Genomic DNA, 72,089 nt, shown 5'->3' on the forward strand with positions numbered 1-72,089 from the left:
ACAAAGTGAAAGCCTGCCATTGCCATACTGAATCTATTTGTGACTGAATTAATACTAAAGCATCTGAATTACTGTAATCTGTAAGTAGGAAAGAGCTTGCTGTTTTGATTTGAATTTGTTGGCCTAAGCAATGGCTAAATTGGTGCTTGAATTTGGCAAATGTGTAAAATACAATTCCTGAAGTATCTTTTTCTTATGTGTCACCCTAATGGGAAATCTGATTTTACCTACATTTGTGATTTAATCTGGAATTAGAACATGTGTAGAAATACTACTAAGTTAACTAAGTTAAAAGTCACCCGAAAGTGCTCACTTTGGCAGCACATATACTAAAAGTCACCCCAAAGATTCCCATTGTTTAAAGGAAATCTGTGGTTGGTAGACTATGCTTATGTTTTATGTGGTTAATAACTGAATTTACTATTATATGAAACATTGTCTAATCTGTCCCCTCTGTGTAATTTGGGATTATTAGTTTTATATATCTCATACCAGGTCTTGTTTGTTATTATATATTTTAAAGCAAAATCATTTGTGTAATATTGAATTTAGGTATAGAAAAGCATCAACGTACATGAGCCTTAGTTATATATAATGAATCTTACTGTTACCAATGTGAGATTATAGTTGATGCTTGTTATCTACTGTATGTGATCCTTGAGTGGTGAATTCAGTGGGAGGGGGTGATAAAAAGGGAGGGCAGATTCGGGGAGGCAGGGGTAAGAAGCAAAACAGTGAGGAGGAATAGGGTGAAAGAAGTGGGGAAAAGTACAAAGGGGTAAATAGAATGGAGGGGAATAGACAGTTAGTAATAATAACTGTGAATGTGAATGGGATGAACTCTGCTATGAAATGGAAGCAGGGGGCAGCTAGGTGGTGCAGTGGCTAAAGCACTGGCCTTGGATTCAGGAGGACCTGAGTTCAAATCCGGCCTCAGACACTTGAAACTTACTAGCTGTGTGACCCTGGGCAAGTCACTTAACCCTCATTGTCCCACCAAAAAAAAAAAGAAAGAAATTAAGGTGACATAAAAATGAAATGGAAGCAAATTGCAGAGTGGATTATAAACCAGAATCCTACAATACGCTGTTTATAAGAAACACATTTGAAGCAGAGAGATACACACAGAGTAAAGGTAAAAGGCTGGAGCAGAATAGATTATGCTTCAGCTAAAGTAAAAAAAAAGCAGGGGTGGCAATCCTTACCTCAGACAAAACATAGGCAAAAATAGATCTCATTAAAAGAGATAAGGAAGGAAAATACATCTTGCTAAAAGCTACTATAGATAATGAAGCAATATCAATATTAAATATGTATGTGCCAAGTGGTATAGCATCCAAATTCTTAGAGAAGTTAAATGAGTTACAAGAATTAGATAAATCTAGCCAAAAAATAAATAAGAAAGAAGTGAAAGAGGTGAATAGATTACTAGAAAAGTTAGACATGATAAATGTCTAGAGAAAATTGAATGGGGATAGAAAGGACTGCTTTTTCTGAGCAGTACATGGCACAGTTTCAAAAACTGACCATGTATCAGGGCACAAAAACATCATAGTCAAATGTAGAAAGGCAGAAATAGTAAATGCATCCTTCTCAGATCATGATGCAATAAAAATTACATGTAAGAAAGAGCCAGGGGAAAGTAGAATGAATATCAATTGGAAACTAAATAATTTCATTCTAAAGAATGAATGGACCAAACAACAAATCATAGAAACAATCAATAACTATATCCAAGAGAATGACAATAATGAGACAACATACCAAAATATATGGGATGCAGCCAAAGCAGTGCTTAGGGGAAAATTTATAGCTCTAAATGCTTACATGAATAAAAAAGAGAAAGAGGAGATTAATGAGTTGGGCATGCAACTTAAAAGCTAGAAAAAGAACAAATTAGAAATCCCCAATTAGACACTAAATTAGAGATCCTGAAAATTAAAGGAGAAATTAATAAGATTGAAAGCAAAAAAACTATAGAATTAATCAATAAAACTAAGAGCTGATTTTATGAAAAAACCAATAAAATAGATAAAATATTGGTTAATTTGGTTAAAAAAAAGAAAGAAGAAAACCAAATTACCAGTATCAAAAATGAAAAGGGTGATGTTACCACCCATGAAGTGGAAATTAAATCAATAATTAGGAATTATTTTGCCCAACTGTATGCCAATAAATTTGACAATCTAAATGAAATGGATGAATATTTACAAAAATACAAACTGCCCAGGTTAACTGAAGCGGAAATAACTTCCTTAAATAAGCCCATATTAGAAAAAGAAATTAAACAAGGCATTACTGAACTCCCTAAGAAATAATCCCCAGGGCCAGATGGGTTTACAGGTGAATTTTACCAAACATTTAAAGAACAATTAATTCCAACATTATACAAATTATTTGGAAAAATAGGTGAAGAAGGAGTTCTACCAAATTCATTTTATCACACAAATATGGTGGTGATACCAAAACCAGGCAAAGCAAAAACAGAGAAAGAAAATTATAGACCAATTTCCCTAATGAATATTGATGCTAAAATCTTAAATAAGATATAAGCAAGGAGATTACAGCCAGTGATCACCAGGATAATACACTATGACCAGGTGGGATTTATACCAGGAATGCAGGGCTGGTTCAACATTAGGAAAACTATTAACATAATCAACCACATCAATAAGAAAACTAACCAAAATAATATGATTATCTTAATAGATGCAGAGAAAGCTTTTGACAAAATACAACACCCATCCCTAATAAAAACACTAGAGAGCTTAGGAATAGGTGGAACTTTCCTTAAAATAATAAGCAGTATCTACCTAAAACCATCAGTAAGCATTATATGTAATGGAGATAAGTTAGAGGCCTTCCCAATAAGATCAGGGGTGAAACAGGGATGTCCATTACCACCCCTATTATTTAATATTGTACTAGAAACGTTAGCTTTAGCAATCAGAGAAGAAAAATGAATTACAGGAATTAGAATAGGCAAGGAGGAAACAAAACTATCACTCTTTGCAGATGATATGATGGTATACTTAGAGAATCCTAGAGAATCAACTCAAAAATTACTTGAAACAATGAACAACTTTAGCAAAGTAGCAGGATATAAAATAAATCCACATAAATCATCAGCATTTCTATACATGACCAACAAAGTCCAGCAGCAAGAGATAGAAAGAGAAATTCCATTTAAAGTAATGGTAGATAATATAAAATACTTTCGAGTCTACTTGCCAAGACAAACCCAGGAACTCTATGAACACAATTACCAAACATTTTTCACACAAATCAAATCATTGGAAAGATATCAATAGCTCATGGATAGGCAGAGCTAATATAGTAAAAATGACAATACTGCCTAAATTAATGTACTTATTCAGTGCCATACCAATCAGACTACCTAAAAATTATTTTATAGAGCTAGAAAAAATAATAACAAAATCCATCTGGAAAACAAAAAGTCAAGAATATCAAGGGAAATAATGAAAAAAAATGCACAGGAAGGTGGGTTAGCTGTACCAAATCTGGAGCTTTATTATAAAGCGGCAGTCATCAAAACTACCTGGTACTGGCTAAGAAATAGAGTGGAGGATCAATGGAATAGGCTAGGCACAGGAGACACAGTAGTAAATTACACTAGTAATGTAGTGTTTGATAAACCCAAAGATTCCAACTTCTGGGATAGGAACTCAGTATTTGACAAAAACTGCTGGGGAAACTGGAAGATAATATGGCAGAAATTAGGCATAGACTAACATCTTACACCTTATACTAAAATAAGGTCAAAATGGATACATGATTTAGACATAAGAGGTGATACCATACGTAAATTAGGAGAGGAAGGAATAGTCTACCTATCAGATCTTTGGAAAGGAGAACAGTTTATGACCAAACAAGAGATAGAGAATTTTATGAAATGCAAAATGGATGATATTAATTACACTAAATTTAAAAGTTTCTCTACAAACAGAAGCAGTGCATCCAAAATTAGAAGGGAGGCAGAAAGCTGGGAAACAATTCTTATGGCCAGCACTTCTGATAAAGGCCTCATTTCTAAAATATATAGGGAACTAAGTCAAATTTATAAGAATCCAAGTCATTCCCCAATTGAGAAATGGTCAAAGGATATGAACAGGCAGTTTTCTGATGAAGAAATCAAAGCTATCTATTCCCATATGAAAAAATGCTCTAAATCACTATTGATTAGAGAGATGCAAATTAAAACAACTCTGAGGTACCACCTGACACCTATCAGATTGGCTAAAATGACAAAAAAGGAAAATAATCAATGTTGGACAAGCTGTGGAAAAATTGGAACACTAATGCATTGTTGGTGGAGCTGTAAACTGATCCAACCATTCTGGAGAGCAATTTGGAATTATGCCCAATGGGCTATAAAGCTGTGCATACCCTTTGACCCAGCAATACTACTCTTGGGTCTTTTTCCCAAAGAGATCATAAAAAAGGGAAAAGGACCCACATGTACAAAAATATTTATAGCTGCTCTTTATGTGGTGGCAAGGAATTGGAAGTTGAGGGGATGCCCATCAATTGGGGAATGGCTGGACAAGTTGTGGTATATGAATACAATGGAATACTATTGTGTTGTAAGAAAGGATGAGCAGGAGGAGTTCAGAGAAACCTGGAGGGTCTTACATGAGCTGATGATGAGTGAGATGAGCAGAACCAGAAGAACATTGTACACAGTATCATCAACATTGAGTGTTGATCTACTGTGATGGACTAGATTCTTCTCACCAATGCAATGGTACAGAAGAGTTCCAAGGAACTCATGATAGAAGAGGATCTCCAAATCCAGGGAAAAAAAGAACTGTGGAGTAGATGCTTAATGAACCATACTATTTCTTTTGTGTTTGGTGCTGTTGTTTTTCTATTTTGAGGTTTTTCGTAATTGCTCTGATTTTTCTCTTATAACATGACTAATGCAGAAATATGTTTAATGTGATATATATGTATATATGTATATATGTGCATATATATATATAAACCTATATCAGATTACCTGCTGTCTAGGGGAGGGAGAAAAATCTGAAATTGGAAAGCTTGTATAAAGAAATGTTGAGAACTATCTTTACATGTAACTGGAAAAAAATAAAATACTTTTATCAGAAAAAAAAGAAAAAGAGAATGAACAATTAACTAAAAAAAAAGACTATATGGGATCTGATTACCTGCTGTCTAGGGGAGGGGGGAGGGAGGGGAGGGAGGGAGAAAAATTTGAAGCTGAAAATCTTGTAAGTCCTTCCAGGTTTCTCTGAAATCTGCCTGCTCGTTGTTTGTTACAGCACAATAGTATTCCATTACATTCATATACCACAGATCTGGCAAGTGACTTGCTCCAAAACATTCACAGAAGAGGAAGGAGTAGGGTCCATGTCTCCTGACCCTTAAGCAAGGACTCCTCCACTCTACAACAGACAGTCCTTCTGCTCATTGTTCTCTGACCAAACCCTTAACAATCATTCTATAAGAAAAACCCTATTACAGTGCCCAAGGAAGACCAAGTATCAGGAATACCTTAATTCAAATCTGGCCTCAGTCAGACACTAGGTGTATGACCCTGGGCAATTCACTTTACCCTGTTTACCTCAGTTTCCTCATCTGTAAAAAGGAAATGGCAAACTGCTCCAGTATCTTTGCCAAGAAAATCCCACATGGTGCCACAAAGAATAAGACAGAACTGAAAAATGGGTGTACAACAACACAGTGCTCAAATGCTTCTAATTTTCTTTCTTTGACTACTTGCATGCATTGCTATCATTAGATCTTGTCTCTATTCTCCATCTGCTCCATGTGGCTATACAGACCTAGAAATTTCACTCTACATTACCAGAGACTGTTTTGTCATCCCTCCTTTTCTCCACAGTAGCCTCAAGGCAAGAGGAGAAATTGCCCATGTTTTAATGTACCCTCACTGATTCTATTGATGTCACTGGCAGTTGTGGCAAAGTACCGTAGCCATATGGGAGATAGAGCATACTGATGGCCCACCTGGTCTTTTGACGCCAGTTATATTTCTTTTGATCTTGTTTTTTCTTTGAAATGGAAAGTTACAGAGATGAGGAAGGAAAATGTGTTGTCACTCAGAGTTTACATAGATAAAATGGGGTGGGGAGGAAATTTAAGACCAAATCAGGAGCAGGCAGATTTCCAAAAAAACTGAAAAGACTTAAGTGGACTGAAGCTGAGTGAAATGAGCAGAACCAGGAGAATGTTGTACACAGTAACAGCAACACTGTGGGATGATCAACTGTGAGAGACTTAGCTCCTTTCAGCAATACAATGACCCACGACAGTTGCAAAGGACTGATGATGGGAAATGGTCTCCACATCGAGAAAAAGAACTGTGGAATCTGAATGCAGATTAAATCTTACAATTTTTACTTTTTCTTTTGTTGTTTTTTTCTTTCTTGAGATTTTTGCCCTATTGTTCTGATTTTTCTCTCACAACATGACTAATGTGGAAATATGTTTAATGTTATTGTACTGTATAACCTCTATCAGATTGCTTGCTGGCATGGGGAGGGGGGAAGGGAGGGAGAAAAATTTGGAACCCAAAATCTTGCAAAAAACAAATGTTGAAAACTATCCTTATATGTAACTAGGAAAAAATAAAATACTATTAAGGGGAAAAAAAAGAAAAAAAAACTAAATCAGGTTCTTATACCATAAGAGCCCTCATTTCAGAAAGTCTAGGCTGAACCATGTCAGGGATCTCTGACCTTATGATTGCCTTTGACTGGAGGTCAGACCCATTCTTTTGATTTTCTTGCTTTGTACCTGGCCTGTCTTCTTGACAAACAAAACATCCCATAGACCCCTTGGTATCCAGATTTCAACATTTTATAAAGGTCGGGATGATGAAGACATGAAGCCAGGAGTATTCTGGACTTTTGGAGGCTTGTAATTGTTCTGGGAACAGTTATTCCAATTGTTCTTGGAATCTAATCAAGCTTTGGTTAGGTCTCTCTGTGTCTCTCTGTGTCTCTGTCTCAGTCTGTGTCTGTCCCTTGTCTCTCTGTCTCACTCTTAAATACCATCCAGAGAGGAACAGTGCCTCAATTTTGTATCTGCACTGAGTTTAGCAATTTCTACTTTGTGTTTTAATCACTATATGGGGGGGGGTGTTCCTTCAAGTGTTATGTCTGTTTTACTCTCTGAAGGTGGTTTGGGGTGGGGAGGGAGAATGAATGGGGTGGGGGGGGAAGAAATATCTCTACATTTGCATTTTGTATTTGGAACTTACAGCTTTGAGTAGAAGTATGTGCCTTTATCCGACCTGTTACTGTTGTAGATGATTTTGATGTGGGCTGGAATTTGGGGTCAAATTGATCATGAGTTGTCCCAAAAGAATTACAAGACTCAGTGACTCAGTTTCCCAAGTTTTATTGCAATACTGTGGGTGACCACAGGGAGAGAACCAGAATATTGGAAAGGTATCTCTCAAATAAGGAAAGGAAAGACAGTTATATTTATAGTATGGATAAATTGATTATCAGTCTCATTATAATATTCTCCACCTTGGGGTGTTTCAGGGGAGGGCTTATCCTAATTTGGAGTTCCTGGGGTCCTAAGCCAACCCCCAAGGCGGGTACCTTTTTCGGTTGAGGTGTGTTTTGGGGGCGTTACACATCATAAGGTGAATCTCGGGGCACATTTGTCCTTTTCTGCGCATGTCTCTTTCTGATTCCCATGGCTAGTTTCAAAATAGAATCATTTTTTCATTAGAATTTCTATAGGTTGTCTTTTTCCTTTATTGTTATTTTGACCTGACCCGCTTGGTCCGTTATGGATGTTGATCACTATGGGTACAAGAACCTAACATAAGTTATCCATTAACTGAGATCTGACTCCCTTCTAGAGCTCATATCTGTATTAGAGCTTGGGTCTTAGGTTTTTCTATTAACCCATTTTTGCCTCCTACATCATTCCCCCCTTTTCATATACCCTGGGAAAAAGGACGAAGATCATCTCTTCTGTTACTGCTTCCTGATGAGTGGGGGCAAAGTAGGGGCCCACAGGGGGTTTATGAATTGAGGGAGGATATAGGAACTAGTGTTACAAATGCAAGAACCACAACACAAAACACAAATGATTTCTAAACAGACCAAGAGGCAACAGTGACCCTAATACAGAATAAATCTAAGAGTTCCATGAAAAAAAAAAACAGACAAAGCAAGGGGTTGTGACCAGTTTCAGCCATCCAGGTAATCTCTGTACAGCAGCTCAACCTTCAGGAGGTGTTCTGAACCATACAGACTCTGCCTCAGTCCAGGACCACATTTGCCAGAGAGTTCAAGCACTCTTCCAGTTGTTGTAACCCTAATGCAGTAGAGTTAGAAACTTATTCCATTACCAAAGTTAAATTTGTAAGCATAGCTTAAACACAAATAGCCCAAAATAATATATGGGTTTAAGCAGTTGGTAATTAACCCTAAAGACATAGTCTCCTCCTTGGTTTAGGAAGAGGAGATACCTTTGGGGCACAGTAGGGTGCAAGGGGACCAGGGCTAGGGTTGACCAGTGAATGGACCTAGCAACTAATCTAGCAGCAAGATCTGCTCTGTGATTCCCTTGTGCTATGGAGTTGGTACTGCCCTTGGCAGTACATAAGAGAGATCTGACTGGGCAGATTTATGATCAAACCTGAAATGCATAACTATGTTTCCTAGTTACCACCCTCCCTCTCATTAGAATGGGGAAGAATTTCACTTTCTTCTAAACCAGAAAAATACCCAGTTCATTTAACCTTCTCATAATACCATGTAAGTATTAGCAGGCAGAAGCGAAACCTGAATATTAATATACCTTGTTGTTTGACATAAAAAGTGAGCACACATTTAAAATGAAAACAGTAAGATCTCACATACTTCCATGGTGCTCATCTCTTCTACTGACTACTTATTCTGATGATAGAAATCTGCTATAGAAGAAAAAGCAGGGACATGCTTATAAGGCCAGGATAAAATATCCTTAGCTCTGTTGGATTTCAGGTAAAAGTTACAAGTGACCAGCAGTCATACAATATATTTATCAAGGCATTTGTGTAGCTTTTATCAGATGATTTAATGTCCCAGGCTCCATTTGGAAGATCACTTCATATGTGAAAAGAAGGTGAAAAGCTCCCCAGGTTTCATTCACTTCCAGCCTTCCTATTTTGTTTGGGGACACCATTTCTGTCATGGGCCTGGGGTCCCTCAGAAGTTTTTTGGGGAACTCAGGGAATGTTCTTCAGAAGCTAAACCAAAGGACAGACATATCTAATGAGATAAGTGGCACCAGTCAACTCCAGGACCACCACCCTTCATTCCAGTGTCCCCCACACCATGGGGCACAAGGGGGATAGAGATAGGTTGGAGCCACCTCACCCCACTTCCCGCAGTCCCCTTTGCCCCTCCCCCACTGGCCCATGTATCTACAGGCATCTTTGGCCATGCCCTTGCTTCCACTACTGGAAGTTCCTAGTGAGGGTGGGGTAATAAGAATGCATGCTCCTTTTTCTGTGAGTGACTTGGCATAGATTAAAGAAAAATTGAGATCTTAGAGAACCCCTCAAAGTTCATAGATGGCTTTAAGTCTGTGACAATGCAGTTTGACCTTTCCTGTGTGGACTTGCAAATTATTCTTGTCAACTGTTGTACCTCTACAAGAAAAAAAGGATTTGGGGCCTGGCTGTACAAGTGGGTGATGAACACTCACAGCTTGGAACTGACTGGGCAGGGGTCCCTGGAACAATAGCAGTTCCAACTGGGGATCTGAGATGGAACTTTCCCACCCAGGTTTTCTTGTACTGAATAAAACTCTTCTTTAATTTCTAATCAGGATGTGCATGGGAATGTAATTCTTTTTTTTTTTTACATTTTTTTTTTTGCAGGGCAATGAGGGTTAAGTGACTTGCCCAGGGTCACACAGCTAGTAAGTGTCAAGTGTCTGAGACCGGATTTGAACTCAGGTTCTCCTGAATCCAGGGCCTGTTCTCTATCCACTGTGCCACGTAGCTGCCCCTTGGGAGTGTAATTCTTTACAAAGGAGATCCTAGGGACACATTTCCCTGCAACAAGCAGCACAGTGACAAGCTCAGAACTGCTTTAGGAGGGAATACTCATTTGAAAGCTGTGTGACAGGCATTTGTAAGGGGAATTGTGGATGTTTGGGGGGGGCATTGTTTGTTTTGTTTTAGGGGGTGAGAGAAATAGATGTGTTCTCTACACAAAAATTCAAAGGGGCCCTCTTTCCCTTTCTCCTACCATTCTTTCCTTTTCCTGCTAAGTCAACAGTTAAGCAGGAAAGGGATTCCTCCTCTTTGATTAGAGTAGAATCCATACATTATTCTAACCCCAGGGGCTTATCTCCCTTTCCTGAGTTAAAGTTAGATAACAAGGAATCACAAATTTTCAAGGTCTGGTCCTCCCAGGAGTGGGGGGGGGGGGGCAGTCACCGTGGCAGCACATCTCAGGGGAAAAGGGAGGTGGTCTATAAGTTTTCAGGGTCTGGTCGCCCGATGGGTTGGAGGCCACCGTGGCACCACATGGGGAGGGGGGCAGGGTATACATTTTTAGAAGTATCATGAAGAATGTGAACCTTGAGTAACCAGTTTAGGTGAAAGGGTGGTAGGGAATTTTTGCATTAGGGACCTATATAAACTGGGTGTGTAACAAGCATAGGCGCAAATGCAACTGCTATTGAGTGTGCGCCCCTTCTTGCAAGATTGAAAATAAAGGCCTTCTTGCTTTGCATCAGATCGGGGGTCCTGTCTCAGTTTATCTGTTTCTGGGGGGGGGGGCACAATGAGGGTTAAATGACTTGCCCAGGGTCACATAGCTAGTAAGTGTCAAGTGTCTGAGGCCAGATTTGAACTTGAGTCCTCCTGAATCCAAGGCTGGTGCTTTATCCATTGTGCCACCTAGCTGCCCCCTTGATTGCTTTTTATTAATGGTTATGATTGGCGACCATTCCTTCTTCCATTTTTGGTTAGCTGTAAGCCTGTCTTATGTTAATATGAAGCTCCTTGACCATGGTAAGTGAAAATCTACTTAAGGCCTTAAACTGGCCCTGGCTAAGAAACCAAAGGAAGCAACTCAACTGTCCCTGACTCCCTGGAGGGTGGGAAGATAGAACCTATGGGAGTTGAGAAGGTCACTGAGAGAGAGAGAAAGAGAGATGATGTACACAGAGAGGAGCCCAAGATAGACAGAAAGAAAGAGCAACACCGGAAGCACGATCTCCCACCGGAAAATTTGGCGCGAACCTGGGGCAGGGGGAGGGGTGGATACCTCAGCAAAGAGGTTTCGGAGCATGCGCAATCCAGTGTTCCGGCCCCACCCCTTTGTCGTTGAGAGGTCCGTTACCTCAGAGCAGGCGGTGGCGGTGGCAGCTGCAGAAGCAGCCGCAGCCACAGCGTCGGGAGGAGGAGGCCTGTGGGGGCATATCTACCACAAATTTTGCTTCTGGTGCCTGTGGGTGGTCTCTGGCTGACTGGTGAGGAGAACACAGCTTCGGGGGTGGGTGGGAGAGGCAGCGCTCGGACTCGAGTGGTCGTCGTGGGGGGGGTTGGGGCGGCGGCGTCCTTCCGCCTCGGCCTGCTCCGCTCTGCGCGTGGGCGTTTCGCGTCTCGGGCCTCCGGCCTTTGCGCGGCGTGGCCGCTACGGGGAGGCCGTGAGGAGGCCTCTGCCGTGCCAGGGTAGAAAGCCCGGGCTGGGCCGCGGCTGCCAGGCTCCAGCAGGAGACCTGCAGGCCGCTTAGTCACCTTCCCGTTGAGCCTCTGAGAGGGCGGAAGGAGGGGGGGGGGAAGGAACAATTAGAAGGGTCATCCCATCCAGGTGACGCAATGGCTCAGAGGAGAGAGGATCAGATGCCCCCAGCTACCAAGGAGCAGCGAAGCTTAAGGCCAAGGCCAAAGGGTGACTCAAAAGAGAAACAGAAGATTTTCTTTCCGGGTGCGTCTCTTGAAGGCGCTGCTTCTCATTCGGCCTCAGGGGAGATTGGCATCATTGAGAGTATCCAGCTGGAGAACTTTATGTGCCATGCCATGCTGGGGCCGGTGAAATTGGGGCCCAATGTCAACTTCATAGTGGGATACAGGGGCAAGAGTGCGTTGCTGATGGCTCTCTACCTCGGGCTTGGTGGAAAATACGTAGGACCGTCTTTGGGAGAGTTTGTGAAAGATGGAGAGGTTTCAGCCACCATCTCCATCATATTAAGGAACAGAGGACATAATGCTTTCAAATCTGAGGTGTATGGAGCCTCCATAATCATACAGCAGAGCATCAGTATAAGTGGGTCTGCAAGTTACAAACTAAAAGACCAAGCAGGAAATCTGATTTCCTCTAAGAAAGTAGAGCTGATGGCCATTGTTGATCATTTCAATATACAGGTAGATAATCCAGCATGTATTTTACCACAAGAGATGGGCAGGCAGTTATTGGAGACCAAAAGTGATGCTGAGAGATACAAGTTCCTTCTGAAAGCAACCCAGCTTGAACAGAGGCAAAAAGAGTACTCAGAAATTTTGGAGAGAAAAACTCATTGCCAGGATGAGATAGATCAAGTTAAAAAACAGCTTGAGGAGTTCAGATGTAAGGACATAGCAATAGAGGAACATATTCAGAAGATGGTTGCCTTGAGACAGAAATTAGAAGATTTAAAACATGAAATGGCTTGGGCACTAGTGAGTGAAACTGAAAGAGACCTTAGTGATATGATTAGTAAAATAAATATTGGAGACCAACATACTGTTGTATTAAATCAGAAACTGGAGGCCTCAAAGGCCAAATTTAATGAATCAGAAAAGAAGTATAGAGGCATTCTTGAGAAGATACAGAAATTAAAAGAAGAAGCAGCTAAATTAGGGCCCAAATGCATTGAAGCAAAAGAAGACGTCAAGACAACAGACAGGGCCCATAGTAAAGCAGAGGCTTTCTATAAACTTTCCCAAAATGAATTGAATGAATTAGAAAAAGTTGCAGTACAGATTCATAACAAAATTGAAGACCTGAAAAAGAGTCTGGAACTAGCAGAGTTGGAAAAACAGGAAAAAATTAACATGTTGAAGGAAAAATCAAAGAACTTTAAGGATCAAGAAGATTCACTTGTTCAAGATATAGAGCACCTCCATCAAGCTATACAAAAATATGATGAAGAACAGTCTCAAATTAGAAAAGAAGAGTCATACATGCAGCAAATACTGGATTACAAACAACAACAGCTAAACCAATTGAAAGAGTATAAATTTGACCCACTAAAACGATTTGGATCACAGATCCCAGCCCTTCTTGAAGCAATAGAGGATGCCTATAGACAGGGGCAATTTACCTTTAAGCCTATAGGCCCACTAGGAGCTTGCATTCGTCTCCGAGACCCTGAATTTGCTTTGGCTATTGAGTCCTGCTTAAAGGATCTTCTTCTTGTCTTTTTTTGTGACAACAACAAAGATGAGCAAGTCCTTCAAGAGCTGATGAAAAGGTTTTATCCATTAGGCTTTCTACAACCACAGATTATCGTATCATCATTTGAGTGTGAGCTGTATGATGTCACAGACAAAGCAGCTTATCACCCAGAATTTCCAACAGTTCTCACAGCTTTAGAAATAGACAGTCCAGTAGTGGCCAATACTTTGATTGACATGAAGAGCATAGAGTCAGTGCTGCTTATTAAAAGTAACTCTTTGGCCTGTACAGTGATGCAAAGTCAGGAACCCCCCAAGAACTGTAGCAAAGTTTTAACTGCCTGTGGTGATGAAGTATTTGAGAATCATTATTACTCATGCGGAGAATCAAGACCTACTTACTTAGGTGATGTGGAAATAGAAATAAGTCATTTGGAGAAAGAAATAGAAAGTAAAATGGCACAGTTGTTAGTGTTTCAGCAACATGAGTCTTCACTTGAAAAGGATGTCAAAAAGAATCAAGAAATTGTTAATAGTCATAATCAACATTTAAAAGAAATAAAGATCAGAGTATTAAATATCACTTCAGAAATAAGAGATCTTGAGGATGAAGATAAAAGTCAGTCAATAGGTATCTCTGTTCTGGAAGAGGAAGCTCAAGAAATTAAAGAAGAGATGAAAGAGATTGAGGAAAAGATGAAAGTTCAAAAGAAAGAGAGAGATTGTTTAAGACAATTGAAAATGGATACTGAACAGAGACACAAAGAGTTTAAGTTGAAATGTAATCAAGTTTCAGAGTTCATAGAATCCCTTACAGAAGAACAAAACCAGACCGCTTTAGAAATGAACACCCAACGCAAATCTGTGCTGTATTATGAAAAATGGCTTGAGCAACACCTGAATCCTCTCCAAGTGAAAAAAGAAGAGCTGGCAATGAAAAAGAGAGAACTTGAGAAGGAGACTACTATGGCCAAATACGTCTGCTCTGAGCGTAAAGAAGTGACAAAATCTACCACTTTTATTGATGGAGAAATGATTGTGTTAAAAAAGACCATACAAACAGAAGAATGTACTCATGGAACCCAAGAAGAAATAAGGAAGCAGCATGAAGAAGTAAAAGAAAGTTGTCTTGCTCTAGACGGTAAAGTGAAGAATTTGAAAAAGCGTATTAAAAAACTTGATAAGATGTTTAAAAAGAGATCTGCAACATACCAGAATTATAAAAAGAGTCTTTCTTTACAATGCAAATTGTATTTTCACAACTTACTATCTCAGTGGTCTTTCTGTGGAGAGATACAATTGGATCATAAGAAAGAGACCCTTTCTATAGCAGTCCAGCATAGAGAAGGAAGCAGCACTGATTTTAGTGACATTCAAGCCTTCTCAGGAGATGTACATTATTTTTCAAATTTCTTATTCATTCTTACTTTATGGCACATCACAGAATCACCCTTCAGATGTCTGGATGCATTTGATGTCTACATAGACAGGCACCATAGAAAAATTGCCATGAATATGATCCTCAGGATTGCAGATTTCGAGCAACACCGGCAGTTCATCCTGCTTACTCCACAATACATGAGCTCTCTTCCTCCAAGTCCATTAATTGAAATACTCGAAATTCCAGACCCTGAAGAAGACAAAATGACCCTGCCTTTCCAAGCACTCAATCCAGAAGAAGAAGATAAAAAAGTTCAAGAACAAGAAGAAGGAGAAAAGGGAAAAGAAGAAAAAGAAGATTAAATTTTTACATTAATATCATTGAACTGGGGGCAGCTAGGCGGCGCAGTGGATAAAGCACTGGCTCTGGATTCAGGAGTACCTGAGTTCAAATCCAGCCTCAGACACTTGACACTAGCTGTGTGACCCTGGGCAAGTCACTTAACCCCCATTGCCCCTCAAAAAAAAATATCATTGAACTGTTTGCTTGTTGTGTTTTTGTTGTTGTTTATCTCAAAGTGTCTTCAGTGTAGTATGCAGAATGTCCCTACTTAGAAGAAATAATATTTAATAATAAATTTTGAGAGAGAGAGCCAAGGGGCAGCTAGGTGGTGCCATAGATAGAGCACTGGCCCTGGATTCAGGAGGACCTGAGTTCAAATCCAGCCTCAGACACTTGACACTTACTAGCTGTGTGACCCTGGGCAAGTCACTTAATCCCCATTGCCCCTCAAAAAAAAAATATCATTGAACTGTTTGCTTGTTGTGTTTTTGTTGTTGTTTATCTCAAAGTGTCTTCAGTGTAGTATGCAGAATGTCCCTACTTAGAAGAAATAATATTTAATAATAAATTTTGAGAGAGAGAGCCAAGGGGCAGCTAGGTGGTGCCATAGATAGAGCACTGGCCCTGGATTCAGGAGGACCTGAGTTCAAATCCAGCCTCAGACACTTGACACTTACTAGCTGTGTGACCCTGGGCAAGTCACTTAACCCCCATTGCCTCACAAAAAGAGAGAGAGCCAGCCAAGATGGCAGAGTAGCTGGAAGAAATACAGCATGACATCCCCACCAGACCTCATCCATAAAGATTTAGAAAACATACCAGACCAACTTCTGACCAGGAAATCCAAGAAAATGTCACCAGTACCTGGTGCTGAGAGAGAGAAAAATAGGAATCTGTGGACACAGGATGAGGCCTTGTCCAGGAGTAGTATAGCACCCATGGACTGAAAGACAGGACTGGGTACCTGGGTAGGAAGCACCAGGTATAGTGAGAATAAGTTTGTTGCCTGTGTTAAGTCACAGGGTTCATTTTTTAGTAGGCCACTGTTTTGTGTTCAAGTATTTTGATATTTGTTTTTTATAACTTGGTTTTTCAACATTAAGAGATTACATATAGTATAGGTTGGTAAACAAGATGTGTACACATAAACAAATGATAAAGATATAGGATATGGGGGCAGCTAGGTGGCACAGTGCATAAAGCACTGACCTTGAATTCAGGAGGACCTGAGTTCAAATCCAGCCTCAGACACTTGACACTAGCTGTGTGACCCTGGGCAAGTCACTTAACCCTCATTGCCCTGCCAAAAAAAAAAAAAAAGATATAGGATACCCATGTATGACACAGCCCACCAGTGGGAAAATTTGTTCAGAAACTTCACCATTAGTCTACGTGATAAATAATTCATTTGGATCCTTATTCTATTCTGATCTTTCTTTTTCCATTCATTAATTCCTTTATTTTGACTAGGGAAAGGATGACATTCTTTACCTCACTTCTTACCTAGCCTTACTCACTGAATAGGTGATACCTCAGCCAAACTGGGACCTGGGAAACACCTTAGGTTAAAAAGGCCAAGGTCTCTAGGGGCAGCTAGGTGGTGCAGTGGATAAAGCACCGGCCCTGGATTCAGGAGGACCTGAGTTCAAATCCGGTCTCAACCACTTGACACTTACCAGCTGTGTGACTCTGGGCAAGTCACTTAACCCTCATTGTCACCCCCCCCCCCCAAAGACCAATGTCTCCCACTGCATCTGGGGCCATCTCCAGTTATCCTTTTGTATATCTTTTGCTGTTGTTGTGGTGGTTGTTGTTTTGGTTTTGGTTTTATGCTTCAAATCTGTATTTAGACCCCGTTGATTCTTTTTCTGCGGATGGATAGCATTTTTCATCATAGGTCCTTCAGAGTTTTCTCGGACCTGATATATATCTTGCCACTGAACCCAGATGGCTCTGGAGAAGAGAGTGAGGCTGCTGACTTTACACAGCCCTGCCTCACTTAAATCCAATTCAAGTCTTAACACCACCTTAATGTCATGGTCCTCTTCAAGAACAAGGACAAACAACCAACATTCTGTGAGTAAAAGCTGCCCCTCTGGGGACCCAACTGGCAAACTCCATTTGGGCAATGCAGCTCCCTCCCCCACTCCCTCATCTCTCCTTCCCTCTGCCCCCCCCATCTCCCTCTCCCTCATCTCTCCCTCCCCCTCCCTCTCCTTCCTCTGCCCATATAGGGAATCATACATACCCTTATGTGCAGGTGTTTTGCCCGAAAGAATATAAGTTTTGATTGCTCAAACCTCACAAGATGTGGGGTGTATGGCCTAGATTTTTACAAGGACCAAGCCTTAACCCCAAATCACTCTTTTATGGATTGGCCAACTATAGATCCCAGCCCAAGCCTCATTGGCTGTTGTTTATCCTCTTAATGGCTCTTAGTGAGTGTGAATAGCAGTTGCTTCTGTTTTGGCCAGAAACCCTGAGGGCCTTTTCCTACCAGATTCCCTCCCTCCCTCCCTTTTTCTTTCTTTCTTTCTTTCTTTCTTTCTTTCTTTCTTTCTTTCTTTCTTTCTTTCTTTCTTTCTTTCTTTCTTTCTTTCTTTCTTTCTTTCTTTCTTTCTCTCTTTCTCTCTTTCTCTCTTTCTCTCTTTCTCTCTTTCTCTCTTTCTCTCTTTCTCTCTCCCAGGCAAACTGGGAAAGACCCTAGCTTAAAAAGGCCCTGGTCTCCCACTGCTTCCCGGGCCATCTCCTGTAGTCCTGGTGTATATCTTGACACTAGACCCAGATGGCTCTGGAGGAGTGAGGCTGGTGGCCTTGCCTCATGACATCACCTCCCAATGTCATGGTCATCTTTGAGAATGAAGGACAAACAACATCAACAACAACTATTCCAGTCAGTATTAATCAGTTTGATATTTTCCATAAATCATAGGGATAGATAGGTTCTTATAGTGGGCCCCAAACTTTAATGTAATGTTCACTATTCATATGAAGCTCACTTGTACAACCATAAGGATGGTGACAGAGCCATTTCCATCCTGTTTTGCTCAAATTCCACGCCCAAATCCAGCATGGATGGAATGTCTTGATACTTTGGAAAGTCCCCCAACTTATTTTTGTACCTCCAGACCACTCTCTCTTGTCCAACATGAGCAGGTAACCAACTTCTGACCACATAGTCAGTAGAGATGCCCCATCCTTCACCCAACCTATGACTTCCCCTGATATGTCTTTTTTTGGCCCTCAAGAGCAAGGTTTATCAACCATTGAGTTTCTTTTTTTAATCATACCTCTTTTGCATATTTGGGTATCAAACCCTTTAAAAACAAGGTCCTGGAGGAACAGGGCAACTCAGATCTTGAAAAAGATCTGAGGTCCACTTCGTTAGAGGGGACCATGGACCCTTTAATAAAATGCCATTGGCTCAGTGCTGTGCTTCAGTGGTTTTTCTTGTAGGTTGGGCAGTTATAATCCTTAGACATTATTGACACCCTGAGATGGGACAGTGATGCTTGGACCTCAGCCTCTTTAGGCCAATCCCTGCAAGGGACCCAAAAAGGAAGTGCATGCTAGCTGATGGCTCCCCCACGGACACTGGCCCTGGGAGGTTGGGCTCCCCTTGCTTTCTGTACCCAAATTCTTTGAGCCCGAGAGTAAGTCTCCCTAAGCTGGAGATTGATGAGTCTGCCTTGATTTACTTTAAATTCATTTTCTTTAAGAAGGGTCCCCAATTGGGCTACGAAGGACTGCTTAAATCTGTGACTAATCTGTTTAAATTTATAAGTGCTGGAGCACTCAAACTCAATTTTTGTAAAAAGTATATGGACGGGGGGCAGCTAAATGGCACAGTGGATAGAGCACTGGCCCTGGAGTCAGGAGTACCTGAGTTCAAATCTGGCCTCAGACACTTAACACTTACTAGCTGTGTGACCCTGGGCAAGTCACTTAACCCCAATTGCCTCACTAAAAAAAAAAAAAAGTATATGGACGGGGGCAGCTGGGTGGTGCAGTGGATAAAGCACCAGCCCTGGTTCAGGAGTACCTGAGTTCAAATCCAGCCTCAGACACTTGACACTTACTAGCTGTGTGACCCTGGGCAAGTCACTTAACCCCCATTGCCCCTCAAAAAAAAAAAGTATATGGACGTAATTTAAACTTTTTAAACATAGGCTACTGGGGATTTTGTCCTTTTTTCTCCATTTTCTTTACTTCCATTTTGTTCGAGATTCAGCAGTGGAATTGCTACTTCCTCATTTTCAGTCAGCTACCTACCTAGCTAATTTTTTTTTCTTTTTGTGGGGCAATGGGGGTTAAGTGACTTGCCCAGGGTCACACAGCTAGTAAGTGTCAAGTGTCTGAGGCCGGATTTGAACTCAGGTCCTCCTGAATCCAGGGCCGGTGCTTTAACCACTGCGCCACCTAGCTGTCCCTACCTAGCTAATTTTAAAGCTTCCTATTAGCAGGGTTAAAATATATTTTTTGCTTTAATTTTTTTTCTAATCAAGGAAAAATTCAATCATTTTTGTCATCAGAGAAACCTTTCTAATTGAGGGAGAACTTATTTCAGTAACTCACAATGGGGTGAAGAACCCATCTAGAGGAAATAGATGGTTTCTTCTCCAAAGTCATCCTGTTTACTGAAATCTGTCACCCTAAAATGAGGAGCAATTTGTGCTGTGTGAGTTGGTTTTGGAGTCTATTTGCCTATCACTTACAAAACTATGTGCTTGTAACTAATTCTAATCGCCCAAAAGCCCTTAAAGAAATTGGTATGAACTGTTTATTTGTAACCACTAAAGAACCAAAAAGGGCTTGACCAGAGGAATTAAGCAAGTAGAAGAGTACTATTGCATAAAGAAATAAGAAAAGTTTAAATTAAGTAGAAGGGTAAAGAAAGTTGGAGTCTGCACTGACATCGTGTAAATTCGGGATTTGAAAGTAAAGGGGCTTGGAGACCTGAAAAGGAGATTTCAGAGAGGGTCTTAATTCTACTGCAGTAGAAAAGATTTAGGAATTTTTAAAACTATGCCCCTTTGACAGTTGCTACATGTCTCCTTTCCCCCAATCAATATAACATCACAAAACAAGGAGAAATTTAACAGACATTTAGCAAATATTAACTGATTTATAGGGAAGTGATTGTTTTCTTGTTCTGGTTTCAATAGTTATGCAAAAGGATTAGTTATTTAGAATATTGAAAGGAATTGGTTTGGCTTTTTCAGTAATTCAAAGAAATAAGAAAAGCAGTAATGAGAAGTTGGGAGTGTCACCATGAATTTTTGAACATGAGCTAACTAAAAACAATTGACCCTTGTAAAAAATTGAGATTTAAGTACTGATAATAGTAATTATAAATTGATTGAGCTGAAAATTTTGTTGTAGTAAATTAGAAGACTTTAATCAGTCTTGGTATCTACAAGGGGATAATAAATATTTACACCTCTCTTCCAGGGTTGTTGGGAAAATCACATAGTTGTGAAGTGCTTAACACTGCCTAGCTTGTGTAAAGGATGTAGTGTTCTGAAAAAAATACTATCCCATTACAGGTACTTTTTCTAATTGGCATGGAATGTTAACAAAATTGAGCAATTCTAGATTAAACATTTGGAAGTATTACTAAAAACAGACTTAAGCAACTTTCAAGACATAGAAAAAGCCTGGCATGTGGTAGACACTACATAATCTACTATGATTAGCATGAAAATGCCTGGGGTAATGAGATCAAATACTTTTTATGAATTGATGTTTGAAAGGTATTTAACTAAATTATTATCAATTGATTGGTGATCTTTTTAAATACAAGAAGGCCTCTTCCACCCAAAATGGAGAAACGAAACTTAAATAATAAGTGGGTGTCATTTGGGATCATTTGGAAACTTATGTAATTGGGCCATTTTGAATTGTCATTTGAATCACAAATAATAGAGACCACGAAGCCTTACAGTTGGTGGGTTATTTCGTTTCTAAGAGTTCATCCTATAGCATTCTTTCATTATGATAATATGCTTAGTGGGAGATGTCATTTAGTGAAAAATGTGACACAATTTTCAAAATTGGATTAATTTACATGTAAAAATTTAGGTTCTGAATTTTTTTTTGTTTTTCAATTATTATTTGAATTTGCCAACCTAAAAATGTAAATTCCCTGGTCTAGTGATGTTCATAGTAGTGCTTTTAAGGTTTGAGCTAGGTCTCACTACCTGACCTGGTTATTGTAATAGCAAACTAGAATTGTATTAAGATCTCTTTTGTCAGAGATTTTTAACAGAGAGGGGGATCTCTGCAAGTGACCTCAACTTAAGAAGCAAATCCACTAGAAGCTTCTCTGAAGCCCCACTCATTCCAATACACCCAAGAGGAGAGATCTCCAGAGCACCACAGGACTGTACCAAAGGATGTTTCAGAGACTGGACAACAGTATAATATGGGCTGAGGCGAGTTATTCCGCAGCTGTTGATTTTTCTTTGTGTACTTTGTGATGGATGAGTTTGCTATAGGCTAGTGCTGTGGGGCTCTGAAACTTTTTAAAGACTGCTTCAGGGAAGCCATAGAGCCCCATATGCCACTTCCATAAGAATTGTCCTGTAATTCTTGCTATTCTCCATATTCCACATCCTCTTGTTCCTGAGTCTGCTGTGACTGGAGTCTCGAATCCTTTTCAGTCTCCTGCTTTGTCTTTTGCACCACTAATGACAGCAGTGACGTAGAATTCCTTTGTTGATGGCTCCTGTGTTCCTCACACTTGAGACTAGAGCACCCACGTCCTGTTTGCTTGAAGACTGCTGATTGACAGGGACTTGCAGACTTGCCAGCCAACTACCTTGTTGGGAGACAGACGACTTCTAGCTGGACAGAGAAGGAACTGTCACTGAGTACCAATTTGAGACATGCTTACTGGCAAGCCTTAGGAAGTCAGGTTGGTAGCTTGTTCCTACTGGGGTCAATGTTCTTATTGCTTGAATGATAACCTAAACCAGGGGTTGGCATATTGTGTCCCTGTAGTCCCAATCTGGCCTTCACCCTGTTTTTTGGTTTTGTTTTTTTTTTTGGTGGGGCAATTGGGGTTAAGTGACTTGCCCAGGGTCACACAGCTAATAAGTGTTAAGTGTCTGAGGCCAGATTTGAACTCAGGCACTCCTGACTCCAGGGCCAGTGCTCTATCCTCTGCACCACCTAGCTGCCCCCCTTCACCCTGTTTTTGTATGGCCTTTGAGCTAAGAATTATTGAAATGTAAAAACCACTATTCTTCTATAATCTATGCAAATCTATAGCCTAGCTAAAATGAACTCGGGCACCTGCTTTGGACAGCAGTTTATAGATGACATATTAATTATGTCAGAGCAAAAGGATTAACTAATAGAACAATAATTCTAAATTCTAAATAGTAATTCTAAAATACCTCACACATTGCCTGGCACATGGTGCTATACAACTAGAATAATACTACTGTCATTATGATGATTATTGGTATCATCATTAACATTATCATTATTTTCAGTTAAATTCCCAGCAAAGAATCTTAGGGAAGAGGGACTATATTTCTTGGCCAAAAGTTGAAGAAAATAGCTTTAAAATCCCAAGAGGAGAAAAGGGAAGCACAGAAAAAACTAGTTGGGTTGTTTGTTTTCTAGAGAAAACCCATTGCACATTTAGGCATAATGCTCGCACCAGTTCTAGAGTTCAAAGGAAATGGGGATATTCTGCATGGGGACCAAAAGAACAGCACACATGAAAGCAAGTGCTGAATCAGTGCAGCCTACATGTGAAGGAGATTTCATGACTTGGTGCTTGGGAATCAAGCCAAAGGGAGGTCATGAAAAGGCTTCCATGCCAGTAGGATTTGGGGCCAAAAAGATGACTACTGGCCCTCAGGTGAGATAAACTGTTGTGCAAAAAATTGTCCCTGTTAGTATATTATACCATCATGGGGACCAAGGCCCTGCTTGACCCAGGGTATGCCATTAACGGTTGAAATATTGATTCCTGGATTAGCATGGGCCCAGATCACCCCCAACAAACATGTTGGCACTTCCACCACTCAATTGTGGTGCTGAAGTACAAATGGCCTAAAACTGATAGCCATTGCTGAGGAAACAGATAAGCTATCTTCATGAGAAGACAGTAGCCCACCCCATTGACATGCCCTCTAAGCTATCAGAGAAGGATGATACCCAAACAGGTAAACTCTTTGTGGAAGGGTCCCCCATCCCACCAAATCTTGGATTGATGATAAAGTGGGGCTAAAGAGAGGAAAAGCTGTTATTCAACACTATAGCACTACTTTGGCCCATTTGCTAGAAGTCTAGACCTTTTATTTTATTTATTTATTTTTTAATTTTTTTTTGTGGGACAACGAGGGTTAAGTGACTTGCCCAAGGTCACACAGCTAGTAAGTGTCAAGTGTCTGAGGCCTGATTTGAACTCAGGTCGTCCTGAATCCAAGCCTCCTGCTTTATCCACTGCGCCACCTAGCTGCCCCCAGTCTAGACCTTTTTTGAAACCGCTGTCTGTATCTATCACCAACAACTGGGTTACTGGGACAGTATGGCAGATAGATTATTTTAGCCTACTCACTAATAAACTTAAGAAAGACAATTTCAGTCTGCACATGCACAGGGCCAGGTTTTGTTTTCCCCGTACATGAGCAAACCCAGACCCCCACCTTGAAGGGATAGCATTGTTAATTGGTTATAGCCAGATAGTAATGATTAAAAGTGTTCACAGATCACATTTTGTAGCCCATATGGTCAAGGATTGTGCAAAGGCCCAGACCATTATGTAGAAATTCCATGTATCTTACAGTCCACAGGGTGGAAGAATGATAGAAAGATGCTTAAGACTCAGGTGAACAAAATCTAAGAGGATGCAAAGGCTACCAACTAGAATGCAGTCATTACAAAAGCAGTGAGCTAGTTGAATAATAGGTTTAGGAGAATTCATCCTGGCTTGATGATTGAGTTTAAAATTACTGCCCCCCCCAAAAAAAATTAAAAAAGAATAACTAAAATTATTGCCCCACCTCCCATTGATTTGGAAAAGAAGCATCAAATTCTCAGAGAGAGCCAGGATGTGGTGGAATAGACCATTCTCCCCACTGTCCCCTCCCACCCCCCCCAAACAGCAGCTCAATCTAGTGTGGGACAGGAAAGCAGAATATAGTCTGGGTCACAGATGGGCCTGGTAAATGGTTTCAGGTGTTTTGAAAACAAGTTACATACAAAGATCTACCAAGTTTTTCTTCTCTTTAACAGGTGAGCAAGGACTGTGATTTCATCATTGGTGCTTTCCTGATCCTTCTGCTGCTGCTCCTTCCATATTTCATCATTCCTTATCCTATATGACGACTCACAGAACCTTCTTGCTGCCCCTTGCAACCAGGACTTGCTTTACCCTCCGTTTGGTTGCTTGATATTCAACTGCTCCTGTCAATCACAGTCGTGACAAGCAGGATGCACAAGGGTCCAAAACAATGACAGCATGAGAGTGGGGACTGCCACCTCCTGGAACCTTTTGGCCTGCCAGAGCCCCAAGTAAAGCTCACCAAGCTACAATGCCCAAAGACTCATGGAACTGTGGTCTCTGCAGACCGAAGCAGACTATTTTCACTTTTGTTGTTGCTTTTTTGTTCTTGTTTATTCTTTTTTTCGTTTTCCCCCCTTTGGTTCTGTTTAATGTGGAAATATGTTTAACATGATAGTGTAAGGGTCTAAAATTCTAGCTATACTGTCTAAAATATCTAATGAGTGGTTGCCAATAAATTATAAGCTTTAGCAAGAGTTAGACTTTTAAGCATTTATTAAGGAGAATAAGAATTTGGTAAAGAGAGAGAAAGGCCTAGATTCATCTATCTATTAAAGGGAGAGCATTTCTAGCTCCCTTCTCCACCGGAGTCCTCAGGAAAGAGAGTGAGTCAGAGCGCCAGGCTCCCCCTTCTTCCTCCCACAAGCAAACGTCACTTCCTGATGCCAAAGAAAAGACACATGGTCTTGCCCTCAGAGACTTTCTCCTCATGGTGGAGCTTTCCTACAGTAAGTCTCCAGCAGGTGGCATCATTCCAGTCGTTACATAGCAATGCATAACCCATATCAATTTGCTTGCTGGCCTTGGGAGGTGGGGAAGGATAGGAGGGGCGCAAAAAATTTGGAAATCAAAAATATCTTTATATGTAATTGAGAAAAATTTAAAAAAATATATAAAGAACACATTTACAAATATGTTAATGCTAAGTGTAATGTTGGTGCTCATGTGTACTAAGTGTTCCAACCCTAAGTGATGTATTAGTGTTAATTATAATACTATTAATAGGCCATCTTAGATGGCTATAGGGATAACTAGCAGCCAGAAGGGAAATGGACTGAGAATACAATTGTTGCCTTGATAAACTGACAGCATTTCTTATTAAGCCATTTTGGGATGTCATTCCCCAGTTGATAAATGGTCAAAGGATATAGAAAGGTAGTTTTCAGGAGGAATCAAAGCTCTTGATAATCATTTCAAAATAATTAATTAATCTAATAAATAGAGAAATGCCAATTAATACAACTTTGAGATTCTACCTCATACCTATCAGATTGGCTAACATGACAGAAAAGGAAAATGACAAATGCTGGCAAGGTTGTGGAAAATAGGGACATGAATGTTGGTGGAGTTGTGAACTGGTCTAACCATTCTGGAGAACAGTTTGGGACTATGCCCAAAGAGCTATAAAACTGTATACCCTTTGACCCAGCAATAGCACTACTAGGTCTATTTCCCAAAGAGAGCAGAGGAAAAGGAAAAGTACCTGTATGTAACAAAAATATTTATAGCAACTCTTTTTGTGGTGGTGAAGAATTTGAAACTGAAGGGTTGCCCATCAATTGGGGAATGGTTGAACAAGTTTGGTATATTAATGGAATAGAATACTATTGTGTTGTAAGGTACAGTAACAGCAATATTGTACTGATAATTAACTGAAAGTCTTAGCTACTCTGATAAATACTGTGATCCAAGACAATTCCAAAGAACTAATGATGAAAAATGCTTTTCACCTCTAGAGAGAGAGAGAGAGAAAGAACTGATGAATTCTTAATACAGATTGACACATTTATTTACTTTATTTCACACACAATATACTCTGTATGACTTCATATGTCTCATGGGTATTACTGAAAATAAAAATTTTTTTTAAACAGTTGATATGAACTAATGTTTATGTGCTGTTAATAAAGTTTGATTGTTACTATTGAGAAGTGTAAATCTCATGTTTCTGTCACACTGGTTAGCATATGTAATGGGAAATTTTTGTATGCACTGTGCATTGTTGGGGCAGAAAGAGATGCCAGGGGACCCCTGAATTAGTGCAAGGTGCAGGATTTGGGTACCAGCAGGCAGCTTTGTCAGCCTTGAGCCTGCTGTGGGTCAGACCATGTGGGGGAGATCTGCACACTGGAGTGGTGGAGATAAGTGGTCACTGTGAGCAGGCTACTTAGCTATGTGTACCAAACAGAATGAGTTCAGAAGCAAATAGGAACGTGTGTCTCTGATGACTCACTGCTAGCCTCCAGCCTGTAGGGGAATCACCAGAACAAAAAGGAGCTGTGGTCCAGGTGCTGTGCACCTGTGGAGCCTTCTAGCCAGCTAATAGTGCCTGAGTCCAGCAGCATTCTCCTGAAACTCCCAACCAGGGACAAACCAATTTACCCTAAACTGTTAGTAACTTGCAGGATTCAGACCAGGAGGAACGTGAGTGGACTTTGATATGGATCATATTCCTTTGAGACCCAAAGGATGATTACTGTCCCCTGAGGACCTTATTTTAATTGTGTGTACATACATGTGTCTTTGATTCTGATGTGTTCCTTGTAAATAACATCTTAGACTGTTCTCTAAGACACTCTGCTATGCTCTTCCTTTTTTTATGGGTTGGGGGATTCATCTCATTCAGTATTCTCAGTTATGCTGACTAATTGTGTATTTGCCTCCACCCTATTCTTTTACCCTTTCCTTTTCTTCCTCTCCATCCTCTCTTTAAGAGTTTGTTTTCCTTCTACCTAATCTATTTCTTAGTCTATCCTATACCTATACCCTAAAGTGGCAGGAGTGTTGGGGCACGATTTTTTGTTTGCAGATGATTGTGCACTCAGTGCAGCCTCAAGCTGAGATGCAACAAAGTATGGATCAATTCAATTCTCTGCTGCTTGTGGCTAATTTTGGCATAACAATTAACACCAAGAAAACACAGGTGCTCCATCAGCCAGTACTGTGAAAGCCTCAGCTACTCTGATTAACAATGACCCACGGGGCAGCTAGGTGGTGCAATGGATAGAGCACCGGCCCTGGAGTCAGGAGTACCTGAGTTCAAATCCAGCCTCAGACACTTAACACTTCCTAGCTGTGTGACACTGGGCAAGTCACTTAACCCCAATTGCCTTACTAAAAAACAAACAAACAAAAAAAAACCAACCACACAACAACAACAAAAAAACAATGATCCACAACAGTTCCAAAGAACTCATGTTGAAAAATGCTATCCCCATCTAGAGAGAGACCTGATGAAATCTGACTGCCAATTAAAGCATATTTTTTCTTTGTCTTTTTTTTTTTTTTTTGCAACATGGTTAATATGGAAACATGCTTTGCATGACTTCAAATGTATTGTGTTGTTTGCCTTTTCAGTGAATGGGGGTGGGGTAGGAAGGAGGGAGAGAATTTGGAATTCAAAATTAAAAGGAATGTTAAAAATCAATAAGCATCAAAATAGAGAGGTAAATCAATAGAACAAACTGGAAAAGGGAAAGTCAGAAACAAACCTGATAAGCCAGTGTTCAAGAAGCTAGAAAAAAGAAATTACTTAGGAAAGAACTCCTTATTTGGTTAAAAATGTCTGGAAAACCTGGAAAACAGAGTGGCAGAAATTAGTTTTAGATCAACAACGTAATTGTGCACACGCTTCTTAACCACTCTGGGAAGCTCTGTGCTTTTTTTTTTTTTTTTGTAAGGCAATTGGGGTTAAGTGACTTGCCCAGGGTCATACAGCTAGTAAGTATTAAGTGTCTGAGGCCGGATTTGAACTCAGGTACTCCTGAATCCAGGGCCGTTGCTCTATCCACTGTGCCATCTAGCTGCCCCTAGCTCTGTGCTTTTAAAAAGATCTTTCCTTTTCACTTTTCAGAACTAATCAACTTTAGGAAGGCAAGGATTGGCTTCATATTCTTCAGAGTTAAGGGAGACAAGAACAACCTCTCCCCAGAAAAACAGGTGTATGGTTTTACAGAGAGAAGAAAAAAGATAGTCTTACTGACAAGAGAAAAGTAAGCTTGTAAGGAAGTGCTAGACATTTTAATTGTATGCTTAGGAGTTTTGCAAATCAAAGTGAAGTAGGAATCAGTTCAGGAATAACTTTGAATTGATATGCATTGTGAACTTAGAAGTGTTGCTGTAAAATATATCGGAATCCTCATTTCTATAACAGATTTAGCTTTATTATTGTATAGCTAAGGAGAAAGGAAACCTCCAAATGTCGCCCTCCTGTTCTTTTGTCTGTACCTTTAATTTTTAGTCTTAATTGAGATTAATTGATAGCCTTCCACCTGTCCTAAGGCACATGGCCCTTCAGGAGAAATTTCAGCTAAATTTAATTTAAATTGAAAGATTTACTAAAAACATCTTCACTTTGTCTAACCAGGCTGATGTGCTATGTGAAGAAAGCATTACAGGAAATTTCAAACAACAGTACAAGAGGAGGGTGAGAATACTAATCATTTTTACAATGAGTTAAGCAAAAGGGGTAAACTCTATGTAAGGCTAGACTTCTTTAAAAAATGGTCCCATAAAGGATACCCTGGTGGGTACAGGCTTTCTATCTGTGGGTACAAATAGGAGAAAGGAAAAGAGAGCCAGGAATAGCAGAAAGATCATATCCCAGCCCCAGCCTTTCTCCTGGTAATCCCTTCACCAATTTTTTTTCCCTTCACCAATTTTAAAGGTTGAATAACTACTCTTTCTAGTGTAAAAATTAAACAAATGATAACTGACTAACTGAAGCTGAATGTGAAAAGAAATTTTGTTTTAACTCAGAAGCAGAGTATAAGATCTCTTCCTGCTCTCTAGGCTAAAAATGATCTTGAATACTAAAAGTTTACAAATTCAAGTTTAATTGCATCCCCAATCTACAGTTTGGAGATTATGTTCAATTTGGATCAATTTAAATCTGGGCAACTGTCTTTGCCCACCCAATATATCTTATATCAGGAAAATGTGATCAAAACTGAAAAAAAAAAAAGCTTTTGTCTTTGAAGACACTTTGATCAAGATTTTTCTAGTGGTCTTAAACACAATCACTTTAGAATTTCAGCAATTTATATTTAAAATGTATATTACCGTTAGGAAAGCTTTTTGTATATGAAATTTGGTAAGAATGGAAAAATGCAACTCTCTTGATTTATGAATCATTAAGTATTAACTTGCTCCAGATTCTGAAAAGTGAAAAGTAAGTATGATTTAATTTGGAAAACTACTTTGAGTTCATATTTGTAGGCAACATAATAATACATGTAATACATCTCTATTGTTAATTGAGCAGTCAAGCCTTTGGTACCCTGTTAGCAGCCCTGGGAACTTCAACAGGTTAATCTTTTGTTTAGTTTTGTTTTTTGTTTTTGTTTGGGTTTTTTTCGGGGCAATGGGGGTTAAGTGACTTGCCCAGGGTCACACAGTATATGTCAAGTGTCTGAGGTCAGATTTGAACTCAGGTACTCCTGAATCCAGGGCTGGTGCTTTACCCACTGCGACACCTAGCTGCCCCCAACAGGTTTTAATCTTAATGGATTTTAGAATGATTTGTCCCACAAAGTTCTTCCTCGATTGGGACTAAGAGTAGGAAGTACAGGTTCTATCTCCTTTGGGGGAAAATGAGAGAGATTAGGAGCTTCTGACCTAGGATTTGCCATAATTAATGAAGAAAATCACCTAGATTAAAATTAACTAGATCAGTTGGGAAAGTAAGGTTGTTGTGGTAAGACATAAGTTTAACAAGATTGTTAAAGTTATGAAGGAAACTATTCAGTAGGATGAATACAGTCTGGGATATGGTTGAAATGTAAAGAAAGCTGTGTAGTCTGAGTAATGGGTTTGCAAGATTTGGAAAGAGAAATAAAGGCTGGAGGGAAAATAGGGAAGGTAGATACTGTCCCTGGATAGTTATTCTGGGTGCCTGTGTGCCAGCTTCCCATGATTTAAGCATGCTGAAAGAGTGTGGGGAAGTTTTGACTTTAAAAAGAAAGACTGAGAATGAAAAATTTTGTAGCTTGATTTGAGTTTTTTTTTGTTGTTTTTTTAATGAGGCAATTGGGGTTAAGTGACTTGCCCAGGGTCACACAGCTAGAAATTGGTGTCTGAGGCCAGATTTGAACTCAGGTCCTCCTGAATCCAGGGCCGGTGCCCTATCCACTGTGCCATCTAGCTGCCCTTGTAGCTTGATTTGAAAGCAAATATAGGCAGCTATGGAGGAGAACGCTTTTAAGCAATATGTTCCTAAGTGTGAAAATTAAAATCTCTTAAACACTGTCACTTTTTAAATCGTTTATAGTGGAATTGGCTGGAAATAGTGAATCCCATAATGTGAAATGCTTGGAATAAATAGTCCTTGTGTAAAATATGATACTAAGTAATGGAAATTCTAAATTGAGATTCTCTGTGATACCATCTGGAAAAAAAATAGATCCAAGTGCAATTGATTTTATTCTAGTCTCATTTCAAGTGAAATGTGTCCCTCCTAGAATTTATTATATTATATGGATCAGGAAACTTGTTAGATGTGTGGTTTTAAGCCGTTACCCCAGTTATGTAATTTGTAATGTGTATAAAGATAGTGCCTAACATTAATTTGATAATTCATGTGATTAGAAATATTGTCAGAAAAGTGAACTCTTCTTTCATTCTGTTGGATCTTATAATTTGAATATTATTAAGTCATAAATTCAGTGTTAAGAGGATTTTATTTTATACAAATTATATTGCTGGAAAATGTAAATTTTATTGTTCATAATTTGATGTTCTTATCAAAGTTATCAAGTTTGAGCCAGTTCTCCCCATGTGACCTGGGTATTGGCAAAACCAACTTAATATTGCATTAAGATCCATTTTGATGAGAAGGAATATCTGAGGGTGACCTGAACCTGAAAAAACCCAATCTACTAAGAAGCTTCTCTGAGGCCCCACCCAGCCCAGAGGATTGCATTAGGAGAAGTTGTCAGAAACCAGATAACTTTATGAGATGTCCAAACCCTAAGATATGAAATGGACAAATGGGAGTGGCTTACCTTTCTCTTTTTGCTTCTAATGAAATGGGCCCTTCCCTTTTTACTTCTTCCCTATGTTCCTCTGTTCTATGTAATGCCTGCTTGCTTACTGGGGACTTTCCTCAACAAGCTCATGAATCAATCTCTCTCCACTCTCCCCACATTATTGAGTGTCATACCAGTTAGTGGTTCAGTGAGAAGACTGCCTTCTCTGAATCAGGGGGAAATTGCTCATACCAAATGTATTATGGACTGCTACTCCCTTGATGATCATAGTAACATCAGAATTTCAGTAATGTCTTTACATTCTCACTCTTAAGATATTTATAGGTTGAGCTGAACCATACCTTAAGTACCCCCTACCCCAGAGATTTTGCCTTGTAAAGGAACCTAGCTTAAGCTGGATCTCAGCTTCTAGTGTTCTTGCCTTCTTCCATTGGGATTCATGGCATGACAGACAAAACAGCCAGAAAGAAGTAGCCACTGGGGTCTCATGACCAGGCCTTGCCACCTCTTACTGCTTTCTTTCTCTCTCCTCCTAAAGGTATCAGAGTTGGGAAATCCACTGCACTGTGTATTCATGGGACACACCCCAGGGTGGCAGGTTGCTACCCTCTTATCTCAATTAAAGAGGTTTTATTCCTCACCTCATAGCTTTGATTTATTTCATGTCTTCACACAAATGATAGAGGTAATTAATTGCAAGAAACAAAATAGATAACCGATTAAATGAAATGAAAAGGCTTGTGTACAGACAAAATTAATGCACCTAGGATAAAAAAAGGGAAAAATATATCAAATGTCTCTGAAAAGGACTTTGTATCTAAGCTATATAATCAATTAACATATATGTCTATTTATAAATATAGGTGTTTGCTTATATGTAAATACACATACATACACACACATATATGTTCTCAAAAAATTGCAAACTATTGACAACAAGAAGAAACACTACTCCAAATCACTAATGATAAGAGAAATTCACATCAAAACAACCTTGAGGTTTCACCTCACACCCTGCAAATTTGCAAAGATGACAAAAAATGGTGGTAGTCAACGTTGGCAAGGTTGTGTAATATAGGCATGATATCACATTGTTAATAGAGATGAGAATCAATACAACCATTTTGGAAAGCAATTTAGAATTATGAAAGTGATTTAAATGTTTGTTATCTTTGACCCAGAAATTCCTTTGCAAGACTAAAATCAGGGAGCAGCTAGGTGGTGCAGTAGATAAAGCACTGGCCCTGGATTCAGGAGGACCTGAGTTGAAATCCAGCCTCAGACACTTGACACTTACTAGCTGTGGGACCCTGGGAAAGTCACTTAACCCTCATTGTCCGGGGAAAAAAAGACTAAAATCAAAAGTGAGGTTAAGTTACCTCAAGAAGGTACTTGATAAGAAGAAAGTCTCCACTGACAACATCTTATAGCAGCACTTTTTGTGACCCCAAAGAAATGGAAATAAAGTAGATGCCAAAACAAATCATGATATATAAATGTAATGGAAAATTACTGTAAGAAATTCTGTGTGATAAATACAGAGAATGGAAAAATTTACATGAGCTGATGTAGAGAAAAGTTTTAAAAAGTCAAGAAAACAATATGCACAGAGGCTATAAAAATGTAAAAGGAAAGAACAGCCATACAAAAAGGCAAATCAAAAGTGAATGTTGCGGGGGCAGCTAGGCGGTGCAGTGGATAGAGCACTGGCCCTGGATTCAGGAGGACCCCAGTTCAAATCCAGCCTCAGACACTTAACACTTACTAGCTGTGTGACCCTGGGCAAGTCACTTAACCCCCATTGCCCTGCAAAAACAAAAAACAAAACAAAACAAAAAGTGAATGTTGCAATGCTGAAAATAACAATCATGGCTTGAATGAAAAACTAGAAGAGACTTCCAAACCAACCCCTTTGTAGATGTGTGAGGTGGACGAATGTTGCACATTGCGCATATTTTCAGAATTCAGTCTGAAATCAGTTATGCTGATTTAATTTTTTTTTTGTCTTTAAAAAATTTGTTATATGGGATAGCTCTCTGGGAGGGACAGGGGATGCTGTGGGAAATTATGGTGATGTCAAAAGATAATCAGTTAAAAATGTATTTTAATAAATACATTTTTAAAAGGATTAAAACTATCAGAGTTCTTACTGGCTCAGAGGATTACAGGTTCTGGGGCTTGACTGGTAGACTGCAATGGGCAATTCAGAGGCAAGAGAGCTTCACCAAGTTGATTCAGTGTATGGTGTCCTCAATGCATATCAGTAGTTAATATCACTTCTCTGCCAGGCCTAAGTAAATCTCCTCTCCTTAAGCGATAAATGACCTATGAGTGCCTCTTTTCTTCCAATATTAAACCTATAATACTGTGAGAAAATAATTCTTAATAATGGATTTCTAGGAAAGATCCAGACATTAGCTTAGTTGCTCTCTCTCTCCCTTACCCCCAGAAAGCCCTGACTGGGATGAGCTCAGGTGAACAAGAGGAATGCAGATTGATTGGGGAAAACATCTAGTCATAGGAACTTGCCCTTTCTAAGTGCACCCCTCACGTTGTCAATCAGTGGAGCTAATTGATGTTATAACCAATTCGTTTAGATCAATGTGTGGTGACCCACCTCTACCAAAAGAAGATAAAAAGCCTGGACCACAAGAAGTGCTCTCTGTTGCTCTTTTTTGCTCCGTCTTCTCTTCTCTCGTCTCCTCTCCTCCCCTCTCATTCTGTCTCCTCTCCCTTCTCCCCTCACTGTCTTGGCTCTGAAAGCTATCTCTTATGGGTATGTAATAGTTTAGGCCTGTAAGCCTGTGGCTAGTTGGGAAGGCAGGGAGACACACGGTCAGTACTTTACTCATATTTAATAGTAATTATTAATAAATAATTACTGCCAAACCAAGTGCAATAGCCATTAATTTATAAGTAATATATATTTTAGAAAGTACAGCCTAACACAAATAATTTAGCCACCACAATACCAAGGGACTGGCCTGAGTCAGGCCTGGCTTAAACACCCTGCCTCAATTGCCTCTCTTCTGTAATCTATCTTTTACAAGCTACCAGAGAGATTTTCCTAACACCCAGTTCAGACCACATCACCCCCCAGTTCAATACACTTCAGGGGCTCCCATTGCTCCTTTGTTTTTCAGGCCCAAATCTCTTTATTTTAACCTTATGATATGTTACTCTCCTTTGTGCTCTCTATGATCTAGCCATACTTTCTTTGCTCTTTCTCACACATAATATTCTGTCTCCTCCCTTTGTGATTCTGCACAGGCCATCCCTCCTTCCTGTCCTCTGCCTCTGAGAATCTTGTCTTCATTCAAGTCAGAGCTCAAATTCCAATGTATATATACACCCTTTCATAATCCCCACCCCCTAGGTGCTATTGCCTTTCCCTGTGTTGTTTGAAAATTCATGGGGGACAGGGTGGAGTGAAGATGGCGGAGGAAAGACATTAAGTGCACAGGACTCCTGATACAATCGCTCCAAAAATAGAAATAAAATAACCCTCAGGGCAGAAAAACACACAAAAATACTGGCTGAGAGTTTTCTCCAGCTATAGATAGATTTCAGGGGGCCATGCTGGGCCATGAATAAAGCCTAACCCCGCAGTCGGGCCTACACACCAGACACCCGCCCAAGGAATTTGCCCCAGTGCCTCTGAATCGGCTGCAGCACCGGCATCTTCTGGAACTGAGCACGTGGTCCGGCTGAACAGCTGGCTGGGGGGGGGAGGGGTAAGTGCAGGGGTATCAGTGGACTGGGGGGAAGGATTCGACTGTCCCACCCCAGCGGGCAACCAGGAAGAAATCCTGAGCGGCTGAAGGCCAAGGTTGGGGAGGGGAGCAGGGGAGCAGTCTCATCGGAAGCTGAGAACCACACCACAGAAAGCTTTGCTGGTTGGTTCCTTAGTAAGTAGACCTGAGGTTATCTCTGGACCTGAGAACAGGCCAGCTGAGATTAAAGCCTGCCCCCCCCCAACCCAAAACACCTGGGACCCTCTGAAGCTGAGAACAGGAGTGGAGCCGAGAAGATGCACCCCACCACACCCCCCAGTGGAGAGTTTAAAATCAAATGAAAGTGAGGCTAGGCAGGCTGATAAGAAGTCCAACCATCTCCCAGGCCACGCTGTAGCTTGAACAGTGTGTCCTGGAAGCAGCACCACACTTTAAGAAGGAGTTAAAAGCCAAGAAATAGTAAGCCAGGATGAGTAGGCAGAGAAAGCAGAAGACCATCAAAAACTTCTTTGGGGGTAAGGTAGACCACAATACAAGCTCAGAAGAAGAAGATAATAACAGGGTCAAAGCTCCAACATCCAAAGCTTCCAAGAAAAATATGAACTGGTCTCAGGCCATGGAAGCTCTCAAAAGGGACTTTGAAGAGAAAGTAGAAGAGATAGAAAGAAGATGTAGAGAAAAGGAAGAAAGAATGGAAAGGGAAATGAGAGTGATGCAGGAGAGCCATGATAAAAAAGTCAACAGTTTGAAAAGCCAAATGGAAAAGGAGATTAAAAAACTGTCTGATGAAAATAACTGCCTAAGAATTAGGATGGAACAAATAGAAGCTAGTGACCTTATGAGAAACCAAGACACAGTAAAGCAAATCCAATTGAATGAAAAAATAGAAGGCAGTGTGAAATATCTCCTTGGAAAATCAGCTGACCTAGAAAATAAATCTAGGAGAGATCATTTGAAAATCATTGGACTACCTGAAAACCATGACCAAAACAAAAGCTTAGACACCATCCTCCAAGAGATTGTGAGGGAAAATTGCCCTGATATTCTAGAAGCAGAAGCTAAAATAGAAATTGAAAGAATCCACTGATCACCTCCTGAAAGAGATCCCAAAAGGAAAACCTCCAGGAATATTATAGCCAAATTCCAGAACTCCTAGGTGAAGGAGAAAATACTGCAAGCAGCTAGAAAAAAGGAATTCAAATACTGTGGAGCTCCATTAAGGATAAAGCAAGATCTAGCAGCTTCTACATTAAAGGACCGGAGGGCATGGAATATGATATTCCAGAGGGCAAAGGAGCTGGGACTTCAGCCAAAAATCATGTACCCAGCAAAACTGAGTATAATCTTTCAGAGGCAAAAATGGGATCTCAATGAGAAAGAGGTCTTTCAAGCATTTGTGATGAAAAGACCTGAACTGAATAGAAAATGTGACTTTCAAATACAAGACCCTGGAGAAGCATAAAAAGGTAAAAAGGAAAAAGACTTCATGAGGGATATTAAAAGATCAAACTGTTTACATTCCTACATGGGAAGATAATACTTTGAAATCATAAGAACTATCTCAGTAAGAAATCTACAGAAGATAGGGCTGACCTGAACATGAAGGGATGATATCTGTAAAGCATTTATGTTTTGTTCTTTGTAGGGCAAACAGGGTGGGGAATCTTATGTCTGGGGCTGGATTTGGGCTTGGGGCCTCCTGGGTCCAGGGCTGGTGCTTTGTCCACTGTGCCACCTAACTAATCCATGATGACATCATTAAAATGGGTTGAGGTGTAGGAGGAATAAACTGGGGGAGGGAGAAGGGGAGAGATGGTCTGGGGAAAGGTAGTTCACATGAAGGAAACAAGAAAAAAGCTTATGGAGGAGAGTAGAAGAGGGGGAAGGAGTTGGGGAATGAGTGAACCTTAATATCATCAGAATTGGCTCAAAGAAGGACTAACATACATACTCAAGTAGGTATAGTAATATGTTTGTTTTTGCCCTGAGGGGAGGGGGGAGGGAGAAAAGGGGAGGGGGAAAGAGGGGAAGGAGGAAAGGGCAGATTGGGAGAGAGAGCAGGTAAAAGCAAAACACTTTCAAGGAAGATGAAGATGTTCTGCATTACTGCACCAGTATGACATATTGAATTGCTTGATTTCATAGGGAGGGTTGAGGAGGGAGGGAGGAAGAACAATTTAGAAGAAAGAATTAGCTCAGGGACCCTGATCTCATTGGAGTGGGCTCATGGAGGGGATAGCTTTCATACGCAATTGGGAGGAGCAATCTATTTAGCCCTGCAGGAAAATAGGAGGGGAAGAAGATAAGGAAGGATGGGTGAAAAAAGGGAGTGCAGAGTGAGGGAGAGGATAGTCAGAAGTAAAACACTTCTGAGGAGGAATAGGTAAAAAGAAGAGAGAGTAAATGTCATTGGAAGGGAGTGGGATGGAGGGAAATAGTTATGATGATTGATTATAATGGCAAAATGTATGGTACCTACTTTGCTGGGCTTTTATGAAGAAAATTCTCTGTCAAGCTTAAGGTACTATATACAGGTTATGATGAACAGGATACTATCAGAAAAACCTGGAAAGACCTACATGAACTGAAGCAGAGTGAAATGTACTGTATACAAAATAACAGCAATAGTGGGGGATGATCTGCTCGGAAGCATGTGGTTATTTTTAGTAAGGCAATGATCCAATATAACCCTGAAAGACGTATGAAGATTGCAGCCCATCTGCAGAGAAAGAACTGATAGTATCTGAAAACAGATGGAAATACATTTAAATTTTTTTTTCTTTTCCTCTTTAACAATTTCTTAATCTGATGTTTTGGGTTTTTTTGACTGTTTTCTCTCACAACTAGCTAATATGGGAATTTTTCCATGACTACTCATGTATAACTTATTTTGAATTACTTGAGTACTTGTGGGTGGAGGGTGCGAATGGAGGGGGGGGAAGAGAATTTGGAACACAAAGTTTTTTAAAAATTGATGTTAAAATTTTGTTTTTACATATATTTTGGAAAACAAAATTCTATTAAAAAAAAAAAGAAAATTCATGGGGGTTCCTGTCTCTGTCCCAAGTTTTAGGGAATTTAGCTGGGGTTTCTAATATATTGTGACTTAGAAATTAGAGACTTTACCACCAGTTTGGGGCATTAAACATTTATTAAAGCATATTAAATATTAGTAAAGAGAGAGCACATGGCTCCGAAAGTTCAGAAGCCCTAGGATAGAGGGGAGAGAGAGTGTAGGCAGTGTCCCTGCCTCCTTCCTTGTCCCAGGCCAAGAGAGTGTGTGACAGTGTAACCTCCCTGTGGTCCAGAGGAGAGGCAGCCCTTCCACACTACTCAAAGCTAATTGGCTAGCATCATTGAAATCTCTTAGTTTACTGGACTTGAGGGTGGTTCATGAGCAGAATGTGCTGAGGTCAGAGTCTCAGAGGACAGACCCTCTGAGGGGCAAGGCTTTCAGGCAGGTGTGCTTTTAATCTATATTGATTCTATTCATAGTCCAAGGTCCAACTTGACTGACTCTGGGATGTCTTAAAAGTTCAGGCAGTTAGGCCCTCGAGTGGGGGGATGGGTTGCTGGGATCCCCCAAACCCATTATTTTCTCACACCCCTCAAATTATCTTATATTTATGTATCCATTTTGTATGTATGTTGTACATACTTTATATGTGTATCTGTAGTCTCTCCCCAAAGAATTTAATCTTCTTGAGGGCTTGCACTGTTTTCATTTGTTCCTTTGTTTTCTCTATGCATAGCAGAATATTTGGCACATACTTAATACTTAATAAATGATTGATCTCAAATATTTGAATATCTATTGTATGGAGGAAGAATTAGATTTGTTCTACTTATCCTCAGCAGGCAAAATTAGAAGCAATGAGTAGGTAGATTTTTATCTCAATTTAAGGAAGACATTTCTGATCATTAGAGTTGACTGAAAATGGAATGTGTTGAATTATGAGTTAGTGAATTGCTCATCACTTTGGGCCTTCAGGTAGATGTGGGCTGACCAATTTAGTTGGGTCTCGTAGAGAGGATTGGTATGGAAGATGGGGAATTTGGAATCTTGTGTGGAATTCTGAACCCCACAGTTCAGAAAAATCATTGCTAAGCTATAGATCATCCAGAGGAGGGCAGGCAGGATGGTGGAAGCCCTTGAGTTTGTGTCAAAGGAGAATCCATTGGAGGAAGTGAGGATATTTAGCCTGGAGAAGAGAAGACTCAGGTGGGGCAAGAGAGCTATCTTCTGGCATCAGAAGGGTAACCAGCAGAAAGAATTAAACTTGGCCCAAGCGAACAGAACTAGGAACAACTAACTGGTGAAACTTGAAGAGGCAGATTATGTCTCCATGTGCAGAATGATTTCCTTACCTTTGGGCTGTTCCAAAGTAGAATGGGCTGACCTGGGAGGTGGTGGCTTTCCTGTCACAAGCAGTCTTCAAACTGAAGCTATTTGACCACTTGTTAAGAGATACTGTAGAGGGGATCCTCATTTGGGTTGTAACAGTGGCCTTGGAAATCCTTTCCAGCTCTGAGATTCTGTAATTGTGGAGTCAGGGCAGCGGGAAGCAGAAGTGGAGTGGGGAGGGAGAACACAACTCTATGTCACAGAATGAAGAGCTAACCATGGTGAAATTTCTTTGGTGAAATGACTTTTACCCCATTCTAGGTATGGCCCTAGTCCCCAGAGTCCATTGGAACAGAACTCTCTCCTCACTGGTCCAGATAAATGCCCATCCCTGAATCAGAAACGAGGTGAAGTTGGAAAGAGGGAGAAAGATGAACTCTCTTCCATCTTCTTCAAATTCTCTTCGCTCTTCAAATCACTTCAGGCTCTTGTCGTTTGATTCAGGTGCTCCTGGCTTGTGACTTCAAGAGGGAAGATGGAAGAGATCAGCTACATGTCAAGTTGCTGAAGGACAAGCCTCTGGGAAGAAGCTGGTATGAGACAAACTGTCAGCCTCTCTCAGGTTTCTATCCCCAGCTTCCTACCCTAGAGATGTTGGAAAACTTCCCCTTGGACGAAGTCTAGGATCCTTTCTCTGGGCTGAGTTACCTCATTTCCACTGGGAGGGCTCCTTCACTCCCTGTTATCTGGTATGTAGTTCCCTGTGTATACCTCCTCTGGTTTCTGTCAAATGGACAGATGGTTTTCTTTGCTACGTGCTACGTATGTTCATTGTGGGAATGGTGTGAGATGGGAAAGGAGGGCAAGTCAGGGATATCAAACTGAAGTCTACCTTGCTTTCAGTAAGGAAACAGAAATCAGAAGTTGGGTTGAACCTGATTCCATCCCATGGACTAAAAATATCGGAGGGAGTAGAGAGATGTAATTTTAGCCCAGTTCTTTCTCTGAGGAGAGCAGAGTGGCCGAGCTCCTGTTGGCTCCATCTTCTTACTTCCCCTCTTCACAGTAAAGTAGCCCATTGGAAAATGGTTGGGGTGAGGGGTACTTCCCCTGGAGTGCATACTGCTTCCCTTAGAGCCACACAATTCTACTGCCCTGGCTGTGATGACAAGTGGGGATGGCTTTGTGCAGCCTATCCCCACAGATTTCCACAAAGCAGAGCCCATGGTCTCCTTCTGCACCAGAAGAATCTCATCAAGTCTCAGGCACAGTGTGTTCATTCCCATAGGCTGGTTGGGGGCAGAGTCAGTTGATGAGCCATTGATTTCCTGAGACACTTAAGTGCTTTGACACTGAAAGGATTTTTATATGTGAAATAGGGAAACTTGTCCACAAGCCTGACCTTTGATGGAGGCAGAATAGCTGGCTGTCTATGAAGAAGGGTAATTTTAGGGACACAGAAAGTGCCCACTCCTGTATCCCCAGCTCTCTCTCCCACTCACCTGCAAATTCCAGTCACTCACTGTGGTAGAGTGGAAAGGCCTCTGGTTTTGGATTGAGGCAGCAAGCATGGCTCCCTGCCCATTTCCTCCCTTGGCTCTCCTTTCCTTCTGTGCCTGGGATGAATCCACATCAATTACTTTTTTCAGCATGGAGACATGATGTGGAGGGTAACCTGGGCAGAGTCTCTGCAAAGTTGGGGTCCCTAAGCTGGGAATGACTACAGACAAAATGTAGCACACTGAGGGGCAGCTAGGTGGTGCAGTGGATAATGTACAGGCCCTGGATTCAGGAGGACCCGAGTTCAAATCAGCCTCAGACATTTGACACTTACCAGCTATGTGACCCTGGGCAAGTCACTTAACCCTCATTGGCCTGCAAAAAAATGTAGCGTGATGTCAGGAATACCCACCAGTGCCCCTTTCTTCTAATATAAGTAGTGAGAATCTGTGTTTGCTATCTCTTGAAGGGAGATTGAGGGAAGAAAGAAGGTATCCTGCTAAAAATGTCTGCAGTGGGAGGGGAATCCAATATGGAATCTAGGCAGGAACCCACAGGTGAGTCCATGAATCCTTATTGGGAATGTGGAATCTGGTTAGAATGTAGTACTTGATGGAGTGCATTAAGGACTACTGTGCTGCTCTGCTGTCAATTCATCTGGACTCTACCTTGCCTGGATTCTTTTTTTCTGATCCTGAATGAGGGTATGAGAAGGAGCAGGGTGCTGACAATCTCGACAGGAGGAGAGGATCCCAAAAAGGGCTGTAAGCAGGAACCCTATCCTTGAAACTCATGACTCCCTGTTGAAGAAGAATTAAGTGTTCATAAAGATGGCATCAGCTGGTCTCAACCACTGGTTGCTATGGTGACTAGTCTGTTTCCATAGAAATCCTGAATCCTACTGGGCTAATTCCATATTAGCCCTATATTATGGCCCCTCAGCCAGGAGGAGAGGTGGGCTTCTTCCCCATTTTGCTCTGAGCAGCCAGGCAGGCATAGTTTGAAATCCTTCTGTGCTACAAAACAACAGGCGATATGTGCACATAGCCATAAACACAAATGTGTGTATAGGTGTGTGTGTGTGTGTGTGTGTGTGTGTGTGTGTGTGTATTGAGTCAGCTGATCTAAATCACTAGTTGCTATGGTGCCCTGTCTATCTCCAAAGATGTCTCCAACCAATCCCGTATTGCTGGTTCTCATGCCAACTTCTTTTCAGCCCTATGGTATAATGGCTAGGACAAGAGGAGGGGTAGCTAACTTGCCTCTGAACAGACACTTGGAAACAGACTTAAATCACTAACTTCTTGAAAATAAGAGGATATGCTCGCATACAGACACAGAATTATGTATGTATACACACTATAAGAAACAGGAAGAGATGGTGAACAAGAAATCTACAAGCTAACTTTCCTATCAGTTATTTTCTGCCATTCCCCTTCCCAATAAACTCATGTGGGTGAGGCTACTCTTCCCCAGTCCTTCCCAGAGCTCCCCATCTCTTTGAGGTAGTTTTCCTCACAAAGCCATTTTCAGGAAATAATGGGAAGGCAAGTGGAAGGGTAGTCAGTGAGTCATAGCCTCCCTCAAGTCAAACTGCTGATTAATTTTTTTTTTTTTTTGCCTAGAGAGATATACAAGGATAAGTCTCTCTGTTCTGGGTAGTTATATTTTTTAAAAAGCCTCAATAGTTCTCTTCCTATGGATCTGAGTCCCCAGGCATAAAAGTGCTATGGCAAAGTATGATCCAGTGCTAGAATCTATTTCTCTCCCCCTCCTCAATCAAACAACACTTTTCTTGACTTTGCTGCACTTGCACAATGGAATACCTAGGCTAGCAAAGCAAGAGTTAACCACATGTATCCTAATAACCGGCTTCAAAGACAAGGGAGCACTAAAGTGGGCATTTTTTCTCAAGAAATATCGAGAAGTTCCAGGAAATAGGCACATGGCCACTTGAAGTATTGTTTGGTCGTGTATGCCTCTGTGATCCCGAGGACCACAGCATGCCAGGCTACCTCCCCAAGGCTGTCCCAACTCTGTCCTCTTTTCCCACCATCTGGGGTTTGCCCACTGAGTCCCATCTTCTCATTATGCGGTCAAAGTGTTGAAGCTTCAGCTATGTTCATGAAATTGTCTGGATGAAGCTGTATGTGTGTTCACTGATTTGACCTCCTTGCTGTCCAAGGGACTCTCAGAAGTCTTCTCCAGCCCCACCATTAGCAAGTGTCAATTCTGTGGCTCTCAGCTGGAAGTACTAGGAGGGAAATGAGAGGAGGGGGAATAAAATTAGCAGCTCTAGTCTCAGTAATCCTAACAGTTCCAGTGTCTGCCTTTCATCAGGTAAGGCCAGTACGAAGGACAGTGCCTGGCACACACTAGGAACTGAACCTATTCTTGCTGACTGCCTGCTAATTGGCTTGGCAGCTGCTTCCTTCCCCAGCTCTTCTGGTCCCTGTCACCACACTAACCTCCAAAAAGAGGGCTCAGGCTTTCAGTTACATAGGCTGGGAAATTCTTCCACAATGCTAAGGGGGAGAGAGAGAAATTAAAAAAGAATAGAAACACACACATATCAGCACATATATACACCCATACATATATGCATACACATATACAGATAGAAGCACACATGTATACATACATATATATACACATATATACGCAAACACATATATCAGTTCCATATGTATATTTTGTCTCCTCTTTGAGAGCAGAAATGGTTTCATTTTGGCCTTTGTATACAATTCATGCATTAAAATTTAGGAGCTTAACTCAGAGGTGCTCAATAGGTCCTCACTGAGAGATTATTTATTCTTATTTTACATGGAATTCTAATAAGCTTGGTGATTTCATTTCTCACTGTTCTGCAGATTAGAAGCAACGAATTAGAAAAGGCAAGGAAGGCAAGTGCACTAATAGCGATGAGAAGTGATAGCTGATACCTACTGTAAGGAAAGAGAAAAAACACAAGAAAGTATAAAACTGCCAATCCCAAAGGAAAGCCCATTTAGCAAGAGGGGTTTGGGGCATAATAGCTCCTAAAGACATCACTGTATTTGAAAATGATAGCCTGACACATAAAAACCAAAGGTTAAACCATGCTCGGTATCTATTTAAGAAAGCTAAGATATGGGCAATAGCAAAAAAGCATTCAAAAAAGTTTTATTCCTTAAAGGAATAACCCTTGGCTCTCTGAACAATGACCCATTTGCCAATGGTTTCTGAAAAGCAAGATTTTGCTGTAGATATACATATTTGATGTTCTTTTCTTACCACCAAACCAAGCAAAAACGATCCCATTTCATCAAATACTTATGTCTATTCCCTCATGCACATATCAAACAGCTCAATAATCTCAAACTTTCAGTCTTTCCTGTTTTCTTGTTTATCTTGCCACTTTCCTTTTCACAATGTGTTTTACATTTCTAATTCATTTCTCTTCTGGCTCAGTAATAATATTATATATGGGTAATGCCTTGTGTCTTTCAAAGTGTTTAAAATTAATTCTCTGACCATTATGACAACCATGGGAAGGTGGACAGGATAACTTTTTATTCCCACTTGACAGATAAAGAAATTAAGGTCTATATTGGTTATGAAACCTGCCCAAGATGGCTTGTTGTTATTGTTTGTCCTTCGTTCTTCAAGGGGACCATGACATCGGGAGGTGATGTCATGACTTGCAGTGAAATGAATTTAAGTGAGGCAGGGCTGTGCAAGGTCACCAACCTCACTCTATCCTCTAGAGCCATCTTGGTCCAGTGGAAAGATAGATATCAGGGCAACTGGAGATGGCCCTGGATGTTTAAGGCAATTGGGCTTAAGTGACTTGCCCAGGGTCACACAGCTAGTAAGTGACTGAGGTCACATTTGAACTCAGGTCCTCTCAACTTCAGGGCCAGTGCTCTATCCACTGTGCCCTGTAGCTGCTCCTAGCCCAAAATGGCATTATTTGTTTTGGGGTTTTTTGGTAAAAAAAATTTGGGGCGGGGTGAGGCAATTGGGGTTAAGTGACTTTCCCAGGGTCACACAGTTATGATGGTGTTATTTGTTGACAGAGCCAGCATTCAGGGTTAGGAAGGATATTGCAAGGGTAGAAGAACAGTGTGAGCTAAGGTGGAGCAAGGCATGAAAGCTCACTCCTGATTGCTCGTCCAGTGGAGGCTCTTTGCAGAATATCACACAGCTAAGATCTGTAGGTAACTGAGGAAACTAAAGCAAGTCCTTGATCTTGCCCTGACCTTGTTTGTATTGCAGCCCCTACTCTAGCTTCCTTTCTGCTGTACCAGTAAGGATCCAGAGCAATTGTATCTATTAGGACAAGGTTATGAGAAATGGCTGACCCAAACAAGAACCTTTGCCAAGCCCCAAGGAACAAGCTCTGAGCCATAGTGGGGTACCCATACACAATGTATGCCTACAAGTAAAACCTATCAAACCCTTTGGGGAGTCTCTGCCCCTGTGGGTGGTGCTCCCTTACTAGCACACTCAAGAAACCCTCCTTGGTCCCTACATTTCTGGTTCTGGTTTGTTCTGGCACCAAAAATTTTACCCACAGGTCTCTTTTGTTTTATTTATTTATTTATTTATTTATTTATTTATTTATTTATTTATTTATTTATTTATTTATTTATTTATTTATTTATTTATTCATTTATTTATTCATTTATTTATTCATTTATTTATTTATTTAGGGTGAGACAATTGGGGTTAAGTGACTTGCCCAGGGTCACACAGCTAGTAAGTGTCAAGTGTCTGAGGCCAGATTTGAACTCAGGACCTCATGAATCTAGGGCCAGTGTTCTATCCACTGCGCCACCTAGCTGCCCCTCCACAGGTCTCTTTAGCAATGAAAAAAAAAAAACCTGCCAATTGCTTCTAAGGTAGCTCTACTAGAACATTATATCTACCCTAGAGCAAAAGAACAAACCCACTATTTGGGCAAGATGTAGTGGACTCCTGGGCCAGAAGTCAGGAAGACCTGAGTTCAAATTCAGCCTCAAACCCTTTCTAGCTGTGTGACCCCGAGCAAGTCATTTAATATTTGTCTGCCTCAGTTTCCTTAACTGTAGAGTGGGGATAATAATAGCACCTACCTCTGAGGGTTGCTATGAGGATCAAATGAGATCATTCAAGTGCTTAGCACAGTGGAGGCGGCTTAATAAATGCTTGTTCCCTTCCTCGACCCCTCCCTGCACCAAATGTATACAATCTTCTGTTCAGATCAGAGACATTGCCCATCAACTAATCCAGATAGGTCCTATCGCTAGGAAGGGATGGTGCATTCCATTGGAACCCATGGATTTCAGGTTCCAAGGTTTTCTTACTATTTCTGGCTGGTCTCCTGTCATGTGTTTCATGTGTGGTAGCTTCATTTCCCACCAACCAATCGATTTATTCAACATCTGTTAAGCACCTGTCCTGCTCCTGTCTGGAGATGATGGACTGACTACAGAGACAAAAGGGAATCCCAGTCTTCCAGGGACTTCCATTCTAATGGACATGAACTGGACATGAAGCCAACAAAATCAAAGTATGTATAAATAAGTCTGCAAATTCCTTGAATGGGGAGGGGTTAAAGGGGGAATGCATCTTCTGGTATGGTTCATGGACCTCAATTGGAATGCTTTAGCACCCTGACTCCTACCTTCTTCACAACCAGAGCCAGAACTGGAAAATGTTTTGACATAGGCAAAACTTGCCTTTTTCCATATTGATAGTCAGGAAGGGGCAGCTAGGTGGTGCAATGGATAGAGCACCGCCCTGGATTCAGGAGGACCTAAGTTCAAATCCAGCCTCAGACACTTACTAGCTATGTGACCCTGGGCAAGTCACTTAATCCTCATTGCCCTGTAAAAAAAAAATAGTCAGGAAGGGGAGGGAGGAAGGGAGGGAGGGAAGGAGGAAGGAAAAAGGATGGAGGGAGGGAAGGAGGAAGGAAACATGGGAGGAAGGAGGAAGAGAAGGAGGGAGGGAGAGAGGGAGGGAAGGAAGAAGGGAGGAAGGGAAAGAAGGAGGGAGGAAGGAAGAAAGAAGGGAAGGGAAGAAGGAAAGAAAAGAAGGGAAGAAATAAGCATATAGAGATCACCTATTATGTGCAAGGCACTGTACAAAATAGCTTTACAACTCTTATCCCATCTGATCTTCACAACAACCCTAGGGGGGTAAGGAACAATTATCTTCTCCATTTTACAGGTGAGGAAACTGAGGCAGACATACATGTCCAGTGACTTGCCCATGTTCACACAGCTAGTGTCTGAGGCCAGATTTATACTCAAGCCTTCCTGACTCCAGAGCCAGTGCTCTAGCCATTGAGCCACCTAGCTGATCCCAGATTGCTCAGGGTTACAGAAAAGCAGTATAACTCCAAAGTCCCAGGAAGAATAGTGCCCCCTCGACCATACACCCTGTTTCCATTCCCATCCCCATAGTCATCATGCAGAGGAACAAGCCCTGTGAAAGGGTCTGCCATCCCTGCTGAAACTATCATGACCACCTGTGGGCAGGGAAGCCCAAGATGACTCAGAAGAGCAGCCCCTCCCAGGTGACTGACCCAAGGGAAGCCACCTTTGCAGAAATGCAGCCTGGCCACAGCCTCTGAGACTGCTGAAGGCCCAGCTTCCTTCACAGCAGCCAAAGCTGCTAAAGAACCAGAAAGCAAAGTTGTCGTCAAAGTCCTTGGCACTGTCAGATGGTTTTATCAATTGAAATGACACTACAAAAGATGCATTTCCAAGCTTTTCCATTTATTTGACTTGCATCTGAAACTTCCTCATGTACTATCTCCTTTTTAGAAAGTGAACTCCTTGAAAGCAGAAACTACCTTCATTTTTCATTTGTATCCCAGCATTTAGCACCATGCTTTGCAAATAGTAAGCACTTGATAAATGCTCATTCATTCATCCATGTCCCATATTCATTCAAGTCCCAGCTCTGTGGGTAGGAAGAGAGCTTCCCTTTGCCTACTAACTCATAAGTAATAAGTGATCACCTAATCCATGCACACATAAGGCCAGTCTTGCTCCCAATCAAAGAGTTCACAGAATTTCAGAATTGAGAGAGACCCTAGAAATCCAACCGTCATCTTACAAATGAAGAAACTGAGGCTGGAGAAATCACTTGCTTAAGATCACATAGGTAGTTACATATCCTGCCCTAGGTGCCTCTGGACAAGTGACTTAACCCCACTGAGCCTCAGTTTCCTCAGGTACAAATGGGGACAACAGGGCTATTAGGAGCAATGAAGGAGTTGAACTATGTAAAGTGCTTTGCAAACTTTCCAACCCTTTACAATTTCCAGCTAGCACAAGTAGCAGCAGCAGCAGCCACAGTGATAGCAAGGCCAAGAACAAACCAAAGACTTCTTAAATCCCAGTCTGATACTCTCATTGATGGAGAGACCACATGGCTGACTATGGGGCATATCAGAAAAGACTGGGAAAAATGAAACATATTCTCACTAGCTTAAAAAGAACTGAAAATCTGATTTCAAAAGCAACCAGACCTTAATAGGAAGAACCATCTTATCAAATAAACTGCCAAGGAGGAGTCAGCAGGATATCACCAAAGGCCAATAGCAGCTGGCTTATACATTTAGCTGTTCTAAAAGGGGATGCCCAGATTAGAGATAAGAGCTCTCCACCAAATATAAGGCAGAAGCTAGCTCTTCCTGTGACTCTACTTTCAAAAGGAATGAAGTCACTTTCTTCCTCTGTTAACTAGGTCCTTTACATCTAGACATCTGGAATTTATGACCCCGTGTCAGATCAATTTTTACATCCTCTGACTTCTCCAAAGAATTAATCTTATCCACATCTCATTGAAATGAATAATTTAAATAGTCAATAAATAATAAATAAAAGGTATAACCTGAATAATGTAGAATTTGAAGGTGTCATTTTAAATTTTAAGGGTTGTTGTATATTTTTTCCCATTAGATATTTTTTTTGTACTAGGATTAAATTTGTTTTCTTTGGACCACATCTCCATTTCATTCATTTTCCCCCCACCCCACTGTTTAAGGACTTTTTATTAAAACAAGAATTTTATAATCCACATTACATTTCCTTGCTCAGTTATCAATTCTGTTATATAAAACAGTAGTGATATTCTGAGCTTTTCCACAGGAAAGAATTACAAAATTAAAGAAACGAATGCTTTAAATTTTTGTACTGTGCTGGAAATCCCTCCCCCCAAAACATTAATTTGTTTTTATATTTTACTATTTTGGGGGAGTGGTGGTTTTTGTTTTTTTTTTCCTCCCCCCCCTTTTTTTTTTGCTTTTAAACCAATAGGTATTCTAGGACTAGCATTAAGTTTGCTAGACCTGTCATTTTCTCGTACATCAAGTTCAAATTTTCCTTTCCATTTTTTTATTTCATATTTTGCATTTTTTTCACAACATTTAAGTTTTTCAGATGTTTAGACATTTTTCTTCGGTGATGCTGAGGTGCCACGGCTGGTCCCTCATCTTTTAAACAGCAGGCACGTTGGGGGCACTATTCACAGCTTTCTGGGCGGCCTCTTTCGCCTGGTGAGCTTGCAGCACTGCCACAGCCTCATCCACCTTAGAACGCAGAGACTCGGGAGACTCCAGCATGTGGAGGAGCTCCGAGTTGTCGATTTCTAGCAACATGCCGGTGATTTTACCAGCCAGGGTAGGGTGCATGGCCTGAATGAGCGGGAACAGCCGTTCGCCCAGCATCTGCTTCTGCTCCTGCGGAGGGGCGGACGCCAACATGGAAGCCGTCAGAGGCTCCTGACCTTGCACGTGAACCGCAGGCTGCTGCAGGGTAACCTGTGGCTGGGCGTTGAGATGCTGCTGGGGATTGCGAACCCCGGCAGCGTACTTGTACTGTGGCACAGAACGGACAGCAGGGCCACCCCCGCCACCGGCGGCCGGACGGGCACCCATGTTCTGAGCGGATGCGTTTGCCGCTCGACCGGACAGCACTCGGGGCACCTGGGAAGAAGGCGGCCTCATGGTACCGAATGGTGGCCTAGGAGCCGCCGGGCGGATAGCACCGGGCATGTTCTGGAACGGGTGAGGTCTGGCGCCCTGCGCAGTCCAGCGAGGACTGGGTCTGAGAGGGGCGATCTGGCCAGCAGGGTAGTAGGCAGCCCGGTTCTGAGTCTGAGGAAGAGCTGTCATGAAGTAGCCCGAAGGAGGAGGCTGGTAAGGGTTGATCACTGGGTTGGGCACGGCTCTGACACTGGCCATCCTCTGCATGTACTGGTTGGTGAGGTGAGCCTGCCGCTCCTCTTTGCGCTGGGCTAGAGCGATGTACAAAGGCTTGGTGGCCACGATCCTGCCATTCATCTCGGTGACGGCTTTGGTGGCTTCCTCCGGGGAGGAGAAACACACGAAGCCAAAGCCTTTGCTGCGGCCCCCTTCCATCATCACCTTGGCGCTGGTGATGGTCCCGAATGGGGAGAACTCTTTGCGCAGGCGCTCGTCGTCGATGCCATCATCGAGGTTTTTGACATACAGGTTCACCCCCTGGTACCTGGTGATCCTGTCCTGCTTCATCTGCTCAAATTTGCGCTTGAGTTCCGTCTGGCGCTCCCCCTTTTTCTGAGCCCGGCCCACATAGATCTTTCTGCCATTCAGTTCTTTGCCATTCATCTCTTCCACAGCCTTTTGGGCATCCTCGTGCCTCTCAAAGTTCACAAAGCCAAACCCTCTGGACGTGCCGCTTTCATCAGTCATCACCCTGACACTTAAAGCCGGCCCAAACTTACCGAAGAGCCTCTTGAGCCTCAGATCGTCCATGTCCTCGCCAAAGTTCTTGATGTACACGTTGGTGTACTCCTTGGCCCTGGCCCCCATCTCTGCCTCTCTCTCCTTGCGGGATTTAAAGCGCCCCACGAAGACCTTGCGGTCATTCAGAAGCATCCCGTTCATCTTGTCAATGGCCCTCTCGGCGGCCTCTCGGGTCTCAAAGTGGACAAATCCATAGCCCTTGGACCCATTCTCATCACATACCACCTTACAGGAGAGGATGTTCCCAAAGGCAGAGAAGGTATCAAACAGAGCCTTATTATCAATGGATTTGTCCAGGTTTTTGATGAAGATGTTGCCCACGCCGCTTCTGCGGAGGGAGGGGTCCCTCTGGGACCACATGATGCGCACCGGCTTGCCCTTGATGACATCGAAATTCATGGTCTCCAGGGCTCGCTCGGCGTCAGCCGGCTGCTGGAAGTTGACATAGGCGTAGCCCAGGGAGCGCCGGGTGATCATGTCCCTGCAGACGCGGATGGAGAGGATGGGCCCGGCCGGGCTGAATTTCTCGTACAGCATCGCCTCGCTCACCTCGGGGTGCAGGTCCCCCACGTACAGCGAGGCCGTGGGGTAGCTGGGGGCGCTGGGGTGCATCTTGCCGCCGCCGCCGCCGCCGCCGCCGCCGCCTCCAGATGAGGATGGAGAAGGGGGGGGGTGGAGGAGGAGGAGGAGGAGGAGGAGAAGGAGGAGGTGGAGGAAGAGCAGAAGGAGGGGGTGGAGGTGGCAGAGGAGGAGGATGAGGATGAGAAGGAGGAAGAGGAGGAGGAGGAAGAGGAGGAAGAAGAAGAAGGGCCACAGGCTGCTGCCACCACCGCCGCCGCTGCCGCCGCCGCCGCCGCTGCTGCAGCCGCCTCCGCGAGCTTTCCGGCAAGAGGAAAGGAACGGGTGGGGGGCCCGCAGTCTGGAGCCGGGGTGGGGGCTGGGCGGGGGGAGGGGAGAGAGGGCGAGCGCGGAGGGACAAAAATCTACCGCAATCGGAATAGAAAACGGCTCCACGGCGGCGCAGCAGAGGGGGCGGCGGCAGAGGGGGCGGCGGCAGGGGCGGCGACAGGGCCAGGGGCGGCTTGCGCGCGCGCTCGCTCCCTCCCTCGCTGGGGGCTGCGGCAGCGGAGGCCGCCTCCTCGGAGCTGGGAGGTGGCCATGGTGCTGGCCTGCCCGGGAGCCGGCCGCTGGGCTGGCCCTACCCCCCCCCCCCCCCGCCGTGGCCCATTCCTAAAATGGGGAGGAGGAGGGGGAGGGGGGGTCCGTACCAAGTGTGGCTGTCAGTTGGGGTCTCTAATAAATGTGGGCTCGGACCCGAGCACACACCCTGCACTCCCAGCACGCACCGCCAGGCTTATCTAACGGCCTGATGGGCGCCTAGTAAATGGCTGCTGATGGATCAGAAGCTCCCCGATCAATTCCCAGACAGAATGGTTTATTCTCTGTGTGTGTGTGTGTGTGTGTGTGTGTGTGTGCATATATGTGTGTGTATATATATACACACATACACACACATATATATATACATATACACATATATACAGATATACCCATCCATCCATCCATCCATCCATCCATCCATCCATCCATCCATCCATCCATCCATCCATCCATCCATCCATATTTATCACAGTGATGCAGTATACCAAGCCTTGGGCCTGGAGTCAGGAAGACTAATCAAATCCAGACTCAAACTAACAGTGTGACTGAGCAAATCACTTCCCCTCTCTCTGCCTCATTTTCCTCAGTTGTGAAATGGGGATAATAATAGTGCCCAGCTCCCAGGCTGAAATGAGAAAATATTTGTAAAGTGCTCACTGCTTGGCACATGGTAAATGCTGTATAAATGCTTGTTTCCTTCCTCCCTTCCTTCTTTCCTACTGGCTATGGGACCCTGGGCAAGTCACTTAACCTCAGTTTACTCATCTATAAAATAACAGCATCTGCTTCACAGGATGGCTGTGAAGAACTTATGTAAAGCAGCCTTAGAGCAGCACATCAACTTTTGGTTTTCTATTGTGTCCAACTCTTCCTAAGCCATTTTGGGGATTTCTTGGCAAAGATAGAGAAGCACTTTGCCATTTCCTTCTCCTGCTCATTTTACTTGTATGAGGCAAACAGGGTGAAGCGACTTGCCCAGGGTCACAGAGCTAGTAAATGTCTGAGGCTGGATTCACCACCTAGCTGCCCTTCACTTTCCTTTACTGAGTCATCATCCACATCATGCTGTCGTTGTGAACCCCACCTGTACATGTTCCCCAAGGATCCATCCTGGTCCTTAGACTCTTTTTTCTTATGTGGTCTCACTTGGTGACCTTATCGGCTCCCATGGAATTATCATCTCTATACAGATATTTCACAAGTTTATTTTCTAACTCAACTCTCTCTGAATATATCCATCCTCAGCAGCAGACTGGCCATTTCATACTGGATGTCCTAGAAACATCTAAATTCAGCATGCCACTCAGTCAACAAGCATTTATCAAATGTCTACTGTGTGCCAGGAACTGTGCTAATCAAGTCCCAAACTCACTCCTCTTTCAAGCTTCCTGATTTCTATTTGAAAGTACCCACAATGTCAGCATCACCTTTGACTCACTTTCCCTCATCCCACATCCAATTAGTTGCCCATTTTTGCCATTCGACCTCAACATCTTCTCTCCCAGCCACTCCCGCCACCTTTTCTCTCTTCCTGCAGAAGCTGACCTACTTCAGATCCTCATCACCCATCATCTGGACTATTGCAAAAGCCTCGCAGTTGGCCCCTCACTCCAATTCATTCTCTACCTAGCTGCCAGACTTTTTCTTTAATTGTGGATTTTTCCTCTGCTCAGTAGATTTCAATGGCTCTCTATTGCCTCTAGCACAAACTAGAATCTTTAAAAATCCTTCACAACCTAGCTCCAACCTGCCTTTTTTACCCCTTTCCCCACTTCAGCTGAATTGGGGGTTCTTCTAACCCTAAAGTTACTTCTGATACGTGTTAGCCAGTGAGCATTGTCACTTCAGGAGAAAATGAACAGATAGAAATGGAGCTGAACAGGCTGAACCTGGCCAGCCTCAGTACTTGGAAGTCACTTTCCTTCTCTCTGGCTCTTCATTTGTTCATAATAAAATGGGGATGCGACTACTTTGACTATCTACTGTCCTCAGGCAGGGTGTGAAGGCTAAATGAGATGATCGATGGAAAAGTACTTGGAAAAGTCTGTAAAGTTAGACAAATAGCATTTCTTATGATGAATTGATCAAATACGGCAGACTGTTTTAATACGTTTGGCTGACGTTTATCGGGACCCATGTGTAGCAAGTGGTTGCTTATGAAGTGCCAAGGTCCTTTAATAGGATCACCTTCATTAGATGTGAATGCTACAAGACAATTAGGATATTTCAACAATTAGAACATTGTTTCAAAGTCCCTTTTGAGAGCTTCCATGGCCTGAGACCAATTCATATTTTTCTTTGGAGCTTTGGATGTAGGGGCCCTGAGGTTGCTATCCTCTTCTGAGGGTGCACTTTGATCTCCCTTGTTGGTAAAGAAACTTTCAATAATTCTCAGCTTTCTTTGCTTGCTCATCTTGCAGTTTTTTTTACTTGACTTTTAGTTCCCTCTTACGGTGGGTCCCTACTTATAAGCTACACTGTGTCAAGCTTTAGAGGGTCCCAGGTGTTTCAGTTTGAGGGAGGGCAGGTTTTTCCTCTCCTCTGGCCTGTTCTCTGGTCTGAAGGTAACCTCAAGCCAACTTGCTAGTTAACCAGCCAGCAGAGTGCTGTGGTGGTTCTTAGCTTCTACGAGCCTGTGCCCCTCCCCGACCTGGGCCTTCTGCTGCTCAGGATTTCTTCCTGGTTCCCTGCTGGGGTGGGATATCTGAACTACTCCTCAGGTCCCACATACACCCCTGTGTTTTCCACCCCCTGGGCCAGCCGTTCAGTCATCTCACCTGACGGTAAGCTTAGTTCCAGAAGACGATGGTACTACAGCTGATTCGAAGGCTGGGGATAAATTCCCCTTGTGCAGCTGTTTGGGGTCTGTGTTGGCGCTATGGGGGGGGGGTGGACATCCTCCTTTAATCTGGAAAATAATCTCAGCATCTTTTTGTGGGTTTTTCTCCTCCAGGACTTATTTCGTTGCTGTTTGGGGCGTGATTGTGTCAGGAGCTCTGTGTGTTTAATGTCTTTCCTCCACCACCTTGGCTCTGCCCCCACCTCTAGAACATTGTTTCACATCATATGAGGACAGATGCCTAGCATTCTCCACTGTGCCTTGGGAGGAATAGGGGCCCTGTGGAGGTGACTAATACAGGTTAGGAATCAGGGGTTTGGTAAATGGGTTCACAAGGCACTGTCCCTGTTCAGGATTTGAAGGGTACTCTCAAATACATCTATTCCACTTTCCTAGCATCCTGCTGCCCAAAGTGAATCCCACAATATGGTTCAGAGAATTCTTTGCTTGCTCTCTTCTCATCTGTATTCTGGAATGTAATTCAGATTCTTGGGAAAGAAGTATATCTTCTATATAGACACTTGAGACCTAAAATGTTCCTTGTATAGGCTATTAATTCCACCTAGCTTCATTGAGCATCATTTCTGTACCTAACACCTTAAGTGAGAAGCATCTACATGACGAAGTGAGTCTTGTCTCTGCTTTTGCCTGTTGTTCCTGAATCTAACATCTTCTGTGCTTCCTTTCATCTTCTCTTCCCAACTTCCCCCATCCGGGGCCCAGGGGCCCTGAGCGAATCCAACATTTCAGAAAGGAAGACTGCTAATGAGATCAAATAGAGTTTTCTTTTACTCTACTGATCTCCTGGGGAGGCAATCGCTGGTCTGAACATCAAGCTCTGTCTTTAACTTCATTTTACAGCAGGCTTGCCCATGGTTAGTAGTGGGGCTGGGAATGATGGGGAGGCCCTTGGGAAAAACTAAACTGGGATCTGCATGTAGGACAAATCTCATAGAGAACAGGTGACAAGTTTGGTCCACAATGTACTTATTTTTGTAGGAGGGCTAGAACTCGAACCCTAACCTCATGTAGCTTTTTTATGCCTGTCCCAGCCCAAAGATTTATGATGTCACTACAGGTGGCTCTTGGGGTGTACAGCCCCTTAAACCAAATATTGCTTTCCTCCAGAGTAATGATTGCCAGGCCTCAGAGATGAATTAAATGATGTAACTACACCCACAGACCAGTTTGAGAAACAAAAGGCATTTAATTCAACCAATTCATCCATTGAGTTCAAGTAGATGTTTTCAAAATAACTCATCACTGGTCTGAAATAAACCATCCTCAGTGTGTGTGTGTGTGTGTGTGTGTGTGTGTCTGTGTGTGTGTGTGTCTGTGTGTCTGTGTGTGTGAGACATCTGAGTTCTCCCTCTTTGACTGGTCAAACTGGGCACTCACAAAGAATGCCTAGCCACATGGGGAAGTTGTGAGGACCAATGTGACAAAGGATGTTAAGTGGCTTTGGAAAAATATTAAAAAAAAACTATTGTAAAGAATTAATTATGATTTAGAAGCCCCAATGTACGCTGGCTGGGGCTCAGGGGCCTTGCCTCCTCTCTGAAGCCTACATGGGCCTGGCCAAATTATAATGATGGGAAGCCAAGTGAGGGCAGTCAGGTGACCTTCAGCATTCGGAAGCTGGGAGGCTGGCCATTCTATAGCCCTCTGTTAATTCTGTCAATCATGACTGCCAGCCAATTAGCTTCAGGCTGTGTATGTCCACCCTGTTTCCTGTGAGAGAGGGGGTTTCTGGTAAGGAGAAGGGAGGAGATTCACCATTCTGGCGTGTGAGCTGGAGAGAGATGGGACGAAGCTGTGTGCTCTGCTGAGCCCTGGGCGGTGCTATGATCACAGGCTGTATAATTTTCCTTTACCAATTCCCTTTTTCCTTTGTCCCTAATTCTATTAATCTTATTTTTGTTTTGAATTTGTTTTCCTGTTAATAAACACTGTTCTGTTTTTGAAAGAGGCTGTTAATCTCCTTCCTTGCCCCATATTACAGCAAGCCACCTAATTAATACTCTCCAATTAAAATTTGGCCCCTACACTATCTAAATGTAAAACACTATCTTTAAAAAGAAAACTGGGTAGTTAGGTGTTGCAGTGGATAGAGCACTGGGCTTGCAACCATGAAGACTCATTTTCCTGAATTCAAATCTAGCCTCAGACACTTCCTATGTGACCCTCAGACACTTCCTAGCTGTGTCACCCTGTTCAAGTCACTTAACACTGCCTGCCTCAGTTTCCTCATCTGTAAAATTAGCTGGAAAAGGAAATGGCAAACCACACTAGGATCTTTCCCAAGAAAACCCCAAGTGGGGTCACAGAGTTGGACAAGACTGAAAAACAACTGAACAACATCATCATTTTAAAGAAAGTTAAACTGATAAATATTCTGATTCCAAGACTGGGTAGGATGAGATCCCTGAGATTCTGTGGGTAATGCCTACTATCTGACTAAGGGCAGGCTATTACTTACTTGGTATACTTTGAGGGGTTCAGGGGAGTCTCCCAGATACTATTCATCAGGGTCAGAAATATCATTATTAGAATTTCATTGCTTTAGGTGTTGAGATGTAAATGGAAGGGCTCTGGGCTGTCACATTCCGTGTGGTAAGCCAGGATTCCTTTGGGGTAGGGCCACAGGCTAGGCACCCGAGGGGACGGATCCAAAAGGAAAATGGCAAGAACAGTCCTCTTCAGTGTTTTGAACTGAAGAACATTTGCTCCTGGCTTCTATACATTCCCCCCCCCCCCCCCGCCTCACTCTTCATATGGGGTCAGAATGGAAATTGTTATAGGGTAAATTGGTGAGAGGGTTGTTGAGGGTCCTTAGGAGTTCCTCTTTAAAGAATTATACCCTCTCGCACACAAATCCAATTAGAATAACATACTATTTTATTTGGGCACTAGAGAAAGGAAACCAAGAGAGAAATCCTTGGACTTCTTCTCAAGTGGAGCTAGTTCCAGAGAGGTGGTTTTCTGAGATACCTATCTCCTCGAACAAGAGAAAGGCAAATCCTTTTATAGAGGACCAATGGTGGGGGGATCCAATGGAGTGAGCTCTGATGGCGGAAAGTTTCCTGATTGGGGGTGATCACTTGAGGGTGAGATATTCCCCACTGGTGGTGGCTCGGGGAAGTTGGGTGAGAGGCAGCTCCATCCCCCTGGCACCACCATGCCTAATGGGCTTATCTCCCTGAGGGGTGAGGGAGGCTGGAATGAAGGCTGGTGGTCCTGGAGTTGACTCAGTTCCAATCGGGTGCCACTTATTTCTTAAGTTGTGTCTGTCCTTTGGTTTAGCTTCTCAAGAAGGTTCCCTGAGTTCCCTCAGGCCCATAACATTACCTACTTCTCTATATGTATGGGAAAAGGGGCAAAGATTCTTCTTCTGTAGCTGCTTCAAGCTGAGTAAGGTCAAAGAAATCAGAGGGGGCGAGGGGGGAAAGGGGAGAGGGCCTGGTCCGGAGAGTTACAGGAGATGTGAGGTTCAGAAGGTGGGAGGAGATGTATAGGCACCAGCTGTAGCTGCTATGAGGTTGAAATCTTGAGCCTGGATGGGACAAACTTTAACAAAAGGTTGGTTAAAAGAGGCCAGGGCAAAAATAAAAAATAAATGCATAACTAATAGCAGGCAGATGACAAAGCCAGATTCTTATTCACTTCAGTTATTTAGAATATAAAAGCCTATATCTGCATCCCACTATATCAACTCATTTGCATTTCCAACCTGAAATCTAATACTGTGTTCATGCTGATCAGATGACATGATTATAGGAATTTACCACCAAGCTCTCAGGGAACTTCATGTGCACTCCAGGCAGAAGTTCTGCAGACAGCCAGGTGTATTGAGTTAGGCTCAAAGTCAGCTAGGTGGGATGTGCTTACTGGGGAAATTAAGTCAGGAGAATTCTATCTCAGCAGTTGCCAAAGTCATTCTCCCAGCCTTTCCCATGGCAGCCCACAACCTGCTATTCATTGGAATGTAGTTTTGATGAAACACAAGCCCAAAAACCTGGTAGGCAGAACAGATCAATTCTGTCCCATAATGTCTTTTTTTTCTTTTTACTTTTTTAGCAACAAACATTTATTTTATTTTTTCCAGTTACATGTAATAGTAGTTTTCAACATTCATTTTCATAAGATTTAGAGTTCCAAATTTTTCTCCCTCCCTCCCTCCCTTTCCTCCCTTCTCCACAAGAAAGCAACCAGGTTATATATGTACAATTCACAAGTGTTCTTTTTATCAGTTCTTTCTATGGGATAGTAAGCTTCCTCATTAGTTCCTTGGGATTGACTTGGATCATTGCACTGCTGAGAGTAGTTAAGTCATTCACAATTGCTCATTGAACAATACTGCTGTCACTATGCACAATGTCCTCCCAGCTTTGCTCACTTCACTATACATCAATTCATGAGTCTTTCCAGGTTTTTCTGGGATCATCCTGTTTGTCATTTCCTATAGCACAAGACTATTCCACCACAATCATATAGCACAGCTTCTTCCATCATTCCTCAATTGATGGAAGAAGATTCCCTTGATTCTCAATTCTTAGCCTCCACAAAGAGTTTATATATATATAATCTCTTGCCACTGGACCCAGATGGCTCTGGAGAAGAGAGTGAGGTTGGTGACCTTTGCACAGCTCTCTCTCACTTAAATCCAATTTACTGCAAGTCATGGCATCACCCTGATGTCATGGTCTTCTTTGAGAATGAAGAACAAATAACAACAACAATATTTTCTCTCTTTAAATTATTCTACTTGTTGATCACAACACCTCCCCTGGTTTCAATTGTCATTTATATTCAGATGATTCTCACATCTTTTTGTCCAGCCCTACTTTCTGTCCTGACCTCCAATCTCTCATGTCCAACTCCCCATTGGACTTCTCAAACTGGATGTCCTATAGACAAATCTTAAACTCAACAGGTCCAGAACTGAATTCATTATTTCTCCTCCCCCAAACACTTCCTTGTCCTAACATCCCTGTTTCTGTCAAGAGTACCACCATCCCCCCTGTTACGCAAGCTCACAACGTAGGAGAAAACTTTGACTTCTCACTCTCTACTGCTCTTCTCCAAGAACCAAGGACTTTTACCAAGTCCTATTGTTTCTAACGTCACAGCTACTCTCTATAGATCTCCTTCTCTCCAATGATTTTATCAACATCCTAGTGAGACCCTCATCACTGCATGCCTGGGCTATTGCAATGGTGTTCTGGTTGATCTTTCTGCCTTCTATTTCCATTCCAGTCCATCCTCCCTCCATTCAGCTGTCAAATTGGTTTTCTTAATGTTCAGGTATTACCATATCAGGTCTTCTACTCGATAAATTGCTGTGGCTCTACCTATCACTTCCAGGATCAAATATAAATCCTTTGCCCTTCACAAACTTGTCCTTTATTATCTTTCTAGTCTTTTTACACAATACTTCCCTCTTGCTTGGAACTCTCTCCTTCCTCATCTTCACCTTCTATCTTCTCTGACTTCCTTCAGGAGTGTAAACCAAGGCAAACATGCTCTTAATGGAATCTCTAGGGTTAGGGTTAGATTCAAAGGGGAAGACTTAATTCAAAGACCAGTTCTCAAGATTTAAATCCCATTCTTCCTAAAAGTGAAGGAAACCAAAGAAAGACAATGCCTGTAAAATTAAAGAAAAGTTTAATTAGGCAGGGAAGAAAGTCTGACATGATCATGGGTACTATTCTGCCTATCGCTGAATAGGATGCTGGGTAACAGATTATGGGGGTTTATATACAGTTTAAACAAAGTCAGGTAAGAAATCTGAAGGGAAAGCTGGGATTAGAAAAGAGTGGGTCCCATTCCCAAGGGGAGGGAAAGGGGGAATTTCAGGGGTCAAGGATGTGGCATTTGATACACAAATCAGAAGGCATCCTTGGTGATAAGCAGTTCAGTTCAAGGCCTTATTAGGAGATATCTTGATAAGAAGATCTCTTTAAAAGGATTATTCCAAAGTTAAGGGATAAGGTTGTCTCCAAAGGATAACATAAACAGGATATGTCCATAGTTACATATCCTACAATCAAATAAGTTTTTGATTGATTGGCTTCAGAGTTACTGATTTCCGCATGTCCAGCTAGGTTTACCCGTGGTCACTGAAAAGGATTGTTGGTGTGTTAGCCAATGCAGCCAGTCCTCATACGGTTGTCTGGTTACCTGGATAATTGGGAGGCTCAAGCAAATCAAGGTCTTTTCACAGGGGTCATCTAAAGTCCCACCTTTTGCAAGGTGACTTTCCAAGTTCTTAATCTTAGTGACTTTCCTCTGAGATTAGCACCAATTTATCCATTTTATATCTTGCTTTTCCATAGGCATATGCATATTATCTTCCCCTGTAGAATATGAGCTCCTTGAACACAGTGATTCCGCCCCCTTCCCCTTGATTTGCATTCCCACACTTAGCTCAGTGCCAGGGACATAGTAGGTCCTTAGCAAATAGTTTTTGACTTGACTTAACTTGATAATATATTCTAACTCCTTTCCCCCTGTTTTTGTAATCCTATCCCCCATACTTAAAAGGTTCTTCTCTCCACTACTAGAAACCTCTACCTCCCTTCATCACTTAATTCAATACCACCTTTTAAACGGACCTTTCTGATTCCCCCAGTTTTTTGTTTTTTTTTTTGCGGGGCAATGGGGGTTAAGTGACTTGCCCAGGGTCACACAGCTAGTAAGTATCAAGTGTCTGAGGCCGGATTTGAACTCAGGTACTCCTGAATCCAGATCCAGTGCTTTATCCACTGCGCCACCTAGCCGCCCCCTCCCCCAGTTTTTAATGTCTGTCCCCAATCACTGGCCATTTTCCATGCTAACACATGCACACACACACATATGTACACATTCACATACCACAGTCATATAGAAATTTGGAAAAATATATTTTCTCCTTGTTTGTTTCATTAGCTTTACAAAAAGAAAAAGAAAACAAACAAGAAACAAAATTCTTTTGGCATGCCCTGATAATTTCGAGAAATATGCCTGGTTCAGGCTAGAAGAGCTGAATGATTGAGCTGATTTTCCTCTGCCTCTCAGGCTCTCCCCTGAAAAAAATGGTAGATAACAGCCCCAAGGAGTCTGGTCTTCACTGCACTTCAGTTCAGAGATGCTTCCCCTCTTTGATTCCCACCTCCAATGGACACACATACACCCCCCACACAATTGGATTTCAAGTGATTCTACTCTCTTTCATCCACCATGGCATTTCATGAAGTTGGTTTCATATTTTATCTTTTTACACCAGTAGAACAGAAAGGTGGAGGTGGAGCATCCTAAGACAGACAGTGGATTGTCTTTGATGCCTATGAATGGATTTGGGGGGAAGGGAGGGAAACATAGAGAGGAAACAAAACCAAACCAAACCTCCACCCACCCTGGTTTCCATGGAAACATTGGATGTCTTGATAGGGAAAAAAAGGTGGCAAGTCTGCTTCTGACACTGAAAAGCATGACCCAGCTGTATTCATGGGGAGAGATGGTGCTGTGTACAGAACCTTTGATGGGAAATGTTTTGTGAAGTGTGTGTGTGTGTGTGTGTGTGTGTGTGTGTGTGTGTGTAAAATGCCTAATGATTGTGGATAGCAAAAAGGAGAATATTGGGGTGAAGGAAGAAAGGAAAGGGAGAAAGGGAGAAAAGGGCAGAACTTGTTCAAATGGAGGGAATTTTAGTTTGCCTACTTCTTCAGTCTCTACTAGGTTATTTTGCAAGGGCTTCTGCTTTGCCTGCACAGACCTCATACCATTGACAATATCCTTAGTTCTCCCCTTCAGCAGACTTTGGATTTTATTTTCCATGGCCCTTTCTAGGTATCCAATGTGAGCTGTGTGGGAAGGTGTTTCACAAAGTGGAGGTTTAGCTATATGCATTAATGCATAAACACATTGAATCTCTCAATTTAATCTATCCCTTTCTATTAGTTATCTCTGTATTTTGGGTACCCCCACCCTTCCCCCTTTTTGGAAAAATTGACTATAGATATTTTCCCATTTGACTGCTTCCCTTCTCATCCCAGATGAGATTAATTTTATTTGTGCAGAAGCTTTTTAGTTCCCTGTAATCAAAGTTACCTATTTTATTTTTCTAATTGCCTCTAACTCTTGTGTGGTTATCAACACATCTACCCAAACTACTGAAAGGTATATAATCATTTTCTCTTCAAATCATAATCTACAGTCTTTCATATTAAGGTCATGCAGACATTTTGAATTTCTTGTGGAATATGTTGCTAAACCTAATTTCTGTGAGACTGCTTTCAGGTTTTCCCAGAAGTGTTTTATTTTTTAGATCAAATTAATTGTTTATTCCAAAGTAATTTATGTTTTCTGATTTATTGAAAATTGGTTTATTGAATTCCTTTGTTTCTTATTTTCCCTTGTCTGGTCTGTTTGATTGATTGATCTATTTCTTTATTTTTTAACCTCCCCCAAAAGATTGTTTTGATGACTCCTGCTTTGTAATATACTTTGTCTGGAAGTAATATACCTCTGCATTCTTTCCGTTTTTATTATTTGACTTAATCTTCTCTCTCTTTTGTTTCTCCAAATGAATTTTATTATCTTACTGACTTCTACAAAGTATCTTTTTGATACCTGGATAGGCAGAGCATTAAAATGGTAAATAATTTTGGTAGCATTGTCATTTTTATTATATTATTTTTTGTGAGTTTTGGGAGACTGATCCTCAAATATGTTGTGCCTTTTAAAAATTTATTTTAAATTGTATTTCATTTTCTACTATTTACTTGAGTTTAAAAAATATTCTTATTGTTATTATTTATAAATACTGTTGATATATGTATTTTTTTGTAGCTTGTCCCTTTGCTGAAGCTATTAATTTTCTTATCTGGTAGGTTTGCTTATTCCCTGGGATTTTCTTAGTAAACCATCAAATTACCAGCAAATAGAGATACTTTTCCCTCCACTTTGCCTATCTTTATAAATTTATTTCTGTTGTTTTAATATGGTTGCTAGCATTTCCAGAATTATATAAAACAATATCAGGGAAAGCAAGCATCTTCACTTTACTCTTGTATCTTTTCAGAAAGCTTCTGGGTTATCCCTATTGTTTATGATGCTTATTTTTTGTTTGGGATGGAAATTTTCTCTGAGATTATGCCTATACTTGGTAGGAATTTTTTTTAGTATAAGTGAGTATTGTACTTTGTCCAAGTCCTTTTCTTCTGTTTCTATTGAAATTAGCATGAAGTTTGAGGTGTTTCTGGTTTTTTGTTTGTTTTTATTTTATTTTGTTTTGTTTTTGCATGGAAATGCGAATTAAGTGACTTGCCCAGGGTCACACAGCTAGTAAGTGTCAAGTGTCTGAGGCCAGATTTGAACTCGGGTCTTTCCGAATCCAGGACCAGTGCCTTATTCTTTGCATCACCTAGCTGCTCCCCTGCTTGTTTTCCTAATATTAAACCACTCTTGTATTTCTGGTTTAATCCACGTTGATCTTAATGAATGATTTCTTGAGTCAATTGCTGTATTCCTTTTGATTAAGATTTTATTTAACCTTTTTGAATTTATAGTTTCTTAATTTGTTGCATTTCTAATCTAAAACGCATATTGAGTTCATTTTGTTGTCGTCATTCAGTCATTTTAGTTATGTCTGACTAGTGTTCATTAATCCTCTCTTTTTCTATTTCACTAATATATGTATGTTTTTAGCAATATAATTTCTTCTGGGGATTGTTATAACTGCATATTAAAATTTTTATGTGTTGTTTCATCATTATCATTTTCTTTCATAGACTTTAAAATTCTTAATATCATTTGTTCTTTAACTTATTCATAGTCAAATCTCCCTTTTGATTGAGATTTTTTTGTGCTCCCTGACCTGAGAACTATTTTTATTGCATTATGGTCTGTAAAGGATATGTTTTCTATTTCTGCTTTTTTCCTATGTGTGCAATATCTCTGTGGCTTAGCACATGGTCAAGTATTCATTTAAATTTTTTTTAATTTAAAATTTTTTTACATGGTCAAGTATTATAAAAGTTCCATGTAGCAATGAGGAATAATATATTCTCTAGTAGTCTCATTCAGAACATACCCTAAGTCTTTCAACTCTAGCTTCACCAGCAAGATGTTTGATTCCATATTTTTTCTTTTGCTTATATTTCTGTTACATTTGTCTAAAATGGTAACAATTAATTGTTCAACGAGCATTTCCTCAGCACTTACTATGGGCTAGGAGGTGGAGAGACAAAGACCAAAGTGTAATAGCTCCTGCCCCACCTGTTACTGAAAAGAGTATGTATATGTATATATATGTATGTGTGTGTATGTGAGTGTGTGTGTGTTGTGTACACACTATCAACAAAAGACTAGGAAGTGTGGCTGATAACTCAAGGAGATTGGGAAAGGCTTCTTGTTATCTGAGCTTTGATGGAAACGAGGGGTTCCAAGAGCAGAAGTGAGAATAAAATGCGTTGGACATGGGCACAGCCTTTGCAAAGGCACAGAGATAGGAAATGAGGGGTCATGTGTAAAGAATGAGAAGATAAGTATATTTGGACCATAGAGTCCATCAAGGGGAATAGAATAAGATGAGGCTAGGAAGGCAGGTTGTAGCCAGGTTATGAATGGCATTCAGCAACCAAAAGAGAAATCTATATTTGATCTTAGAATTCCTAGAGGGGCCCAGAAGTTTAGTAAACAGGGGGATGGCATAAACCGACATGGGGTATAGGAAGCCTTGTGGACTAGAGTGGAGGATGAGTTGAAGAGGGGAGACACATTAGTCAGGGAGAACTGCCGGGAATCTATGACAATTGTCGAGGTGAGAAAACATGAGATTGTACAAGTCTGTTAATCAATTAGCAAACATTTTTTTTTCCATTTTCAAACTCGTTTTATTCTTATTCCTTCCCTGTTGAGAGTATTTTTGGCCTAGCTCTTATATTAGTATTAACTTATACAGTAAATAAAAGAAACCTCCCCCAAAGCCCCTGCCTTCCAGGAGCTTATATTCTGGGGGTAGGGGAATACAATATATCATCTGGTAAAGCTAAGGACCCTTTTTCAGACAAAAAAGTCCTCTTATAATCTGATTCTAATTTATCTTTCTTTTTTTAAAACCATAAAAGTATTTTATTATCTTCCAGTTACATGTAAAGATAGTTTTCAATATTTGTTTTTATAAGATTTCCAGTTCCAAATTTTTCTCCCTCTTCCCTTCTCTCCCCCTCCCCAAGACAGCAAGCCATCTGATATAGGTTATATATGTACAATCACATTCAACATATTTCTGCATTAGTCATGCTGTGAAAGAAGAATCAGGATAAACGGGGAAAATCTCAAAAAAGAAAAAACAAAAACAAAAAAATATAGAAACAGTGTGGTTCAGTCTGCATCCTGATTCCACGGTTCTTTTTTCTGGATGTGGAGAACATTTTCCATCATGAGTCCTTAGGAATTATCTTGGATCATTGTATTGCTGAGAAGAGCCAAGTCCATCACAGTTGATCACCACACTATGTATGTTGTTGATACTGTGTACAATGTTCTCTTCATTCTGCTCATCTTACTCAGCATCAATTCATGTAAGTCCTTCCAGGTATTTCTGAAATGCATCTGCTTATCATTTCTTAAAGCATAGTAGTATTCCATTACTTTCACGTACCACAACTTGTTCAGCCTTTCCTCAATTGATGGGCATCCCCTCAATTTCCAATTCTTTGCCACCACAAAAAGAGCAGCTATAAATATTTTTGAATATGTGGGTCCTTTTCCCTTTTTTGTGATCTCTTTGGGATAAAGACCTATTAGTGGTAATACTGGGTCAAAGGGTATGCACTGTCTTATAGCCTTTTGGGCATGGTTTCAGATTGCTCTCCAGAATGGTTGGATCAGTTTACAGTTCCACCAACAGTGCATTAGTGTTCCAATTTAGGAATGACTTCTCTTTCTTTTTTTTCTCTTTCTTTCTTTCTTTCTTTCTTTCTTTCTTTCTTTCTTTCTTTCTTTCTTTCTTTCTTTCTTTCTTTCTTTCTTTCTAGTGAGGCAATTGGGGTTAAGTGACTTGCCCAGGGTCACACAGCTAGTAAGTGTTAAGTGTCTGAGGCTGGATTTGAACTCAGGTCCTCCTGAATCCAGGGCTGGTGCTCTATCTACTGCGCCACCTAGCTGCCCCAGGAATGACTTCTGTTGACAAAAACTTCTGGGATAACTAGAAAGAAGTCAGGAAGAAGTGAGGCTTAGACCAATAGCCTATACCATATTTCACAAGAAGTTCTAAATGGATACATGGAGAAATGGATTTCCATTTGGAGGGAAGCTTTTTCTCATGCTTTTTGTAGATTAAAATAGCCCTAGGGTGCTGCCATTCCCTCAGGACATGGTTATAATTATGCAAGGTCTTAAATTAGAATATGTTTGGGGCGGCTAGGTGGCGCAGTGGATAGAGTACTGGCCCTGAAGTCAGGAGTACCTGAGTTCAAAACCAGCCTCAGACACTTAACACTTACTAGCTGTATGACCCTGGGCAAGTCACTTAATCCCAATTGCCTCACTAAAAAAAAAATAAATTAGAATATGTTCCCCTGGATCAGTCTTCTTCTCTTTCCCTTATACCTACTCCCACTCCTCCTCTCCCATCCTCCCCACCCTGTTTCTTCACTCTTTTCAGGGTTTTGCTTAATAGTCTCTTTTTCTTTCTTGCAATTATCTTGTTATATAATTCTTTCCTCCTTTCCGCCCCCTCAGTCAAGTAGATTTCCTTGTCCTCTCTTTATGTTCACTAGTTTTCACATTTTCATTTCTTTTTTTTGGGGGGGGGGGCAGGGCAATGAGGGTTAAGTGACTTGCCCAGGGTCACACAGCTAGTAAATCAGATTTGAACTCAGGTCCTCCTGAATCCAGGGCTGGTGCTTTATCCACTGCACCACCTAGCTGCCCCACACATTTTCATTTCTTAAGCCCCTTTATAGAGAGGATTTTTCTCAACTCTGGTACAGAACCTGTACCATTGCTATACCTCAGGCCATCCTGTTGCTTCTTTAAAATACTCATGTATTGGGATCTGACACAATGGTGATGTCTCCTTTGTCATTCCTGGGAAAGCATGAGGGGTCAATGAATCCTCTGCAGCCAGTGTAACAGAGTCACTTCTTCCTAAGTATTCAATGTTTTCTATTTTAAATTCTTCTGGGCACCGTTCAAAATCCTCCTGCATTTTCTTTTACAAATCTGGGATCATCCAACTCTATCAGAAAGTCTGCTCTGTTTCTCTAGTTATTAAAATCTGCAATCCATTCTCTTTTGCAGTCTCATTTAAAAGACTCAGTAAGCCTTTTAACTAGTTTCTCCAGTAATTTGTTCAGTTTGTTTTTATCTTTCTGTTAGACTTATTCAAAACAAGAGAGGGATAGTGAAGTCTCTTGTCACTTCTGTATTACTGTGTATATCTTCTTATAGCTCAGCTAAAGTTTCCTTTATCAATTTAGATGCTAAGGTATTTGGAGCATAGAAGTTTATTACTGACATTGCTTTGACTTTGGTTCCTTTCACCATGATGTAGTTTTCTTGTTTATCCCTTTTTGGCTTTTGAATAAACCTTTTTGCTTTGCCATATACCATGGTTGTAACTCCTACTTTTTTGATCCCCTTTCTGCATGTAAGTTTTTTCAGGCTTCTCATTTTTATGTTGTTTGTTTCTTGCTAGTGTTTCATTTTTTTACTCAATGTCACTTTTTCATTTTGTTGAATTGTTTAAAATCTTTTACATCCAAATTATGATATTTAGGTTTATGTTTTCCTTCATTTGTCTCTAATGTTGTTTTCCTGCTTTTCTTATTTTCCCTCTTCTAATGTAAACATAGTACTCTGTTCCTTCAATTACTTCATTGCGGGGCAGCTAGATGGCACAGTGGATAAAGCACCAGCCCTGGATTCAGGAAGACCTGGGTTCAAATCCGGCCTCAGACACTTGACACTTACTAGCTGTGCGACTCTGGGCAAATCACTTAACCCTCATTGTCCCACAAAAACAAAACAATTACTTCATTGCCACTGGCTCTCTCATAGTTGTTGTTGTTCATCCTTCATTCTCCAAGAGGACCCTGACATCGGGTGATGTCATGACTTGCAGTGAATTGGATTGAAGGGAGGCAGGGCTGTGCAAGGTCACCAACCTTACTCTCTCCTCCAGAGCCATCTACCTTTATTATTTACCTTTTCTTTCTGTCTAATACAGACCTTCATTCTTTGGTTCATGATTCTTATATTTATCTGGTCTCTCTCTTTCTGTTTTCTGCAGTCTTTTTCATTGTATTAAAATGCAATCAAAACTTCAAAGGTACCCATTCTAAGCTCTCCTCTCTAGGCAGTGTCTACCACTACCTTAGAAAGCTTCACCTCCAGATTCCCCTTTAGCACCATTACTCATTCCGAGAAAAAAAAAAAAGCCAGTTCCTGCTGGTGTCAAAGAGGATACTGCCTCATGCTAGGTCCCTGCCCCCACGTCATCCATGATTATGCAGCCCATCGGTGATCTGTGCCTTCCCCCTGGGTACCTTCTTTCCCCCATTTGCCTCAGAATCTCTTCCCTGGGTGCCCTCCCACTTCCCCCAGGAGCTCCAACTCTCTTCTTTCAGGGTAGCATGAGTGTTTTTTGCAAGCACCAGTTCCCCCAGACCATACCCAATGGACAGGCACCATCTTCCTTCACAGAATATCCCTCTTCACCCATAGGAGCATTTATCTATTGAACTCCATCCCACCACCAAAGCATTGTCTCTTCACTTCCCTACCTTTTCAAGTCCTTTCCCCCATCTCACCCACTCCCCTGCAAGCTCTTCCTAAGGTCACAGAGGTTACTTTCCACTCATAGCTAGACCTCAATTTGACCTAGGTATATCACACACTCTACTCTATTCCCTAACAATCCCCCCTCCCATTTTGTAATATATTCTCACAAACGAGATTAATTCAACTATAGACAGGGTGTTGCTCCAGTCTGTCCGTAATGCCCCAGGCTCATGTCTTCACTGCTATCTCCACCCCATCTCCTTGTGTGAATTTAAAAGGAAGCCCCCTACTGGTCTCTCTGCTGTCCCTGTTCTTCCTGTCCTTGGTTGCCTCATGTATCAACCTCTCCTGTATTTCTCTTGTCTGAGGTGTTTGAGAAGCAAATAATCTCTTTAGGTCTGGTTTTCTGTCTAAGAATGTTTCAATTGCCTCTTTGTTATTATATAGCTTTTGCATTTGTGATGGAGCTCAGATTTGCTGGGTAGGTCTGCATCCTGAGCTCCATTGCTCTTTGGAACATGTTATGCTATTCCCTCATATGTTTTCTGTTTTTTTGTTTTGTTTTTTCAGGGCAATGGGGGTTAAGTGACTTGCCCAGGGTCACACAGCTAGTGAGTGTCAAGTTATCCACTGCGCCACCTAGCTCCCCCCCATATGTTTTCTGGTAAGTGCATATAACATTGTGTTATTCAAATGTCTTTTCCTCTGTATTTTAAGGTATTTTTCCTTATTGCTTGTAGAATTTTTTTCTGAAGTAAATTTTTAAATTGATTGACTACACGTTTTGGAGATTGCAGCCTTGGGTTTTTTTTTTCCTGGATGTGATACATGAATTCTTTCCATTTGTATTTCATTTTCTGTGTCCAGAAGTTCTGGGAAATTCTCCTGTGTTATTTCTTGCATTATGGTGTTCATGTTTTTTGTCTTGTCCTGGTCTTCTGGGAGACTTATGATCCTTATGTTGTCTCTACACATCCTATCTTGGAGCTCAGTATATTTTGTTTTTATAGAAAGAGTTTTTGTAGTGTTTGGTTATTTTTTCTTGAAGTAAAATTTCCTTCCCTTCTTTGTATTTGCATTCCCAATTTATTTTCCTTTTTAATTAATCACCTAGCATGTCACAGGCATGCCCTCTCCAACATCCCTAAGTTTCTCTACCACTGACCTGTAAATTCATTTAATTCAGTGGGAAATAGTGGGAAAGATTCTGCTTTGGGATTTGTAGTAGTAGTCAGCAAGCATAGTTTCTTGTTCAACTGCTGAGTACAATGATAATAGCTGTAGCTGCACCTACTATGTTGTATTGAATACTTCAGGGTTAAAGATTGTGACAAGCCCTGAGCACCTAGAAAATCGTTCACCGGCAAGCCTATTGAACACTAACAAAGTTTTAGTCAAACTCATGATATTTCTTTTATAATTTTCCTTCAGAATGAAAAATCACTATTTAAATGATTAATCACTTCTCTTGTATTTATTTCCTTCAAATTTTGCTCTTGTTGTTGGGCAAAGGGTACATTGTAGGCTGAAATTAGTTCAATACATGCTGGGGTGGGTGTGGGGATAAGCTCCCACTCTCTCTAAAATGCTCCCGTAGCGGGCGTCTCAAATAGCCTCTGACAACTGAAGCCCAACTCCTGGCCTTCTCCTGGCGGAACTGTTTCCACTAACAGGAGAAGGGTCGAAGGCCTTAAAGACTGGTGCCTTAAAACCAGTCGCTTCAGGCAGGTGGGGCTTGTTAGCTTTGGCAGGCAACCCGCCTAGGGGAAGGAAACCCTGATTTGAAACCTCTGCTGCCTTGCGGCTATACCCATCTATGAGAAAGGCTTCGGAAGTTAATCCCGAGGAAAAATCAGGAGTCGGGAGTCCCTTAGGCAGTTGGATGTTGGAAATCACATCCCTCTGGCAATTCCTGCAGCGGCACAGGTGCCAAACTGTACTGGCTCTGCCTCTCCTTTGGATCCACCAATGTCTCAGAGAGGGAAAACCTGCTGCATGGGCAACCGCTTGTTTTCCATATTGATCTGCCCAGGCCAGCGCCCTGGAGAGGACATTCCAGCTACTCCTCATGGGGTAGATACAACACGGGATTCGGCAGTTACTGGTTATAAGTCACTCAGGAGCTGTGGCTACCTTATCGGGCTGCACAGCCACACTGTGGCCTGTGGCTCTTCAAGGTGCTAATCCATGGTGGTCCGTTTGAGAATTGTAGTGCTGGAGAAGACTTGGACAGTGAGGAGATCCAATCAGTCAATACTTAACGAAGTTAATTCAGACTATTCACTGGAAGAACAAATACTGAAGCTGAAGCTTAAATACATTGGCCACATAATGAGAAGATGGAACTAATTGGAAAATACCCTGATGTTGGGAAAAATTAAAGGCGACAGGAAAAGGATGAGATGGAAGCCAAAATGATGAGCTTAGACATACTTTGGGAGATAATGCTATGGTTCGGGAGGTCATGAAGAATCAGACACAACTCTAATACTGCCTTGGATGGCCTTTTATAGTGTTAAGAAGGTAATGGGCAATTTTAAATGGGATGATTCCATCTGAATTCTAC

The 72,089-nt window shown here is 41.6% G+C and overlaps 2 protein-coding genes across 2 annotated transcripts; one reads left to right on the forward strand and one right to left on the reverse strand.

Annotated features, from left to right (window-relative positions):
- The first annotated feature begins 11,845 nt into the window (after positions 1-11,845).
- LOC122734027 (structural maintenance of chromosomes protein 6-like) lies at positions 11,846-47,704 on the forward strand. The gene is made up of 2 exons (XM_043974704.1): positions 11,846-15,094; positions 47,567-47,704. Exons 1-2 carry the CDS (start codon positions 11,846-11,848, stop codon positions 47,702-47,704), a joined length of 3,387 nt encoding a protein of 1,128 aa, XP_043830639.1.
- Positions 47,699-51,491, reverse strand: LOC122734164 (polyadenylate-binding protein 1-like). Its single transcript, XM_043974893.1, has one exon. The coding sequence runs from the start codon at positions 51,364-51,366 to the stop codon at positions 49,465-49,467; it is 1,902 nt and encodes a 633-aa protein (XP_043830828.1). The 5' UTR covers positions 51,367-51,491; the 3' UTR covers positions 47,699-49,464.
- Between the last annotated feature and the right edge of the window lie 20,598 nt (positions 51,492-72,089).

Source organism: Dromiciops gliroides, chromosome X (assembly GCF_019393635.1).
Source record: "Dromiciops gliroides isolate mDroGli1 chromosome X, mDroGli1.pri, whole genome shotgun sequence".
Classification (NCBI taxonomy): Eukaryota; Metazoa; Chordata; class Mammalia; order Microbiotheria; family Microbiotheriidae; genus Dromiciops; species Dromiciops gliroides.

Bases quoted from the DNA above. Each gene is read 5' to 3' on its own strand.
- LOC122734164 (XM_043974893.1), bottom strand. From the start codon at position 51,366: ATGCACCCCAGCGCCCCCAGCTACCCCACGGCCTCGCTGTACGTGGGG.
- LOC122734027 (XM_043974704.1), top strand. From the start codon at position 11,846: ATGGCTCAGAGGAGAGAGGATCAGATGCCCCCAGCTACCAAGGAGCAG. The intron at 15,095-47,566 runs GTTCAAGAACAA...CCACCTTTGCAG, and splicing joins CAGAAGAAGAAGATAAAAAA to AAATGCAGCCTGGCCACAGC.